The sequence below is a fragment of the Glycine soja genome, chromosome 2, assembly GCF_004193775.1.
Source record: "Glycine soja cultivar W05 chromosome 2, ASM419377v2, whole genome shotgun sequence".
NCBI classification, from domain to species: Eukaryota; Viridiplantae; Streptophyta; class Magnoliopsida; order Fabales; family Fabaceae; genus Glycine; species Glycine soja.
In genome coordinates, this window is record NC_041003.1 from 9,978,633 (window position 1) to 10,050,721 (window position 72,089).

Consider the following 72,089-nt stretch of genomic DNA (forward strand, 5'->3'; position numbering starts at 1 on the left):
TGGCCATATACCAAATTTGAGCAAAGGTGAGTGGCATCTTTGGAATCAAGGAGAAGAAAATGAGTTAATATAGCGGAAGGATGTGTTAAAAGGATGGAGTATCTTTGCGTGGCTCAAGATGATCTTTTTTTTTATCCTTAAAATCAAAGACAAGAATAAAGAGTTTATAACATCTTTTACATCTTGTTTAATAAATTGAGTTAGATTTTTAATCTAAAAATGATATTGTTAACTTAATATATTAATCTTCGTTTTTAAAAATAAAAATAAATAATATTTTTATCCCTATAAAATAGAAGTTCTCTTTGGTTTTGTTATATATATATATATATATATATATAAATTTAGTTTTTAGTTTTTTAATTTATTTCATAGATTCAATTTGATCTTCTAATTTTTTAAATTGATTCAATTTTATTTTTGAGTCTAAATTATAAGAAATTAAATTTTGTGGCAATTCAAAATTAATATCAAATGATTTTAAATCATCATAAAATACACATTCTTAAAAAAAATGAATTAATTTTAAATATTAAAAAATCAAATTGAACAAAAAGAACAAACTAAAGGACCAAATTAAATTTATTTTATAAATTAGAGGACCAAATTAAACAAAAAAAAATTAAAGAATCAAATTGAACTTAAATAATAAATTATTAAAAAACTAATTTAATCTCTATACATATGTTAATTGATGTTTTTAATTTTTTTTATCTTTTATTTATTCAGTTAATATTTTATCTTTTAAGAAAATTATTTTAGCCATGCTTGTTCACTTTAGTCCTTTGCACACATCTATTACTTTCACCGTTAAAATTATTTAAATTTGCATTTGTTTAGTGTCTAAAACGGCTAATAAGTTTTTAAGAAGAAAAAAAAGCGAGAAGAGAATGGAATCCCTAGATACACGATGGAAGACAAGTACCAGAGCTACAAAAAAAGGGGGAAGAGGCTCCACTGAGTCATAGGTAGAGGGTTCGTCTGTTGCTGGCATCGCTCGCACGGTCGTGACTGACGGCGAGGTTCAGGGACATCATGGTTTGGGTTCAAGGATTTCAATCCCTTCTCCTTTCAAACAGAAATTAGCTCTATCTTTTTGTCTATGTAATTGTGTTAATATTTAATTTTATTTTAAGAGACAGTATAAAAATAGTTGAGAAAGGGACAGCAAATATATCAGATTTTTTTAAACACGAAGATGCTGGTTTGATTTTACACTAAATGCGATGCACAAGTTATATTCCAAATTGCAGTACGTGTTCAAGGGAAAAAAATATGAGACAAATTATAACTCAAGTCAAATGTGATGCAAAACTTTATTCTAAAAGGCTTGAACGAGACTTCAGTCCATTATTTAGAATTATGTTTCCAACACATATCTAAACATCTTGACCAATGTAAAAGTCATGTTTAACTCATTCTAGACTACTGAAGTCATATCTTTCAAACATGCTATTAGGTTATGCTTGATTTTCCGTTTGGAGTACTATCCAAACTCAGCTTAAATAATAAACTCAGATTAATTACATGCTTGGTTACTCCAATTAAAAGTATGTTTGTATCTTAAAATTTTGTGTAAAATCTCAATTTTATAGAAACAAAATTTAAGTTATTTTCACAAACTTAAATTTGTAAACTTAAACCCAAACATACAATATTCTTACCGAGTCTAACTGCATGGAGCTGGTAATATATGTTTTTGAGTCTTAGGTGGAATAAGAATATGATTGTCCAGATCAAAGAAATCATGGACTAGAATTGGGGTTTAGTCTATGGGGGAATGACAAGTTAAGTGGTCCATCACTTCACCGCCAATTTTATTTGTTAAAAGACAATTTTTTCCTTGAAAAATTCTAGCTACCACATCTTTTTCTCTAGTGATTAAAATAAAAAAAATAATATAAAAACCTAAAATTAAAATAATTATTTTTATATAATATTTATCTCTTTTTATTATATAAATTATTTATTGCACAATATATAAGTTATATACCAATAATTTTTCTAATTCAGATTATATATTTAATTTAAAACTTTATTTTTGGCGCTTGTAATATGTTTCGCCGTTCATTTCTTCTGACAAAAGGACACTGCTCAATTTCAATCAGTGTTCCTCACAATCATGTGTGTTCAAAGTTGAAACAATGAATGAATGAGCAAACTGACACTGGCTCACTTGAGAATTGTAGGTGCTAATTGTGGAATAAATAAATCTAACCATTTTTTTAAACTGAAAATCTAACCATTTTCTTACCCATCGTCTTATTTATAAGATAAAAATATATGAACTAGTTGTTTATATATATTTCAAGATATTAAATAAATACATTTATTTAATATTTTCATAAATATGGAGAATATTAATAAAAATTATAATATAAATTATAAAATATCACTTTATTTTCACTTTTCATTGTCTCATTTTAAATATAAGTTTTAAAATTTTTCATATTTTTATGGTTATGTGTATTTGTTTCTGCAACTTAAATTTTTTCTTATATTATTTATTTTATCCAACACTTTATTTATTTTTTCATATCTTTCTATTACATCAATACTTTTTATTTAATATTTTCATAAATGTAAAGAATATTAATATATTTTTTATTTAATATTTTCATAAATATGAAGAATATTAATAAAAATGACGTATAAAAAATATCCATATTAAAAAAAATACTCATTTCATTTGATGATGTAGTTATTCAAATTTCACCTTTCAATTCTTAAACTTAAAAGTTATCTCTTTTAATCTTTATCGAAACACTTTGATTCACTTCGATAATTGTGATCCTATCTTTGGGTAAAGTGAATGTATATGTTAATCACTTCTGTAATTATAATATTGTATTAAGGTTGTTTACACTCTCAAATTATTCTTTTCTCTATATTACTTCGTTTTTTCCTTTAGATTCCAGTTTTGGTTCAAAATTATATAGTTTTGCTTAATCATTAGAGAGACAAGATGGGTAGTTGTGAATATCATAACACACTACACATTTTCTTCTTCCCCTTCTTTGCTCATGGTCATATGATACCAACCCTTGACATGGCCAAATTATTTGCAGAAAAAGGTGTCAAAGTGTTAGGAACATGACTACACTACACTATGCTATGCTAAACTACACTAACAAATACTTTCATAATTCTTTTCTACCTTTATTTAGTGTGTTAGCTCTATTTATAGATGATTACAAGTGATGATAACTACGCACTAGAGGTCAGTTAGTGCAAGAATGGAAATAACAAATTCTAGTAATTGTCTTTTAGATGGTTATAACAAACTACTGGCAGAGTAGTGGGAGATAGCAACACTACAAGTGGTTACACGAAGTCTCTAAGGTGAGTTGGTCTGGTGCTTGTCCCTTTGGGTCTATTACTTCATGGGCTTTTTTTGCTTCTGTTGTATCTAATTCCTCTTATCATTCCTTGGTCCATCAAAAATACCTTGTCCTCAAGGTGTTGGGTGTAGGAAAATAGAACTTGGATCCCAAATTAAAGTGGGTGTAGGAATGAGTGAATGAAGATTAGTGTTGCGGAGGTAGAGCCATTTGGTAGTGACGAGAATGGCATAAAGGGTGAGGAGGAAGGGGTGGTCGAGCTCCTTGTCTTTGACCTTGGCGGTGAACATGACGAAAAAGGATAAGTGGAGGTCGAAGGGAAGAATGTGTCGACTAGGGGGCTCCAAACGAACCCAATGAATGGTGGCCCAACGAGGGTCGCAAGAGGATGTGTGGGGCTTGCAGTTAGCGGGGAGGTGGGAAGTTATCATGGGAAGGGGAGTCAGCATGGTTTTGGCTGTTGGTGGTGACTTTGCAGAGAAAGATGGAAAAAAGTTGGCTGGTTACCATGGGAAGCAGAGTCGACATGGTTCCGGCTGGTGGTGGTGACTTCATAGAGGAAGAAGATGGGAAGGGTTGGCTGGGTTCCATGGTATTCAGTTTCAAGAGAATGACATTGAGTTTGGAGGCCATGGAAGCTTGGGTCATGGCGAAGCGGAGTTGAGCTACAGCGAGTTCGACAATGGCGGTCTCAAGGCGATCTAGGCTGGCTGAGGAAGGCTCGGCTTCCACCATTGGAGGGCAGCAGGTCAGACCAATTGATACGTATAGGACTACACTATGCTATACTAAACTACACTAGCAGGTACTTTCCTAATTCTTCTTTGCCTTTATTCAGTGTATTATCTCTATTTATAGATGATTACAAGTGACGATAACTACCCACTAGAAGTTAGTTAGTGCATGAAATGGAAATAAAAAATTCTAGTAATTGTCTTTTAGACACACATATATAGGTCCTTCGTGTCTTTTCAAAATGATTTGAAGAGATGTGTCTTTTCAAAAAGCTTTTTCTGAAATTTTTCACTAGTAATCCATTACAGGTTTCTGGTAATCGATTACACAGTTATATTTTGAAGGGTCATGACTTTTGAATTTGAATTTCAAGAGTTTCGTTGTTGGTAATCGATTACAAACATCTAGTAATCGATTACAGGTTCAAAATTCAAATTCAAAACTTTTTTTAAAAGTTATTTTTCAAAATTATCTTTTGGTAATAGATTATACTGCCTGGTAATCAATTACTAGAGCCTTGGATGTCTTGGAAACACTTTGTTTTGAAACAAGACATGATCGTGAGTTAATCTTGAAGCAACGCTTTGTTTGTTGAAATAACCTTGTATTAATCTTGAAGCAATGTTTATCCTTTGAAGTAACCTTGTTTGATTCTTCTTTGACATCATCAAAATCATGTATTTATATATTCACATTCTTTCCCTTTTTGATGATGACAATCATTATCAAATGAATTCTTTTCGACATCATTAAAACCTGCATGATTCACAAATTCATTTGGGTGGTCTAGAATAGCAAAAATGATGGAGAAAAGGGAGAGAAATGATTACATGATGGATTTGAGAAAAGAATGGAAGGTAAGGGACTAATCATAAGAGGGTGGGCACCTCAAGTGTTGATTCTTGAACACCAAGCGACAGGCGCGTTTGTGACACATTGTGGATGGAATTCAGTGTTGGAAGCAGTGACTGCTGGGGTTCCTGTGGTCACTTGGCCTATTGCTGCAGAACAATATTTCAATGAGAAGTTTATCACTGAGGTCCTTAAAATTAGGGTACCTGTTGGTGTTGAAAAATTTGTTGTATTGCAGGGAGATAGTATTACATGGGATGCTGTGGAGAAGGCTTTGAAGAAGATAATGATTGGGGAAGACGCCATTGAAATGAGGAACAAAACAAAAGGTGCTTTCACAGCTAGCTATGCAGGCCTTGGAAGAAGGAGGATCATCCTACTCTGATTTGAATGTTTTAATTGAAGATGCTTTTGTTATCTGAATTTCAATTATTTGCACGAAAATAGTTTGAAGTCCTGTGAACTTAAATTTAGATATGCTTAATTAAACATAACTCGATTATATTATAGCATTCTTTTGTATGTATTTTATTTTGGAAGTCTACCAAATTTTTAAGCTGGCCAAATTTCACATTTCAGTCTTAGTGTTAGTAGCAACTGTTTCTTTTTGGAAAGTCAGGTTGTTGTGTATTAATGAATATATAAGGAAAAAAAATAGACGGAGCTTATGCTTGAATGAATACGAATAAAGTAATATTTAGTACAAATAATTAATTATATTATAACTTGTATTGTGTTATTTACTGAAGAAACTCAAATTCCATGGAGGATCAATAAAGTTTAAAGGTTTGCTTCATTGATACTGCTGTTACAGGGAGGATGTTACAACTTAATTACAAAATGTTTCTCTTTTAGAAATAATTCTGCTCAAAACATAATGAAATATCAAATATAAATTTTAACCGAAATTTAAATCTTAGTTTATCATATTATAAGAAAGTAACTCTTTCTATTAGATCCAAGATATTATTGGTTATGTTTTATCTATTTTGTTTGTTGATGGTTCATAGTTGGGACAACTTCAGAAAGCTCAGCCTACATATAATCAGTCATATAAGGCCTCTTAACAGCACAAATCCTCGGATTAATATACTTAGACGATACACAGAAAAAATTTCCATTGATTTAAAATTTGGGGAAAAATTAGCGGTTGCGTGATATATAAATTTTGTACCTTACGTTGAGTTGTGCATAAGTCTGGACGACTAATCTATGTATCTATTTATAATATTTATCTATTTATAATATGCATGCTCTACTTTGTATATAATATATTCCATGCAACTCTCTTGAAATTGAAGTTGAGTTCTAAGCAAACTTGACCAGTACTATTGTAGTATATATCTATGCAATATATATAAGTGTTAACTAGGCTAAGACACTGAAAAATTAAAATAAAAAAATAGAAAGTGGTAAAAAAAATAGAGAATATGAATCAAGTTGGATAAGAAGGAATCACTAGAATATAAAAGTATTGAGCCCAAAACTACCATTTTATAAAAAGACTCATTCGTATTTATGCAACAAACATACTGAAGAAAAGCCTCGAACCAATGGCAGAAAAAACAAAAAATAAATAAATAAATTTAAGTTAAAGAGAAAATAAAAGAATATTTTTTTCTAAGATGATTATTTTTCTTTATTTTCTTTTTAATTAAAAAATCCAATCAATAAATATTTTCTTTTCATTGCTCCTTTCTCAACATAGACAAAAATGCAAGTAAAACAAATTAAGAAGAGAAATTTGTTGGACATTTTAGTGTAATTGATCTCTTTATTATGTTAAAATAAGAGTGCACGCTTGTTTTAATGTAATAACAAGATGTTCGGTTTAGGCAAATTTTGGAAATTACATGGAAGTTACTAAAACTTCCATCAACGGTTGGAAGTTACATGGAAGTTACTAAAACTTCTATCAACGACAGTTTTTAAAAAGAAATAACTTCCATCAACCGCCAAAAACCACCTGTTCTTTGATCATAAATAATCATTATGGTTCAGAAAGCATAACGGGTGACAAAACATACAAGACCAAAACAAAACTCTTGAATTATAATCTTCTAATTTTATCCGATTGAACAATTTTGGTTGAACCCTGAAATTTGATTCAATCTGAAAGTGTTATACACGACTTCAGATTTATCCAGTATCATCTCGATTTTTCAAATTAACCAACAAAAGATTGAATCAAATTTTTCGAGATGACGAACGATAGTTCGAAGATGACAAGCAAGTTTGCGAAGTTGGACAAGTTTGAAGGGCAGGATTTCAGAAGATGGCAGAAGAAGATGCACTTTCTCTTGACAAAATTGAATGTGGTGTATGTGCTGAGTACACCGATGCCGGTGTATATGGAAGACGAAACTCTGGATCAAATAAGGAAGCGTTCGAAATGGGAGAACGACGATTACATTTGTCGTGGACACATTCTGAATGGTATGTCTGACTCTCTCTTTGATATTTATCAAAATGTTGAGTCTGCTAAGGAATTATATGACTCTCTTGAATCCAAGTATATGGCAGAAGATGCTTCAAGTAACAAATTCTTAGTTAGTAATTTCTTTAATTACAAAATGATTGATTTGAGGCCTATTATGGAACAATATAATGAACTGCTGCGGATTTTGGGTCAATTTACTCAACATGATTTGAAAATGGATGAATCCATTGCAGTTTCATCTATAATTGATAAACTGCCTTCTTCTTGGAAAGACTTCAAGCATACCTTGAAACATAAGAAGGAAGAGTTGACTCTGGTTCAACTCGGTAGTCATTTCATGATTGAGGAGTCGCTGAGGGCTCAAGAAATTGACAAAGTCAATGATAAAAACATAGCAGGTTCCTCTTCCATTAATATGGTAGAGGAAAGTGGAACAGTTAAGCAAAATTACAATGCTAAAGGTAACAAACGAAAATTTCAAGGAAATAAGAACAAAGGTCCAAACAAACAGACAAAATTGTCATGTTGGAAGTGTGGGAAACCTGGTCATTTAAAGAGGGATTGCTGGGTGTTCAAAGGAAAGAACAAAGCTGGTCCAAGTGGGTCTAATGATCCTGAAAAGCAGCAAGGTCAGATTGTAGTGAATAATTTTAATTTGAATACGAATTCAAATTATGTATCATTAATATCAGATGCATTCTATGTGTAGGATGATGACGTTGCTTGGTGGTTTGAATCGGGAGCAACAAGCCATGTGTGCAAAGATTGTCGTTGGTTCAAGGAATTTAGACCAATCGATGATGGCTCTAATGTGAAGATGGGCAATGTTGCAACTGAACCAATCCTAGGATTAGGTTGTGTGAATTTAGTTTTTACTTCCGGAAAAAGTTTGTATTTGGATAATGTCTTATTTGTACCTGGTATTCGTAAGAACTTATTGTCTGGTATAGTTTTAAATAATTGTGGTTTCAAGCAAGTACTTGAAAGTGACAAGTACATCTTGTCAAGACATGGTTCGTTTGTTGGATTTGGTTATCGTTGTAATGGAATGTTTAAATTAAACATTGAGGTTCCTTTTGTTCATGAATCTGTTTGTATGGCCTCGTGTAGTTCTATAATTAATATGACAAAATCAGAAATTTGGCATGCTAGATTAGGACATGTTCATTACAAAAGATTAAAAGATATGTCAAAAACAAGTATGATTCCTCCTTTTGATATGAACATTGAAAAATGCAAAACTTGCATGTTGACAAAGACCACTAGGAAACCTTTTAAGGATGTTAAAAGTGAGACTAAAGTCTCATACCTTATTCATAGTGATTTGTGTGATTTGCATGCTATTCCATCATTAGGTCATAAAAAATATCTTGTTACTTTTATTGATGATGCATCAAGGTATTGTTATGTATATTTATTAAATACAAAAGATGAAGCTCTTGATAAATTTAAAATTTATAAGAAAGAGATAAAACTTCATCAAAATGGGCTAATCAAAACTCTTCGTACGGATAGGGGAGGTGAGTATTATGATCCGGTTTATTTTCAATCTACTGGAATAATACATCAAACTACAACTCCCTATACACCACAACAGAATGGTGTAGCCGAAAGGAAGAATAGAACCTTGAAAGAAATGGTGAATTCCATGTTATCCTATTCGGGTTTAAGTGAAGGATTTTGGGGTGAGGCTATGTTGACAGCCTGTTACTTGTTGAACCGAATTCCTAACAAAAGGAATAAGGTTACCCCATATGAACTTTGGCTAAGGCATACAGTCAAGTGTATAATGGGAAGTCTAGACACTTGGGTGTTAGACACAACATGGTTCGGGAGTTAATCATGCATGGTGTGATATCAGTGGAGTTTGTGAGAACTCAGCATAATTTGGCCGATCATTTAACCAAAGGGTTAAGTAGAGATCTCGTGAAAAGGTTGGCTGTGGGATTAGGATTAAAGTCCATCTGAAATCTCTTATGTTAAGATACCCAATTCCCATCTAATATGACATTAGGTGCTGAATTCAATGTGGAAAGCTTAACATGTAGAGATTGGAACACATCATCGAAAGTATCCCAAAAGGTATGTGTTCGGTTCTGCAAGTTAAGGAGGTTGAAGTATAACTTCTCAATGGTTCTTTTGAAAAATTGCATTTGCAGGTGCAAGAAAGAAAAAGACTACCTATATAAGCATGAAGTTTAGCCGCTTCAAGAAGCTGGGACTTGGCTTTGATATGCTTATGAAGGATAAGGACACAGGCTAGTAAACTAGTGTCGAGCAAGAGTAATGTTATAAACTATTGTGCAGATTATCTTCATGTATTCATTGTGAATAGAAAGGGTTCAATCCTTAGTGACACCTTGATATTCGAATATTTGAAACATGTAATTTGCTAAGATGAAATTCAATCGTCACGATATTTCATCTATGCAGTAGTTTGTTGTATGTTATGACTTTGATGATTTGATCGGTAATTACACTAAAATGGGGGAGGTTTGTTGGACATTTTAGTGTAATTGATCTCTTTATTATGTTAAAATAAGAGTGCACGCTTGTTTTAATGTAATAACGAGATGTTCGGTTTAGGCAAATTTTGGAAATTACATGGAAGTTACTAAAACTTCCATCAATGGTTGGAAGTTACATGAAAGTTACTAAAACTTCTATCAACGACAGTTTTTAAAAAGAAATAACTTTCATCAACCGCCAAAAATCACCTGTTCTTTGATCATAAATAATCATTCTGGTTCAGAAAGCATAACGGGTGACAAAACATACAAGACCAAAACAAAACTCTTGAATTATAATCTTCTGATTTTATCCGATTGAACAATTTTGGTTGAACCCCGAAATTTGATTCAATCTGAAAGTGTTATACACAACTTCAGATTTATCCAGTATCATCTCGATTTTTCAAATTAACCAACAAAATTTGTCTTGACTTGACACGAAAAAGGTTAACCAAATGTCCTGTTAACCATGTGCCACTAATCAATGCTGCAACCTTCCGTCAAATTAATTGATGAATTAACATGCAACTATCTTCCAAACATGCAAATATCTTCAAAAGATGGGTGTGGAGAAACAATTCTCACATGCTTCCCACCAACAACCATCATTCTACTTCACGTTTCTATTTTCCGACCAACAACCATCGAGAAACAATTAACTGATTTGTGACTGCTTAGATGTAATTAAATGTTGTATTAAATATAGTATTCGAATAAAAATATTAAATATTGTCGTAACGACATTAGTACATTCGAATGATCATACTTTTGGATATGATAATGATGTTACAAGGTTAAGTGTGTGTGTTTTTTTTATAACAAGGACGACAAGGAGGATCGAATCTTAAGTTTTTATGTATGTATCCAACTCTAATCATTAGGCTAATCCTAATAGCTCTAAGGCAAAGTTTAACACAAAAAATACAAAAAATATATATTTATCATATATATAATCATGCAATTAGTGAATTTCTAATCTAATTGTGGGACATTATTTATGTGAAAAATGTTAATAGCATATTCTTTTAAATGCATTTTTTTTTATTATGGATAATTAAATTTTTTTATATCACTTGTGAGTCTTATATTTGTGATTTTCTAATTTTTAATAACTTTTTAACAAATTGTAGAAAGTATGTTAAAAAGAATTTGTATCTATCTCTTCTCATGTTCATGTTATACATAACTCTATTTTTATTTTTTGAATTAGTTCTACTTATGTAATACCAAACCTGCTTTGCTACTCTTTTTTTATAGCTCTCAATTCATTTCTCTTACAATTTAAAGTTCATTTTTTTTCCCTCAACAACATGTATCTCTTTTTTTTCTTTGATTTAAATTCAAGAACAAAGAGTTGTGAAACAACTGCCACGTGCAACCTCCATTCTACTTCGTGTTTCTATCCCCCACCCTCCATATATTATTCAACTCATAAATCACAACTCAAAAAGTCCACACTTATTATGGATAATTAAATTTTTTTATATCACTTGTGAGTCTTATATTTGTGATTTTCTAATTTTTAATAACTTTTTAACAAATTGTAGAAAGTATGTTAAAAAGCATTTGTATCTATCTCTTCTCATGTTCATGTTATACATAACTCTATTTTTATTTTTTGAATTAGTTCTACTTATGTAATACCAAACCTGCTTTGCTACTCTTTTTTTATAGCTCTCAATTCATTTCATTTCTCTTACAATTTAAAGTTCATTTTTTTCCCTCAACAGCATGTATCTCTTTTTTTTCTTTGATTTAAATTCAAGAACAAAGAGTTGTGAAACAACTGCCACGTGCAACCTCCATTCTACTTCGCGTTTCTATCCCCCACCCTCCATATATTATTCAACTCATAAATCACAACTCAAAAAGTCCACACTTATTTTTATGCCTTTTGATGAGTTCTATTAAATACTTCACACTCTAATACCAAAAGGCAAAAATATTCATACTAGAATCCCCTCTTTTCCCAAGTGTTTTCCTTTTCTTATTACTTACCAAACAGTTCTAGTTCAAGTGCAAAAGTTCTACCAACTTGCTTACTTTACTACTGAAAAAGATGAGCAATGAAGTTCGTTCTTTGCATGTATTCTTCATCCCTTTCTTGGCACATGGCCATATCATACCAACCATTGACATGGCCAAACTATTTGCTGGAAAGGGTCTGAAGACCACAATAATCACCACACCCCTTAACGTACCTTTCATCTCCAAAGCCATCGGAAAAGCCGAATCCGAATCCAACGACAACAACGTGATCCATATCGAAACCATCGAGTTCCCTTATGCAGAGGCTGGTTTACCTAAAGGCTGTGAAAACACCAACTCCATCACTTCCATGCATTTATACCCTGCGTTCTTCAAAGCACTTGGGTTACTACAACACCCCTTTGAGCAACTTTTGCTTCAGCAACACCCAAATTGTGTTGTTGCTGATGTTATGTTCCCATGGGCTACTAATTCTTCAGCAAAATTTGGAGTTCCTAGCCTTGTGTACGATGGGACTAGTTTCTTCTCCATATGCGCCAACGAATGCACGAGGCTCTACGAGCCTTACAAGAATGTTTCTTCTGATTCAGAACCCTTTGTGATTCCCAACCTTCCCGGTGAGATTACAATGACAAGGATGCAGGTGTCACCTCATGTCATGAGCAATAAGGAAAGTCCCGCCGTGACCAAATTGTTGGAGGAAGTGAAAGAATCGGAGCTGAAAAGCTATGGTATGGTTGTTAATAGCTTCTATGAACTCGAGAAGGTTTATGCAGATCATTTAAGGAACAATCTTGGAAGAAAAGCATGGCATGTTGGTCCAATGTTTCTTTTCAACAGGGTTAAAGAAGAAAAAGCACATAGAGGAATGGATGCATCTATTAATGATGAGCATGAGTGCTTAAAGTGGCTTGACACGAAGGAACCGAATTCAGTTGTTTATGTGTGCTTTGGAACTACAACAAAGTTAACTGATTCTCAACTTGAGGATATTGCCATTGGTCTAGAGGCTTCAGGGCAACAATTCATCTGGGTCGTGAGGAAAAGCGAAAAAGATGGAGTTGATCAATGGCTACCTGATGGATTTGAGGAAAGGATAGAAGGTAAGGGACTAATCATAAGAGGGTGGGCGCCTCAAGTGTTGATTCTTGAACACGAAGCGATTGGCGCGTTTGTGACGCATTGCGGATGGAATTCAATTTTGGAAGGAGTGGTTGCAGGGGTGCCTATGGTGACTTGGCCTATTGCTTATGAGCAATTTTTCAATGAGAAGTTGGTGGCCGAGATCCTCAAAATTGGAGTACCTATTGGAGCTAAGAAATGGGCTGCAGGAGTTGGGGATACTGTTAAGTGGGAGGCAGTGGAGAAGGCTGTGAAAAGGATAATGATTGGGGAAGAAGCAGAAGAAATGAGGAACAAAGCCAAGGGGTTTTCTCAACTAGCTAGACAATCTGTGGAAGAAGGAGGATCTTCTTACTCAGATTTGGATGCTTTAATTGCAGAGTTGGGTTCACTCTCCTACTCAAATGAGTAATGTTATAGTTACTTATATGTTTCTACTATTCCTCCTATTGCTCTATAAAATAAGTATTAAATAAAAAAGGAAATGTATTTGATTTGTTTGAGCATCTTTAATGGAGATGTTTTAAGTGATGTGAGCTTAATAAGAATTTTGTAAGTGTGGGTGAAATACCAAATGTTTACATAAGCACACTGCGCATATGCTAAAATTGTTTGAAGTCCTGCTGTTGCTACATTTATAAAGCAGTAATACTAAAAAATATAGTAGGTAACGGTTGGGTAGAGTCCCTTGCATTCAATTTCACGCGTTTACACTCTGAATATACACCATTGAATGCTTGGATTAATTGAGATATGGTTATTCTAACTTATTAAAATTTCAATGGCATAACCCTCTCAAGTCATAACTAAGTTTTCTAAAATACTTTATAACTCATTCTTTTAATGATTATATTCATAACCCTCAAGTCAATAAGAATGACTACTAAAATTTGAGAACCTACTATATACAACAGACTAACACTACTTTTATTTTTCATCACTAACGGTATATATAAGTTTTTGCTACCAACATACTCACACTTATTGTTCATGTATAATGAAGCTTCAATGTGCTAACTCCTGGTATTTCAATGTTAACACACATCAAGCATTGTTCTACAATTGGTCTTGAACTGTTTCGAGTCAGATTTTAGAAAAATGTGTTTGCTTTTTGCTTTTATGATGTAGAAAAGCTACAAACACGTGCGATGAATGTTTCCTCGGTTAACTTGCAGTGTCTATAATATCAATTAATCTTGTATATTTTTTTGAGCATTTGTCTTAATCATATAATGACATCGACTTCTATTTATGTACGAAATCATATCCAAGGAAGGGTCTCCAAGTATGATATAACCTCTTTGTTATTTCGAATATGAATATAACTAAAGTTCTCTGTGGGTAAGTGCATTTTATCTGCACCAAAAAAGGATCAAAGGGTAATACACTTCTATTCTATTTCAATCAGTTGATAAGTGCATTTTTATTGACATAAGTAATGGATTGTCATACGGAGTACATCATATTTTTATGAAATCGATAGAACTTCAAACTATTTTAGTTCAAATCATCGAAATTTAGATAACAGTGCAAACATCTTCGACATAATCATATTGTTGTTTTTGGGCTAATTAGTGGCTCAATGAACTTAACTCCTCAATTAAAGCTTTCAAATCAGAGTAGGATGATCCTCCTTCTTCTATGGATTGCCTAGCTAGGTGTGAAAGCACCTTTGCTTTGTTCCTCGTTTCAATGGCTTCTTCACCGATCATTATCCTCTTCACAGCCTTCTCCACTGCATCACATGCAATACTATCTCCCTGCAATCCAACAAGTTTTTTAACACCAATAGGTACCCCAATTTTAAGAACCTCACTGACCAACTTCTCATTAAAAAACTGGTCAGCAAAAATAGGCCAAGTGACCATGGGAACCCCTGCAGTCATTGCTTCCAACGTTGAATTCCATCCGCAATGCGTCACAAATGCTCCAATTGCTTGGTGTTCAAGAATCAATACTTGAGGCGCCCACCCTCTTATGATTAGTGTAAAATTCTTAAGGGGTTTCCTAGACTATCAATTATAGGAAACAATAGGATCTTGAAACCTATGATTCTCACAAATAATCAATAAACAATAGATAATGATGTATACTTTTCTCCATAGGAAGACTTATACCTTTCTCTATAGAAACTTCTCTCCGGTGCACTTTGATTTCCTTGAAAAAAGAGATAAATAAGATTTCACTTCCTTAGGCCTTTCTTTTCTGCCTCTCTCCATTCGTGATGGCTATGGGTGAGAGAGAACACTTTTCTGGTTAGAAAGGGGACCTTATTTCACGTTAGTGGGTATTAAACCCCTTTTATAACCATTACTCCCATCAAGTAGTAGTTAACCCTAGAAACTTCTCCTATTAAGTCCAATTACAATTTAGCCCTTAATCGTTAATTATTTACTTATTAGTCCCTACATAAGTCACATGCCTTTCACATGAGACATTAATTTTAACATTCTCCCACTTTGCTCATGTGACATTAATAAACATTATGGACTAAATAAATAAATAGATTAACTAACATAATGAGCATTAAAAATTGACTAAATTGTTCTATACATTGGGTACATCATAATTTCATGATTAAGAATAGGAACTAATTCGAGTTATGGCGGTTGTACATCATCTAATCGACATAGTCCCTTCCATGTACTACAAATTAGTCTTCTCCTTAATATGATCATTAGTTAGGAGTACATAATTGGTCCAACATAATGTCTTCATTCAAGACAAAACCAGTTACATGCCTTTCACATGAGACATTAATTTTAACATTCTCCCACTTTGCTCATGTGACATTAATAAACATTATGGACTAAATAAATAAATAGATTAACTAACATAATGCGCATTAAAAATTGACTAAATTGTTCTATACATTGGGTACATCATAATTTCATGATTAAGAATAGGAACTAATTCGAGTTATGGCGGTTGTACATCATCTAATCGACATAGTCCCTTCCATGTACTACAAATTAGTCTTCTCGTTAATATGATCATTAGTTAGGAGTACATAATTGGTCCAACATAATGTCTTCATTCAAGACAAAACCAGTTAACATTACTCTAACACAAACATGCATGCAAACATAGAGAACGGGTAATCAGAAACATATCATAATTGAGCTTAGAGTGTCACTAAAATGCATAAGATAAATTACACTTAATGATCATCAATAACAATAATGCTCATACTTTCAACATGTTCTATAATGTTTTGGGCAGTAATTCCTTATTCAAAGAGTCAATTATCATAAGGTTTGTGCTAATTTATTTTATTGACACTCTTTGTTTCTAAACTTCTTCCTTCACGACAAAGTACTTCAATTCCATATGCTTAGCACCCTTAAAGTATTTGTCGTTCTAACAAAATACTGTTGTAGAGTTATCACAATACATTTTCAGCGGCTTAGCAATACTGTCGACAATTCCAAGCCCTGAAATAAAGTTCCACAGCCAATTAGCCTGAATTGTAGCCTCAAAACATACTACAAATTCAGCTCTCAGATGCAACAACAACTGATGCATACAAAATTACTTTCATTTGTTTTTGTTTCATATCATTTCTAGGACATTGTGCGAGACTAACTTTGTCTCATTTCTATATTAGAATAGGCGAGGTTAAACACCTTTCCATCTTGAATCTCTCTAGTACTTTATTGATATATACTTTCTGAGATAAGCCTAACAATTCTTGTGATCTATTATGGAATATTGTTATCCCTATCACATAGCTTACCTCACCCATATCGTTAGCTGCAAGCAAGATATCATCAATATACAGAATTAGAAAAATAACCTTACTCCCACTTACCTTCAGATACATAAACCGATAAGCAGTATTTGCCTTAAATCTAAAGGAAACAATGGTATCATTAAACCTCAAATACCATTGGCGGGAAGTTTGCTTTAAGACTGTATATTGATTTCTTTAGTTTGCACACCATGTGTTCCTTTCCTACAACTGAGAACCCCATTGATTGGTCCATACAAACATTCTCCTCTAAATCTCCATTCAGAAAGACGGTTTTCACATCTATTTGATGTAGCTCCAAGTCATAATGGGTTACTAATGTCATGATAATCCTGAAAGAATTCTTTCGTGAGACCAGTAAAATGTCTCTTTATAATCAATGTCATCTTTCTGAGTAAATTCCTTAGCAACAAGTCTAGCCTTGTAACGTTCAAGGTTGCCATGAGAGTCACGTTTAGTCTTGAAGACCCACTTACAACCAACTCTCTTACAACCCTTTGGTAATTCTACAAGGTCCTAAACACCATTATGTTCCATGGAATTTATCTGTTCTTTCATGGCATTTAACCACTTCTCATAATTATCACAACTTATAGCTTGTGAAAACGAAACTGGATCATTATAATTAATGCTTAAGTTTGTTTATGTTTAATGTAAGTATACCACATAATCATTCAAAATAGCTGGTCTCCTTTCTCTTTGAGACCTCCTTAATGCTACTTCTTGTGATTCTTCCATAATAGGTTCATTATGCATCACGGATTCATTATTGTGTTGCCCCTCTTCATTAATTTTGTAACAACAACTAAAAAGAGCAATCACCTTACTGCTAGAGGTCCAAGCTAAAAGGACTTGCACTCTAACTTCTTTAATTTCCATTTCTGGTGGAACTGTACTCTCACTGATTTCATCATTTTCAATGAACCTTGCATTTCCAGTTTCGACAATTCTCATACTATGATTAGAAAAATAAAACATATACCCCTTTGACTTTTCTGGATAACCAATGAAATATCCACTGATTGTTCTTGCATCCAATTTTCTTTCTTGCGGATTATAAATCTTTATTTCTGCCTGGCAACCACAAACATGCAGGTGCCTTATACTAGGTATCCTATTTGTCCACAATTCAAAAGGTGTCTTTGGAACTGCCTTACTAGGAACCCTGTTCAACAAATACATGGCAGTTTTCAAGGCATACATCTACAAAGATATGGATAAAGTCTAATTGATTAACATACTCCTAACCATATCCATCAAAGTTCTGTTACGCCTTTCTAATACACCATTTTGTTGTGGTATACCGGGCATTGTGTATTGCGCACAAATGTCACGTTTTTGAAGAAGCTTAGCAAATGGACTTGGGTGTTGCCCAGTTTCATCATATCTTCCGTAATACTCACCACCTCTATCATATCTAATAATTTTTACATTTATGTCTAATTGTCTTTTTACTTCATTGTAGCAAATTTCTAAGGCATCCATTGCCTAAGAAATCTCGGGCAATAAGTAAACATAATCGTAACGTGAATAATCATCAATAATGGTGATAAAGTATCCTTCCTTTCTGAAAGAACTAACATCAAAAGGTCCACAAATATCAGTATGCATAATTTCAAGAAGCTGAGTGCTTCTTGTAGCTCCTTTCTTTGTATGTTTTGTTTGTTTTCCCTTAATACAACCCACACAAATATTTAGATCCATAAAATCTAGATAAGGAAGAATTTCATTCTTTATTAATATTTCCATCCTTTCTCTAGAAATGTGACCTAAACGTTTATGCCACAAGAAAACAGATCGTTCATTCACTAAACTATGTTTAGTGCCAACATTATGATGCAGAGTCAAAACAGTTTCAGCATACAAACTGTCTAATTTCAATTTATATAAACCATCACAAAGGATACCAGTACCAATGAGATGATTATGCTTAAATAAATTGAAACATTCATTACCAAATTAAAAGAGTATCCAGTAACATCAAATTTAGATAATGAAACTAAATTCCTAGATAAACTAGGTACATAAAGAGTTTCCAGTAAATCTAAATGATGTCCAGTGTCGAGTTTTACGCAATAAGTCTCGACTGCTTACAATGTAGTTTCACTCTATTCCCCATGAAAATGAACTTCTCATTTGGGCTTATGGTTTAGATTGTAAGGAATCTCTGAATAATGTTAGAATCATGAGTCATACATCCAGAATTAATCCATCATGTATCATGGAAAACTTCAGTTAAGTTTGATTCAAAACATACACGAGCATTAAGCTCACTTTTCTTTTCGAACCAAGACTTGCACTTTAGGTAATCCTTCTGGAAATGTTCGGATTTCCTACAAAATTATCAATTATTTCCCTTTGATACCTTCCTTTGGATTTGCAAAGAGTCGTCATTGTTCTTTAATGACCCTTTGCCTTTATCATGCTTCTTCATAAATTTCTTTCTAGCTCCTTGATTCCCTTGGTGGCTTATAACATAATGGACTGAGTGACTTCCTTGATTCTTAAGCCTCGTTTCTTCCTAAACTAACATACTGTGCAATTCATGCACATTCCATTTATCTTTCATGGTATTATAGCTCATTTAGAATGGGCCAAACTCAGACGGTAATGAGTTTAGAATAATTAAACTGAACAAGAAAGTTCTCATTCATAGCCATTATATTCCCAAGGTCTTAAGTCTTGTTGCAATGTTTGTCATCTCAATGACATGTTCATACATAGTACATGAACCATCAAACTTCATGGTGGTCAATGTACTCATTAATATCCCAGCAATAGACTTATCAGCCGTTTGAGAGCGCTCTCCCACTAATCACATAAACTTTTTTAGCACTTTCGATTTTAGGAAGAATTGTCTTAATATTGTCTGCAATAGTCATTCTCATCAACATTAGGCTGAGTCTGTTAGATCTTTCTCAAGTTTTATAATGAATTTTCTCTTCATTGCTACTAACATCAATAATAGTAACAAACTTCTCTTCCAACATAGCAAGATCATGATCCAAAACACCGAGGTGAAATTGGACTTGTTCATTTCAGTCAGAGAAGTTAAGCCCATTAAAATTGGCTCAAATGAAACATAAGAATTCAATGAATTCAAAACATGTAGTACATAATAAAATTCACGTAAGTGTTTTGAGACATAAAATACATGTCATACATATGATTCATTCAGATAACGGACAATGTATATTGATGTTCTCCTTTGGGTGATACACCAACATACAACATACAAACATAATGATGCTAATAAAATTTTAACATTATTTGACAATTAAATATGCACCAATTAGTAGTATCTATTTCCTTTGGGCATATAAATAAAACTAATGATACACACAAATCGCCTACAATTATATTCATTAATTATAAGAACAACTAATCAACCTTTGGGCAATCCATAAATGCCTTATAACAATGAATTTCAATTACCCATAAATCAATAATCATATAATTTAGCATCCATTATTCTATGAGTAATTGGAATAATCATTAAGTTTTGAAATTAAATAACCTTACAAATTTGGCCACTTTGGTGACTAACAAATTCAACATACATTTAATTTCAACCAAATATAATTGAAATATCATTAATTTGGAATTAAATAACCTTACAAATTTGGCCACTTTGGTGTCTAACAAATTCAACATACATTTAATTCCAACCAAATATATATGGCCTGCACATACTTATTGCTATTAACAATTCATAGTCATTCTATTAATTTCATTCCAGGCCATAAAATAATATTTGCATTCAAACACGTTCAAGCAAATATGTAGCATATACATATATTTAATGTTACCAATAATTGTAAAACATTCACATTAATTTAATTATAGAACATAAACTTTTAATCCTTTAATCACGTTCAACAATAATTTTTTGGGAAAAAAAATCAAATGGGATTGGAAATAGCAAACATAAGGTTGCAAATAGCAATTTTCAAAATTTCCTATGCACCTTTTCAGAAAAGGAATTAACACGGGCAATGCGCTTTTCAAAACATGAATCACACTAATGGTTTTCTCACGTTATATGCCTTTCTCACATTATATGATAAAAAAATATAAAAAATACCAATTTTTACGCATTCATACTTATGATTTGAAAGTCAACTTAATTGATATCCTTTTCAATAAAAAATTTCATACTTGCAACAGAAAAAAATCCTTAAATTTTATAATTAGGATTCATGGATAATTGCGAGAAATTAAATTATCCCTAAATTTCATAATTAGGGTTCATGCATAATTGGGAGAAATTAAATCATTCTTGGAGAATTATAAATTTCATAACACATGCTCTAATACTACATGTAAAATTCTTAAGGGATTTCCTAGACTATCAATTATAGGAAACAACAGGATCTTAAAACCTATGATTCTCACAAACAATCAATAATGATGTGTACCTTTCTCCATAGGAACTTTTCTCCGGTGCACTTTGATTTCTTTGAAATAAAATTTCACTTCTTTAGGCCTTTCTTTTTTGCCTCTCTCCATTCGTGATGACTATGGGTGAGAGAGAACATTTTTTTGGTCAGAAAGGGGACCTTATTTCACGTTAGTGGATATTAAGCCCCTTTTATAACCACTACTCCCATCAAATAGCAGTTAACCTTATAAACTTCTCATATTAAGTCCAATTACAATTTAGCCCTTAATCGTTAATTATTTATTTATTAGTCCCTACATAAGTCACATGCCTTTTTTCACATGAGACATTAATTCTAACAATTAGTCCCTTAACTTCCATTCTTTTCTCAAATCCTTCAGGTAGCCATTTCTCTCCCTTTTGTTCTTTCGTCTTCCCCGCAACCCAAATGAATTGTTGTCCCGATGCCTCAAGTCCCATAGCAATCTCTCGAAGCTGAGAATCAGACAACTTTACCGCACTTCCAAAACACAAGTAAACAACTGAATTGGGTTTCTTTGTGTCAAGCCACTTTAGGCATTCATGCTCATCAATAGATGCCTCCTTTCCTCTATGTGCTTTCTCTTCGTTATCTTTGTTGCAAAGGGATAAGGGACCAATGTGCCACGCTTTTCTTCCAAGCACGTTCCTGGAATGATCTGCATAGACCTTCTCAAGTTCATAGAAGTTATTAACAACAACCCCATAGCTCCTCAACTCTGATTCCTATGCTTCCTCCATCAATTTGGCCATGCCTGTTTTCTCCTTACTCTTGCTATAAGGTGGCAGCATTGTCATTTCGATTCTAATTTCACCCGGAAGATTAGGAATGACAAACGATGATGACTCAGCGTCGTTGTGAGACTTGTAGAGTTCCATACACGAGGTAGCACACAAGGAGATAAAACTATAGCCATGAAACACAAGCCTAGGAATTCCAAATTTGGCGGCAGAATCAGTTGCCCATGGGAAGAACATATCAGCAACAATGCAATCTGGATGTTGCTTTTCTATCAGTTGCTCAAATGGCTCTTGTAGGAAACATGTGGCCATACAGAAGGATTCAAACAAATCTTGTGAAGTGATCGAGTCAGTATTTTCACAGCTATCAGGTAAAACAGCCTCTGCACAAGGTAACTCAATGGTTTGGATATGGATTCTGTTGTGCTTAGTTTTGGATTTTCCAATGGCTTTGGAGATGAAAGGTGCATTGAGGGGTGTGGTGACTATAGTGGCCTTCACACCCTTTTCAGCAAATAATTTGGCCATGTCAAGGGTTGGTATCACATGACCATGAGCAAAGAAGGGGAAGAAGAAAATGTGTAGAGTATGATATTCACTACTTTCCATCTTTCTCTCTAGTGAATAAGCAAATCTATATAACTTCGCTCTCAAACTTGAATAGGGAGGAAAAACACAGTAATTTAGAGAAGGGTTATTATATTTGCCTTTGGTTTGGATGTGAAGAATTTATAATTATAGGAAGAGATGCTGAACGCGTAAGTGATACATAATTACATATAGTATACTGATATACATACACTTCACCGAGAGATTAGAACAAGTTACACAACTACACGAGGATTTTTTTCTTGTTCTTTTATGAGCATATGCCTTTTATGGAACGCAAAAGCTTTTTTTTTTTATCTTATAACTATATAAACTATGAAGAACCTACAAATTATTCAGGAAAAAACAACCCCTACAAATTAGGCTTGTAAAAAAAAACTTACAAATTAGTCCAAAGCAAAATATTCCACTTCTACAATTAGCACCTACAAATTTCTAGACGTGAGTATCTCCGTAAATCAGTGTTGGTCTGTTTTCCACACTCATGTGTCACATTTTCTAGAATAAATGAGTGAGCAGTGAAAGAATAATCTATATGTTTGCTCTATTTTAAGATGAGGAGACGTGCGGGATATGTAGTATTTTTAATTTTTTATACATCAGATATATATTAATAGTTAATACATTTGTAAAAAGGATATGGTTTGTCAAAAAAAATGTAAAAAGGATTAAAAAGCGCTATACTTATAATAAATGTTATATGGTGACGAGGGTAGATCTGAAGGAGTAAATCAAGTGTAAAATCATTGTTATTTGCCTTTTAGACACACCCAACATTGTCCAACGATATGAGGTCATGACAAGCAAAACAATGGAGGGCCTAAAAAGGTGGTGCCAAGTTTTTGGTAAAGTGCCCCAAATAATTAAGATTAATGTTGTTGACCACTGTCAGGTAGGGGGTGTCACCATGATATCAAACTAGTAACTAGAGAACCTTTACTTACAAGAAAATAAGAGTTTCAAAGTTTTAACTTTGGCTTGTGTGCATTGGAATCCAAAAATTATTACTCCAATAATGATTTTGATTATTCTGAGACGAATGATACAATGGCACAAATACGACTTTATAGTGTTACAATTAACTTTCAACATATCCGTCTTGATTTTTAAGAGATTCCAAACCACGTCAAAACGAAAAGGATGTTATTTTCGGCCTGTCCTTCATCATTTCTTCCTCTTTCTATCGTTTCAAACAAAGCTCAAAGGTTCTTTCACATTGATGCGTAAAAAGGAAATCAATACGCTGATAGGAAATTACCTTGGTTTTTAATCTCTAATCACCTTAAGTAGGCAAAAGCATCACTAAATCTCTTCATGGAAAGGAAACCATGAAATGGCCAAAGTTTAACAACTCTACCACTTAGATAATTTCAACTGATAATTACTTGACAACTATGCAACCTACAATATCAAAGTCCAGCAACTTCCTTTATTTTTAAACTTTGCAAAAATTTAGCACATGTTCAACTTTTAAGTTACAAAAGAAAGTGTATGTTTGAATTAAAGTTGGCAAAAGTATCTCAAATTTTGCTTCTTCAAAACTTAGTTTCTAGATAAAATTATATTCTCAAACATACTTTTGGAGGTAACCAAACATAACCCTAAAATGATAACTATGCAACCAGAAAGTGCAGTAGGGGTGATTCCAATACAGGTTCAACGTATAAGTTACAAAATGAAGTGTATGTTTAAGAGTAAGATCAATATAAGTTTGCAAGAGTATTTCAAGTCTTCTTTTTCCAAAATTTAGTTTTCAGATAAAATTTTATTCTCAAACATATTTTTAGGGATAACCAAACATAATCTTAAACTGATCTTACTCTCAAATATATTTTTGAAACCATCCCAACAGAAATCCAAACATGCAAGAAAATCTTTTGCAAGCGTATATTGATGGCTTGCTAATGATAACACAAATGTATATTGTAGGCTTATATGTCCAAGTATTTTTGCAATGGAGCAAACCCAGCTCTTCAATTAAAGTATTTAACTGGGAGTAAGATGATCCTCCTTTTTCCACGGCTAGTCTAGCCTGTTGTGAGAGCACTTCACTTTGTTCCTCATTTCAATGGCTTCTTCCCCTGCCATTATCCTCGTCACGGCCTTTTCCACTGCCTCCCATTTGATAGTATCTCCCACCATTCTAACCCATTTTTTGACTCCAACAAGCACCCTGATTTTAAGGACCTCGGTAACCTACTTCTCATTGAAGAACTACTCGACCGCGACTAGCGTAGTGACCATAGGCACCCCTGCAATCACTGCTTCCAACGTCAAATTCCATCTACAATGCATCATGAACGCACCAATTGCTTGGTGTTCAAGAATCAACACTTGAAGCACCCACCCTTTTATTATCAATCCCTTTCCTTTCATTCTTTTCTCAAATCCTTCAAGAAACCACTCTTTGTCATCTTCTTGTTTGTTTCTCCTCACAATCCAGAGGAATTGGTGGCCTGAAGCCTCAAGACCAATTGCAATTTCTCTCAGCTGAGAATCAAGGAAATTTGTCATAGTTCCATAGCAGACATAAACAACTGAATTTTCCTTTTTGGTGTCACGCCACTTCAACAACAACTCGTCCTCATCACCAGATACCTCATTTCCTTTCTTTCCCTTTTCTTTTCCATCTCTGTTGCAAAGAAACATAGGGCCTATAAGCCACACTTTTCTTTTCAATACATCCATGTAATAATTTGCACACACTTGCTCAAGTTCATAGAAACTATTAACTATAATACCATAGCTTTTTGCCCATGACTCATGCATTTTGTCGTAGAACCCGATTAAGTTTATGCTTTTTTGATGAACGACAAGGGAATCCGGTAATTGATTTGATAGCACTCAGAACCATAGGGGATATTTCACGCCCAAAAGGATCTCCAAAAGGCCAAAAGGCTGGGAAGAATATATCCACTAGGCCACTAGGCTGTTACTTTTGGGTGGAGAGTTAGTTAGTAGTGGCACAGCTAGATAATGGAATTTGTTAGATGTTTGTTCATTGTCCCCTACCTTTTTGATATTTAGTATTTTCTATTTTATCTTTTTGAAATTGCCTTAAGCTTGTAAGTCTATAAATATGTAGTAAAGTTGATAATGAAAAGGAAAAAAATAAAGAAAATTAATCAGCAAAACATGTCTCATCTCTTAATTCTGGAGGTATCTTCCTGGCCTCAAACTCAGGAAGGGTCCAGTCCTTGAATCCTATCAATTGGTGCTTCCATTGACTCCTCGCCATGGCCGATAGCACTCATTCCCACTCTCTCTCTCTCGGCTTGAAGGGGCCGTTACCATTTTGACCTAAAACCAAAGCGCCCTCACGCCCACGCAGAGCTCCCTCCACTCCAAACTTGACGAAGTTATTTCTTGACTCAATTCCCTCGAAATCGGCTTCCCCAACCGTTCTTCGAGGCAGACTCCACCACATATGAAGCTTGAGGTTCCATGCTTCAATGGTTCTGACTTCATATCCTGTATATTCAAAATTTCTCAATTCTTTGACAATGAGCAAACATCTAACAAATTCCATTATCTAGTTGTGCCACTACTAACTAACTCTCCACTCAGGAATAACGACCTAGTAGCCTAGTGGATATATTCTTCCCAGCCTTTTGGAGATCCTTTTGGGCTTGAAATCTCTCATTTGGTTCTGAGTGCTATCATTCTCCACTGCTTCAAGAAGCACCTTGTCCTCAAGGTGGTAAGTAGTTTGTAGCTCAACCCAATCTTCCTAAGTAGAGTCCTCCGGCTGCAAACCCAACCATTGAACAAGGACACACAACTAGGGTGGATTCGAAGATTCCTACCATGATCCAAAATAACTAGGGGCTCAATAATGGGTTTGTCTTCCAAGGAAGGGGTTGCTCTGATAGTATGGGACCATGGTATGGTTTCAGCAAGGAACAGTGGAACACCAGGTGAATCTTAGCGGAATCAAAAAGAGCCAACTTGTAAGCAACTGAGCCAATAGTCTCCTTGATCTGATAAGGTCCATAGTAAACCCTACCCAACTTCTGATAGGTGGTGCTCGATAAAAAGGTCTGGCAGTAGAAACACAACTTCACATATACCCAATCACCAACAGCAAAACTGGCATCCCTGCGATGAGCATCAGTAGTCTTCTTCATCTGTTCTTGGGCTCGTTGGAGTTTCTTCTTAAGAAGTTAAAACATGTCTTTGCGCGAAGTCAGAAGAAAGTCAATTGCCTCCATGAAAAAAGTTCCAGCTAAATAGTTTCGGATACTAGGCGGTGGCTTACCATAGATAATCTCATACAGGGTTAGATTGGTGGCTGAATAACATGTCGTGTTGTAACACCATTCAGTGAGGCATAAGAATTATCCCTATTGGGAAGGTTTATGATGCACAAACACCCACAAATATTGTTCCAACACGCGATTAAGCACCTCAGTTTGGCTATCACTCTGAGGATTATAAGTTATCCTCATACGCAGCTTAGTTCAGTTCAATTTGAAGATTTTATGCTAGAATCATCGAGTCCCTATCTAATATCAGGCTTCTGGGAAATCCATGAAGCTTGCAAACCATCTCAATGAATAACCAGGCTACCCTGTGTACTATAAAATTGGTAGGGAGCATGTCGAAATGAGCTCCCTTCGAAAAATGATCCACAACTAATAAAATCACAGTAGCTCCTTGGTAATTGGGCATCCCAGTAATGAAATCTAATGCCATGTCCTCCCATGGGCTAAATGGAGGAGGAATTGTTTGAAGGAGGCCAAAAGGTTTTTGAGTAACATACTTGGTATGCTGGTAGTTAGAACATCGCAGGATGTATTCTCGGACATCTTGCTTCATACCATTCCAGAAGAAATTATGTTGAAGATGACTCAAGGTCTTAGCCAGGCCCATGTGGTCACCTAGAGGGGATTTATGGTACTCTTCCAACAGAAGCAGAATAAAGGAATTGCTTTTATTCACCCAAATGTGGCCCTTATAAAGGAGTAGCTCATCCTGGATTCTAAAATCAAGGTGATCATGTGGTTTATCTCGGACAGCCTTGAGCAAAGTGACAAATTCCACCATATTGGACAATTCCCTTTCAAGGTCATTGAGGAACTGAAAATGAGGGAAATTGAGGATCCAAAAAGCCTCAGCTGCTGGTTCATGAATGCGAGACAAAGCATCAGCAACGAAATTATTGTGGCAAGCTTTATACTAAATGGTATAGTCATATCCTAGTAGCTTGGCATAGTAGACATGTTGCTTAGGTGTCTGGATGGACTGTGTCATTAGCTCCCGCAAGCTTTTGTGATATGTGAGTATGACGAAAAGGTGTCCTAGCAAGTATTGACGTCAACGCTTCACTGTGGCAGTGATTGTGTGGAGTTCGCGAATATAGGTAGAGGAACAGAGCAGTTATGGACAGAACTGCTTGCTGAAATAAGAAATGGGGTGACCCCGTTGCATCAGAACGACCCCTAGCCTAATACCTAAAGCATCAGTCTCCAGCACAAATGGGACATTGAAATCAGGAAGAGTCAATACCAGTGTCTATGTCATGGCCTGCTTGAGATTGTCAAAAGCTGTCTGAGCCTCGAGAGACCATTTGAATTGGTCTTTGCAAAGAAAATGGGTCAGAGGGGATGCGAGTTAGGCGTAGTTCTTAACAAAGCATCGATAGAACCTAGTAAGGCCAAGGAACCTATGTAGAGACCTAAGGAGAGTGGGAAAAGGCCAATCAAGCATCTCTTGTATCTTCGACGGCTCGAGTTTGACCCCATTTGCTGACACAATATGGTCCAGGTAGTCCATACGTCGCTAGCCAAAGACGCACTTGAGAAGTTTGAGATAAAACTTTCCTTGATGCAGAGTATGAAGGACCAAGTTCAAATGGGCTAGGTGTTCGTCGAAATTGCGGCTATACACCAAAATGTCGTCAAAAAACACCAAGACGAATTTGCGAATGAAGGGCCGAAACAAGTCTTAATGGTGGCTTGGAACATAGATGGGGGGTTACAAAGGCTAAACGACAAAACGACGTACTCATAGTGCCCTTGATGGGTACAAAAGGTTGTCTTGGAGATGTTGGCCTTTGCCATACAGATTTGATGGAAACCTTGCGCAAGGTCCACTTTAGAGAACCAAGTAGCGTGACCCAAATCGTCCAAGAGTTCGTTAATTGTAGGAAAAAGGAACCTGTCTTCGACGATAATGGTGTTTAAGGCCCGGTAATCAACACAAAACTGTCATGTGTCATCCTACTTCTTAACAAGTAAAACAGGCGAAGAATAGGGACTGTGGATGGGTCAAATGAGGTTGTGTTGGAGCATATCCTTGACTTGCCTCTCAGTGGGGAATGATACACTTGTTCAATGGTTGGGTTTGCAGTCGGAGGACTCTACTTGGGAAGATTGGGCTGAGCTACATACCACTTACCACCTAAAGGACAAGGTGCTTCTTGAAGCAGTGGGGAATGATAGCACTCAGAACCAAAAGGGAGATTTTAGGCCCAAAAGGATCTCCAAAAGGCCAAAATGCTGGGAAGAATATATCCACTAGGTCGTTACTCTTGAGTGGAGAGTTAGTTAGTAGTGGCACAACTAGATAATGGAATTTGTTAGATGTTTGTTCATTGTCCCCTACCTTTCTGATATTCGGTATTTTCTGTTTTATCTTTTTGAAATTGTCTTAAGCTTGTAAGTCTATAAATATGTACTAAAGTTGATAATGAAAAGGAAAAAAAAAGGAAATCAATCAGCAAAGCCTGTCTCCTCTCTTAACTCTGGAGGTATCTTCCTAGCCTTAAACTCAGGAAGGGTCCAAGTCCCTGAATCCTATCATGATTCCTTGTCATTCTAATCTCGCCCGGATGATTAGTTTAGTAATGACGAAGTATTTGGAATCAGAAGAAACTTTGTTGTGAGGTTCATAGAGTTTAATACAATCCATAGAACACAAAGTGAAGACACTTGACCCTTGGAACACAATCCTAGGAATTCCCAATTTGGCGGTAGAATCAGTTATCCATGTGTGGAACAGATCAACAATGAGACAATCTAGGTGTTAGTCATGTAATATTTGTTCAAGTGGTTCTTGTAATTCCCTAGTGGCCCTAAAGAAAATAGGAAAAGATTCTAGTGAAGGAAGTGAGTTGATGTTTTCGCATCCTTTGGGTAAACCAACCTCTACACTAGGGAATTTGATGGTTTGAATATGAATTTCATTGTTGTGTGTTAAGGTTTTACTGTTTCCTATGGCTTTGGAGATGAGAGGTGCATTGATTGGAGTGGTGATTATAGTGGCCTTAATCCCTTTAGCAGCAAATAGTTTGGCCATGTCAACTGTTGGGATAATATGGCCATGTGCCAAGAAAGGGAAGAAGAATATGTGTAAAGGACGATGATCACTACTCATTTTTTCTCTACCTTGAGTGAACAAGAGTGGATTCAGATTCTGCTTGCAAGTAGTATTTTGTGCAGCAAGAAGTAAAACAAAGATGAAAAGTTTTGATATGGTCATTTCCGTCAACGACAAAAACATTTATAAATCACGTCAGTGTTAAGTGTTAACAACCACTTTCTTTACAATATTAGAACAATTATTTTCTTGAGGTCCATCTAACTCTTCATTTTTTAATTGTGAAAACCACTAATTTTTAAGTTTGAACAATCCAATCAGTTGGTGATAAAATAAACAAATTAAAAAATCTTATCAGTTGGTACGCTCGATAATAAATAAATTGTTATTCTTATTTTGGTATCTTTCATTGAAGTCACTCTGAGTCGGATAAGAGACAAATAAATATAAATTTTACAACCAATTTAATTAACTAATGACCGTGCGTTGCACAGGGTGGGATACCGTTATATTATAATTGGTAATGATCACTGGCTCACTGCTTAAGCTCCTATAATTATAAATTCTTCCAGTTTACAGACTCAAACTAAAGGCAAATTGCCATTCTCTATATTACTGAACTTTTCCTCCTTATTCCAGTTTGAGCACAAAGTTATATAGATTTGCTTACTCAATACTCAGTAGAGACAAAGATGAGTAGTTGTGAACATCATCCTCTACACATTTTCTTCTTCCCCTTCTTTGGCCATGGTCATATGATACCAACCGTTGACATGGCCAAATTGTTTGCTGAAAAGGGTGTGAAAGCCACTATAGTCACCACACCCCTCAATGCACCTTTCTTCTCCAAAGCCATTGGAAACTCCAAAACTAATGGCAACAAAATCCACATCGAAACCATCGAGTTTCCTTGTGCTGAGGCTGGTTTACCTGTTGGCTGCGAAAACGTTGACTCCATCCCTTCACCAAATTTGTTTCAAGCCTTCATAATGGCCACCGGTTTACTACAAGAGCCGCTTGAGCAACTATTGCTCAAGCAACGTCCTGATTGCATTGTCGCTGATTTTTTCTTCCCATGGACAACTGATTCTGCCGCCAAATTTGGAATTCCTAGGCTTGTGTTCCATGGGACCGGTTTCTTCTCCTCGTGCGCTACCACGTGTATGGGACTCTACGAGCCTTACAACGATGTTTCTTCTGATTCCGAATCATTCGTCATTCCTAATCTTCCCGGTGAGATTAAAATGACAAGGATGCAGCTGCCACCTTTTTTCAAGGGTAAGGAGAAAACAGGCCTGGCCAAATTGTTGGTGGAAGCAAGGGAATCAGAGTCGAGGTGCTATGGGGTTGTTGTTAATAGCTTCTACGAACTTGAGAAGGTCTATGCAGATCATTTCAGGAACGTGCTTGGAAGAAAAGCATGGCACATTGGTCCCTTATTTCTTTGCAACAAAGATACCGAAGAGAAAGTGCATAGAGGTAAGGAAGCATCAATTGATGAGCATGAGTGTCTAAAATGGCTTGACAACAAGAAACCTGGTTCAGTTGTTTACGTATGCTTCGGAAGCGTAGCAAAGTTCTCGGATTCACAACTTAGAGAAATTGCAATAGGTCTAGAGGCTTCAGGGCAACAATTCATCTGGGTCGTTAAGAAAAGCAGAGAAGAAAAGGGAGAGAAATGGTTACCTGATGGATTTGAGAAAAGAATGGAAGGTAAGGGACTAATCATAAGAGGGTGGGCGCCTCAAGTGTTGATTCTTGAACACGAAGCAATTGGCGCGTTTGTGACGCATTGTGGGTGGAATTCAACCTTGGAGGCAGTGACTGCAGGGGTTCCCATGGTCACTTGGCCTATTGCTGCAGAACAATTTTTCAATGAGAAGTTGTTGAGTGAGGTCCTTAAAATTGGTGTACCTGTTGGTGCTAAAAAATGGTTACGATTGGAGGGGGATAGTATCACATGGGATGCTGTGGAGAAGGCTGTGAAGAGGATAATGATTGAGGAAGAAGCAATTGAAATGAGGAACAGAACAAAGGTGCTTTCGCAGTTAGCTAAGCAGGCCGTGGAAGGAGGAGGATCATCCGATTCTGATTTGAAAGCTTTAATTGAGGAGTTAAGTTCATTGAGCCACTAATATACCCCGTAACTACAGTATGCACAGGTTGAGTACATTTCCTCGAGAGATGTTTTGCTATCTAAATTTCAATAATTTGAACTAAATTAGTTTCAAGTCCTAAGAACATACATTTCGAGATATGCTTAATTCAACATAACCCTGTTGTAACATTTGTTCGATTTCTTATGCAAGCCAAATTTCACATTTAAGCCTTAGTGTTAAACTGTTAATGATCCTCACTCATAGAACTTGTTCATATCTTGTGAACCAACTGGATAAAATATTGATTAGAAGCATGAACCTTCAATTCATTATACCTAAGTTTAGCAGAGGTGAATGGCATCTTCGGAATCAAGGAGAAGCAAAGAAGTCAACAGCAAAGGGGAAGGAAGTTGCAGATAGGAGGGATGAGAGTCTTTCTGTTGCTCTTCTAGCTCTAATTGATGTGGTTGGAATTTTCATCAATTGGATTTGGAAGTATTGAATTAGTTTTCCTAACTCGGTCATAGATGCACATGGAAATTCACGGTTTCAAAGAGAACGTGAAAAGTGAAAACTATGTGCTAGAATCCAAGGGAGATTTTTATACAAACTTAACGTACACTTATTTTTATTAAACTAATTAACTGAGTTTAATACTAGTTACTAACACAGTTAGAGAATTATTTAATAGCTACAGTAACTGTATGAATCCATGGTTAGCATAGAAAAAAAATTGGGTATGCTAGGAAATTCTCCTTGCTTAGACTCATACTATATATACTATAGTCAGTTTGTTGGCACGTTGCATTCACGTTCATATATTCCTTTGGCACCAATAATAAAGGTCAGAGCAGAGTGATCCGCATGCACTGTGCTTATTCTGTTGCAATTTGTGCTTGTTTAAAAGTTGATACCCTTCTCATGAGTCATGACTGTCACTTTATAAACTTATAAAAATGTTGTTTATGACTGTGTTCAAAAGGGACAAAATGTAACGATAATCAAATACCTGAAGTTTCAAAAAATTGAAGTTTAAGTTAATCTGAGACAAAATGAACGTGACTGTCAACCCCACAAAAGTATAATAAATTTTTAAAGCAACAAAAAATGAAAAAGAAAAGAAATGTCCCTCCATATTCAACTGAAATACAACATTATAAGCTATAACAGAACTAGAAAAGGTGGCTTTCAAATATATGATCTTACATTAGATTCATTTTCATAGTGATAGTAGAAACCATGTATAAAAAATAAGAAACTTTACTTGCTCCCTATTTTTCTTTTGAGGATTATTCCATGTATTAAAAATTGGTCTTTCTTCAACTTTGGTTGTTTTTATGTCAGCAAGAATGCTTCCAGAGTATATCAAGTTTATTTATGTTCACTAACTTTCTTTTCATATTTGAAGCTTCTGTCTGTAAAGGTGATTCTAGCGCCAAAAGACTGTCTTCTGAAGGTTCTGTCACCTTCCACAGTCATCTAGCATGTTGTGACCGACGTTTGATCAAGGTTCGTTAAAAGGTTCTTCTAGGTAATGTTCTGATTTTTTTAATGTGTTGATTAATGTCCATTTGTCTTAGATTTGTCTCTACATACTATGTGCAATACATAGATTATCATTTTGTTAATGAATTTATAAAAAGGAATTTATGAATATAAATGTTAAATAAGTATAGAAATGAACTTTGATTATCATTGTGTTATTCAGATGGCAAAGAAGAGGGCTTGGAAAGCTGTTAGGAATCACACTCCTAAGCCTATGTTAGTGTATTCTCGTGGGCCCAAATTCCCAAGGCCAGGGCCCAATACAACAATAGGCAGGAATTAGTGGAAGGGGTAGAGTTGGTTATATATTTGTTCATGGGAGTAAATTTAGGATCAATTTCGATACAAGGCATAAGTGTGTTTTTAGAGTTTTTTTTATTGAAAATATAAAATTTTTATCGAAAAAAAGCTTTTATTAAGATATAGGATGGGGTATAAGATAATGTTAACAAAGTAACTGTAACAAAAAACAAAGCCAATCCTCAATCCCGAAAACCAACCATACGAAAACATAAATATATGTAATAAACATGTATATTCTTGCTTTTTGCCTCTTCTTTGTACAACTAATAATTTTTTAATTAGTTTTATTATATTATAGTATACATATAATAATATTTTTCAAAAATTTTGGGGGGCCGTGGCTCCCCTTGTCCTATAGAGATCCGCCCTGCATATATACCTAGTAGTTATATAAATATGGTGTATGATATCATTGATATGACTGAATAAATTTGCATATATTATAAAGATGTATGAGTTGTGTATGTTCAATTTGCATCTTCAAATGAATAGGGGTGTATGGTGTATTTTCTGGAAAAGAGTAACGTGAGAAGGAGAAAGAGATGAGTGGAGTACATTCAGAGCTGAAAAATAATGAAAAGGGGGTATATTTAGCAAATAGGGAAGTGTAAATAGCATAAACCTGTATTGCTTCTTTTTAACTTTTTAGCCATTGTTAATGTGTTTGGACTTTGAACAAGGAGCATTTTAATATGAATTGGCGATTAGTGAATGAATGAATCTTGACTAGAGTTTATTTTCTTGTTTTATATTCTACTATGAAGTGTGAACAGGGTGAGCTAACTGATTAATGTTTTTTTTTTTTATTCTACTATGGACAAGGAGAATGTAGGCAATATGGTTATTTATATGAATTTAACATGTTGTTGATTCATTACGGATTGAATTTTGTTTTCTCCATTTTCCTAACTTTTTCTATTTTTGTCAAGTAATCAAATACGTAATCCGTTCCAACCGAGCTTAACCGTTGGGTCAAAATCGAGGAAAAAAATACTATGCTATGTTGGATAAAGTTAATTGTTGAAATACAAGAAAAGTATAAAATAAAAAAAATATCATAATTTATTTAAAAAAAATAACAAGAAAATCAAAAAATATATTTAGGATAAAAGTGGAAGAAACTATAAAAAAATTAAAATCTATTGTTTTAAAAATGCAACTTTAAGTAAAGTTTCAAAAAACATTATAAACTATTAAAAAAAGTTTATTTACTGAACAAATAAATAAACTTTTTAGTTAGTAAAAAAATAAAAATTAATTGAAATATCTTGTTGAATATAACCTAACCTAAATTGATTAATTTGACTTGGTTTATTTCACCCAATTTGGTTCCTATTTTTGTCCTAACCCGTAACGAACCAACTTGTGTTTGTCCTGACGCATTAATATTTAAAAAGTAAAGGTTAAATTAGTTTTTTGTCCTTTAATTTTTTATTTAGGTTTAATTTGATCTTCTAATTTATTTATTCAATTTGGTCTTTTAATTTTTAAAAGCGATTCAATTTGGTCTTTTAATTTATTTTTTTAGTTCAATTTGATCCTCTAATTTTTTTAAATTGGTTCATTTTATTTGGAAATGTACATTTTGTGGCGATTTAAAACCATTTAATGACAGGTTTGAACCGCTACAAAATGTAATTTCTTATAATTTAGAGTTAAAGAATCAAATTAAATCAATTTTAAAAAATTAGAAACCAAATTGAACCCATAAAAAAATTAGATAACCAAATTGAATCTAAAATATAAATTAAATAACTAATTCAACCAAAAATAAAAATAAGTAGGTTGTTATATAAATATATAATCACATGATCACTTAAACAAATATTTGTATTTTTCTTTTAATTTTGATCATTCAAATATTATTTAATGATCTATATTTAATTTGAATTTTTCATTTCTCAAAATATGAAATATTCTTCATTTAAAATAATAATAACAATAATAATAATTTTCTGCTGATCTGTGAGAAAGAATGTTGATATTTTAATAGATTAATTTTGTTCCCAAAATTTGATAAACTTCCAAAATAGCAACTGTTTCACCAATTTGAAAGAAAAATCAATTATCAAATATCAATAACAAAAGTAAAGACAACAAAACAAAGAGTCAAGTGGAAAAAGGTGCAAATATCAAATATGTGACTTAGAATAAAGACCACCCTTCCATTAAAGTTGAACCATATGCATACGAGTAAAAGGGCATAGTGCTTGGAGAAAGGTTGCTTCGATGAATGTGAACTGAACAAAGATGTATTAAACGGTTTATTTAGAAAAGTGATTATCCATTTCTTAAAGTTTCCCCTTGATTGCCGGCACTCCACGCTACAAGTGTAATAATAATCAAGTTCAAAATTCAATTCGTAATCAGGGGATTTGGACTTTACTATTTTATTTTTTTTCAATAAAAGAGTTTATTTTTGTTTGTTTCTACTCAACAGAACTATCATAATCCTCAAACTATATAGAGAGAGCGTAACTTGGGATGTGAACTTGTTGGTCAATGCCATCAACATCGCTTTATTTGCGGCACCAGGTAGTTACCAAAATTATAGCAGGTTAGGTGTTGCATACTTATGATTTTTCAGCTGATAGCGATTATGCCAAATGTATGCTACATTGATATCATTTGCTTAAACCATTAACTAACAAAAATCATTCCTTAATTTGCCGGCCATGAGACAAGGACATTCACGTTATTATTAAATAAATGGTGGAGTGGCATTGAGTATCGGTTTGATAAGCTCAATTTCATGCCCTAATTAAGCACCATTCAGCCTCTGATAAAAAAGAAAACAAAATCTTCGAGTATGTATTTAAACAATAAAATCTTCCACTCCATCTCCATGCCCTATATTATTCATCTGAACTCTGGAGTCACAGGTCAGATATCTTTATTTCACAAGTCAGATATGAACGGATCTAAAAAATTTATAAAGGGACTGAAATTACTTTTTTCTTATAAACTCTCATGTCAAGTTAACTATCTTAAAATTTTAAATAAAGTTAAGTATTTTTAAAAATAAATTCAACATTTTAAAAATATATATAATCAGTCAAACATATAGTGCAAGTGTTTCTCCTAGTAATAATATATAGTATATTAATTATTATAATAAATAATATAATATTTTACTATTATATTAAATTATATGTTTGATATTATTAATAATATATTAATAATAATTAAATTGTAATATTTTTGTATGATGGTTGTTATGGTTAAATACTTATATTTAAGTATTGTAATAATTGGTATATTATTACTTTGGTGCTATATATAAGTAACAAATGATATTTTTCTCTAGTCTTAATTATAAATAATAATAACTAGTTTTCTAGCTTATTAAGAGTTAAATGTCTTACATCCTTTGATTTATTGCTGACTCTATTCACAAGACACATATTTATTAAACTATAAATATTAATATTAAATGAGATCATCATTTTCTAACATTTAAATCTAAAAATACTTTTAAAATAAAATTTAAATTTATTATAATATTAAATATGATATCACTTTCCTTAGTCTTGATGATTTATATTATGTTGCTTATATATAAGACCTAAAATAATACGATAGTTACTACTATTTCTTCTTTGCAAAAAATACAATACTACTATTTCTCATGATAAATAATTAAATAGTATAATCCAGGGAAGTGACTCTCCTGCTAACATATTTTTTTATTCTCTTACGAATAATTATTTTTGTCAAAGATTAAATTTAAATAATATCATAATAATTCAACTTTAATTTTAACATATTAAATACTTAATTGATGGATAACACACTTAATTATATAAAAATAATTAATAATAATCATTAAATAGATATTAAACATAATAAGCTATTGAAATTAAAATTTAACTATAAATATCTTTATAGGATCAGCAACGCTATCACTGCCTTTACCTTTCTCCTTTTACATTCTTGCTAGCACACAATTGCCAAATTAACTAATAATTAAAAATGAAATAAAAGTCATGAATAAATCCATGACTTATATTTCAAAAGTTATACTATTTCTGACTCATGACTTACCCTAATTTAATTTCTTAAAACAATACCTCCGGAACATTGTTAAACAAGACCCAAAAATTTTATATAATCTCACCAAATTTGATAAGTGAAAGAGTAATTTAAGTAGTCCACTATTAAAAGTTTAAACAAAAGTTTGGGCCCACGTCTGATATTAATAAATGTAGCACGAGAAATGTGGACCAAGGCAGCATTTACAGTCTCAAGTCTCCACGACCTATGGCTGGTTTTGGGATACGTGTGACCCTTCTCAAATCCTCTCATCGATTCCTCTGTCCCTTCCTAACTTGTATGTAGCTTCCCCTATTCCACAGCATTAGCCCTAGTACTAGAGAGACTGAGAAATTTAAGAGAAGAAAATATCTCCCAAGAAACAAATACAACAACAATCTCTCTCTCTCCTCTTCTTCTTCCTCGTACTCCCCAACAGAATGAAGAACAACAACAACAACACCAAGCTCATCCTCCTTCACCCTTCCCTCCACAAACAAACCCTGACACCCACCACCGCCGCCGCCGCCTCCACACTATTCTCTTCCCACCGTAACCTCTGGCTCTTTTTCTTCTTCCTCCTCTTCTCCACCCTCCTCTTCACCTGGACCATCATCTCAACCACAATCTCCTCCGCCACTTCAACCACTTCCTCCACCGTTACCTCCCCTCTCTCACCCTCCGTCACAAAGGCCCTCCTCCACTACGCCGCCGCCGCTAACTCCTCCGCCAAACCCATGTCCCCCGCCGAAATCTCCGCCGTCTCCTCCACCCTCCTCCGCCTCCCCCCGCGCCCCAACCTCTTAATCTTAGGCCTCACCCACGAGTCCCTCCTCTGGGCCGCCCTCAACCACCGCGGCGGCCGCACCGTCTTCCTCGACGAGAACGAATACGCCATCTCGAAATTCGAGTCTTCCAACCCCGGCGTCGAAGCTTACGATATTCAATTCACAACAAAAGTCAGCGAATACCCAAAACTCCTCTCCCAAGCCCAATCTCAGGCCCACGGCGAGTGTAGGCCCGTCCAGAACCTCTTGTTCTCTGAATGCAAGCTTGCAATCAACGACTTACCTAACCACATTTACACTGTCGCGTGGGACGTTATTCTTGTTGACGGGCCCAAAGGGTATTTTCAGGCGGCGCCAGGGCGGATGGCGCCAATCTTCACGGCGGCGGTACTTGCCCGGAGTAAAAAATTCGGCCAGACTCACGTGTTCGTGCATGACTACGGGAGAGAGGTGGAGAGGGTTTTCAGCGAGGAGTTTCTGTGTAAGGAGAATTTGGTTGAGTTGGTGGATTCGTTGGGGCACTTCGTTGTTAAGAGCGAGGCTCACGACGGAGAAAGCGCGGTTTTTTGTAAGAACTTGTCGGCGTTGCGGTCGTCGAAGGTTGTCGGCGACGAAGAGGAGTAGGATTATGCTGGGATTCTAGAGAATCTGTAAAATTATATTTTTATTTTCTTTTTTATATATTTTAATAGAAAGGAAGTAAGGAAGTGTAATTTAATTTGGCGTCATAGTAACTGGCCCGCTTTTCTCCCCAAAAAAGGGGGTGAGGAATGTGAAACTGTGAATGGCTTTTTTGAATTTATTTTAAAATTTAGTGCCCATATCCATTTTGTTCCTGAAATTATTATGCTGGAACAAATTACTCATCGAAAAATATAAAATTTAAATTTAGACTATAATTATGTAAAAAGTTTGACGGATAATCTAATGATAAATTTATCTCAAATTTTGTAACTTCCTGTAATATAAAATTGATTATAAAAAATATAACTTATTATTATTAAGTTGATCTCTAATGTTATAACTTAATAAAAAATAATTTTAAATAACGATAGAATTAATACTTAATATTTTTTATATTTAGGATTAAATTTTTTATTTTTTAAAAATTAATTTAACATTATCTCTTTTCAGATATTTTCAAAGATAAAAAAGTATTTATCATCAAACTAAAATTTAAAATTATATTTGCAAGGTCCATGGCTATGATTAAGGCGTGTTTGTTGGCTTCCCTTGAAACTTGAAGTTGCAGGCGAGAAAAAAAAATTGAATTGGGCGGGAGCGTTAAGTCCACTTTATTTCTTGTCTTAATGAGTCTGAGGATTTGGGTTTCAAGACATTTATTGGTATTATTATTACTGTTAAAAAAACAGAAACGATGATGAAATTTGAGTCTCTTCCGCTTCCATGGACTTTCTTTCATACTCCTATTATACGGGAATTTAAAAATTATGAAAACTCTCTCTTTCAAAGATGTAATTTCTTTACAAATTTAAAACGAAATTTATAATAAGCAGTAGTTGTTAAGAATAGTAAAGAAGTGTTTTTCTTATAGAAACAATTGTTGTAAAGAATTGTCACATGTATGTGAAATCCATTATATGATATTTTTGTTACCTGCCAAACACTGGTCAGGATTTATGGATGAGTGTCGGTGGTGGTACGGGCAGAATTTGCCAGCGATGACAACCTCTTTTACTTTTTCTAAAATAAAATGTGGATCATATCATATTATATAATAGAAAATACTACAAAGGAAATTGAAAATATGCGTTGAGATTGTGACCGTGGAACATGCGATAGTAATGTATGGATTAATTTCTGAATCATAAACAATTTTTAAAATTATTTCTTTTTATCAATTTGTTTCTAGATGAAATTTAAACGTTTTTCAAAATAATGTCATTCTTTATTCGAGATGACTCCAAGAATGTTATTGTAGCATTTGCAAATTTGATTTTTTATTTTAAATTCAGCAAAATAAAACATTTAACTTTTAAGGTTTATTATTTGTTATAAAAAAATTGAGGATTCGGATTAACACACAGACACATATATATTTTTTACTTCATATATAATACTCCAATAAATGTTTATTTTATATAATTAATTTTGATAATAAATAAAAGTTTATTCTTAATATTTAAAATTTAGATTTTGGGTTTTGAATGGGCCAACGACTGGCGGTATCAGCCACGTACGTCCATCACAAAAAAGATAGCACGTCCTAGATATCATACAATGATGAAATATATTATTTGATTACAATATTTTTTAATAATTTTTCTGTCTTTCTCATATTTATATAGTTTATAATCATATCATTTTATTACAACTGATTCTTATCTTAAATATTAATAATTATACTCTAATTCTGTAATGTATATTTAGTATAAGACAATATGTCAGAAAAAAATTAGTATAAGATAATGTCTGTTTACAAAACGTGCATTTAACACTATTCTTGTATATTATAAATAAATTGCACCCATCATCTGATGTATTTGTACGGCCGTTTCGGCTTTATTTAAATTATTATTAATAATAAAATATTTTTTTAGAGGACTAATAAAATATTTGTGAAGTAAGAAAATATGAATAAGTCTTTTTCTTTCTTAGGTAGAGAAAATATGGAAGAAAAAGAAGAATATTTGACTTTTAAAAACAATTTTAAAATTTTCTTTCATTTCACTTTTTCTATAATTTTAATTTCAGACTTTTCTGATCTTTCTCATTTTCCTCTTACCAAACATTAATTAAAAGAATTATTCACATTAAAGAATACAATTAGAAAGACTCAAGAATTTTCAATGAGCTATATTATGTGTAATCTTGACATACCACACCTATATATCTATACTACATGTTCTCTAAGAGCAAGTACAATGATAATTGCCTTAACAACATTATTTTAATCATCATCTTATGGACAATTATGTTAATATTTTAATACATTTAAGTTTGTTTTTGACCTTATTTATAATTAAGTTTTAAATAAATTAAAATAATTTTAAATTAGTTTAAATATTTAATTTTTTATCTAATTTTATTTTTTTTTTGTAAAAATAAAGGAAAGAAAGAGAGAATTAGTGTTAGTATCCAATTCAAGGCCCTTTTAAAGGAAATTTTAGAAGTTGAAGGGATCAAACATGTAAGGCTTAGTGCGTACTTTAGGCTGAGCAAATTGTTTCCTCTTCATGGTATTTGGGCTCAGCTTGCAACCACTTAAACTAGTGTAACTTTTGTATGCCCGCTCAACAAGCAAGTGTGTGTTAAGCGAATAGCTCAATTATGTAGAAACGATAGTGCAACGTGTTTAATCCTATTTAAGCACCAAGGATGCGAATAGTAGACAAATTTGGTTAGAAAACTATCTAGGGTTCTAGGTTATAGCTGAGAAGCTCTCCCTTAACCTCCATAGCTTTCCTACCATTTCTCATCCTTTTTTTCATTCATTTTCTTCTTTTCTTCTTGTACTCATATAGTTAGGTTTGCCCATTTTGAGGGTGGATGTAGTTGAACTCATCCTTATGTTTACTTTTTTATTATTAATCTGTTTATTGTTCATTATTAAGTGTTATTTTCTATGCATTAATACTTGCTTTGGCTTTATCGCCTTTTGCTTGATGTTGCGGTTTGAATTGTCATTGGAAAATACTTTTGAACTTAGAAATGGAGAGGAACACCTAATGAGTTTTGTGTCTAGGGATGGAGCAAAGCTTGTCGGTCATCTTTTAACTATTATTCTTAAAGCAAGTCACTTGATTAGACTAGTCAAGAAATTGATAGTTTGGTTAAGGGGCTTAGATTCTTTCCATTCGAGAGATTGGGGTTTGAGTATTTTTGTGAGTTGATAATAATAGTTGGGCTTTGGACTAGAGGACTAGGCTTTGTTATAATGAGGATGTGGTTGAGTGAAATCAACCCCAACTCTTTTATTCTTTGTTACTTTATCTCTTTTTATCGCATTCTATGCGTTCATAAAAATATCAAAAACAGTTTTTGTTTATTTATACTCTTGTTATGTACATATCCACAATCCAATCATTATTATTGTCAAGTATTATGCAAGTACTTGTAGATACGATATCCAGACTTTCTGTTCTATATTATTTGCGCGACTTGATATGCTTGCCAATAAATCAACGAACATGCAATTCAATATCTTAACTATAGCGGCACAATTCTAAAGGTAAGAAAAGTAAGAGCATCCACAAACCACAATGGAAAACTTTAATATTGGTTTTTAAGTTATTTTTTGTGGGTCTAATATTATCACATTAACTTTAAGAATATTTTTTATTTCAACAATGAACTCATAAGAACTTTAATTTTAGTAATTAATATATATTTTATTTTTGAAATAAAAAATATGTTATATTTATATATATTCTTGAAGCATAATTTGTTTCTCCAAATTTTTTTTTTAAAAAAATACATTATATTAATTTTGGGTTAACAATAAATTAAAAATTAAGAAAAATACATAAAAACAAATATTTAAAATAATTTTTAATTTTGCATTTCCCTCATGCTAGAAACATTATCAAATGTGTTACACAAAATCTACTTAAAGTTGTCGATGAATTTCCTTTTGATGCATGTATGCTATCCTTTTTAGATGTCTTTCAAAATCATAATGATAATCATTGGATATAGTGGTTGATTTATCATTATCTAGATGATCATATGTGTGTTGTTCATCCCCAACACTTATATTATGCAATATAAATGTGATGGATGCATATATTATATCCTTAATTGTAATCATCTCTAGTGATGAATGCATATATTTTGCTTGTAATTGTAGAAATCATTAAAATGACTTGGATCCATTTCAAAAGCAATATAAAATAGATGATAATAATAATAACAACAATAAATTGCACAAATGATAGAATACTAAAAATTTCAGTATATGAGCACGTAAGTTCGGTCTCATCAAACGTCACAAATTTCAATTCTTTAATCATGATGCCAGCCAGTAATTCATTCATTCACACATTAGTAGTTAAGTATATCAATCAGAGAAAAGAAATAGTTTCATCCATGATAACAACAATTGAACGTCCATTTCATCCAATTGCATTGCAATAAAAGGCTGGGTTTCCCCCCAAATTCAGACACTGCAATAAGGAGAAACTTTTGAATTAAGCATTTGATTGAGGAAGTTGGTTCTCTTAAGCAATTAACTTGCGGAAATATGCAATGTACAGGGCAAGGACGCTGAAATTGAAATGGGCAGTGGGCAAAGTTAGAAGCTTCAGGTGGATGCTTGGCAATTGCTTCCTGCACTTCCCATATTGATTCTGGAATGCAGAAAGCAATTTCGGAAGTATAGAAAAAACACCCTGGATGTTCAGATAGAGGGTTGATGCTGTGGTGGTCTAAGGGGTTACACAAGAGCTCACTTTAGAGGAAAAGTAGCCAACTATCTAACTCCCATTTTGGCTCATTATCCAACGGGTAGATTCACCTATTTTCCTAATCCGTTAGATGAGGTTGGAGCAATAATCTAATAAAGGGATTTGAATCCTGCCTTCTCATATGTGTATCGTGTACTTCTATTTCTGTTTTAAAATATCAAATTATCCTTCCTCAACCCTAATACTTTTCTCTTTTGTGCAAACTATTCTTTTCCTTCACCAGAAATTGTAACTTCTTCTCTCACAACTTCACCTTCTTTACTGCAACCTCGCAACCTCTTCCTCATGAGTCACAATGCTGCAAAACGTCCTCCCCCTACTCCTTCCATTGTGCATTGCTATTGAAGGTAAGAATGTGATCCAGGACATGACATTTTGTCTTCTCGAAAGATAATTTTGGAATGTTTTTTTTTTATTATTCTCAACCATTTTCTAAAAATGATATTGGAAGCTATATAGTAGCCTTACGAGATGATCATTCTAGAATATAGATTGAGTTCCAGAATAAGCTTTTCAAAATACATACAATATTTTTATTTTCAACCATTATTTTTTACTATTTTGGAATGGACATTTCAGAAGCTATTTTTTACTATTATAAAATACCTATTAAGCAAGCTATTTTTTACTATTATAGAACACCTATCTTGTAAGCTACTTTTTACTGTTATAAAACACATATTCCATAAAACAAAAAGCTTAATAAAAAGTTGGAGAAAACGCAAGTGTATTAAACAAAAGTTTTTTTGTGCAGTGGGAAGAAATCAATGGCGAAAAAATGAAGACGAATAGGAAGAAACAGAAGTTTGTGAGATAGACGCAAATGGAGACCTAACGGTGGAGAAAACACAAATAGAGTGAGCTCGGGTAAAACTCTTTCGTGGATTTCAATGCTGAGAAGAGAAAAGGTATAATATAAAAAAGGTAGTTTGGGGTTTTAAAAATTTGGGAGGTACAGAATTTAATATGGGAGGTGCAGGATTCAAATCACTCTAATCAAAGAAAAAATGGTTGAGCCCAAAAGCAATTCAGGACACATACAGGCCCAGCATGGCAATTAAAGGGAAAAAACAATTGTAGATGCTGCAAGTCGTGTGGGATGTGGACAATTACGATCATTTAAGTAGAGTGTTTATTTGGCACACTAGAAAGAAGAAACACAAGCAGAGTGAACAATTGCTCAAGGGCCAAGTAAGGATACGGGAAAAGAAATATTTAAATGTGGCCTGAACTTAGCTTAAAGGGTCAAAGAGAAAACTAGATAGAAAAATGAAAGGGTTGATATAATAGGATAAAGTTTTTCTACATTTATTCACATGTAAAATAATTATTTATTTAACAAGAAAACTTATATTAAATTTTCTTTTGTGTAAAATTTTCTTGAGTCAATAACAATCACACACTTAAATAACATTACTCTTTGACCAAATAAGTTGTGAGACATTTGTCATCTTTGATCCAAATAAAGAAAAGAGAAATATAAAATAAGAAAAGAAATTAATAAAGACTTTGTCTATTGTTTTGTATCTAACTCAAAATGTTGGGGTCAGTCTTTTTAGATGATAGGATTTTAATTTATATAAAAGAGATAATAAATACTTTTAAATTAATATGAAATTTTACATATATAATCTATATGCAAGGAACTTTTAATCCAATGATGAATTTTAAGAAAATATTATCTAATTGAAAGTTATAAAATAATGTAATAATTATCAAAGTTATACCAACGTAATTATCATTTAATTATAAAGATTTAGTGTGTGTTTAAATAGGTGATGATCAATTAAATTTGCTATAGTTTTTGGAAGCAACAAATAGAAAAAATTACTGCGAGTCAAAAATAAATTATTTTAAAACAAGGTAAATTTAACTTACCAGGAATCCAAACACACTATTGCATAAGAGGAATACATACAAGGTCAAAATGTATTGAGAAATTTATTCAAATAGATATTTATTGGGAAATTTATGCAAATAGAATTTAAAAATAAATTAATAACACTTTTAATAAATTATTTTTAATTTTAATTTTTTAACCGACACTAATTTAACATTTGCTTTTTTTTAAAAACGAAATTTGCTTAATTTTATTGGCTTAACAAAAAAAAGATAATGACTTTTAAGCCGCGACATCACAATAATAGACATAACATATCTTGACTTTTTAAAAAAAAATGTCTCTTCGGTCTCTTTTCATAACAGCTTTTCTTTTTGGCCTTATCATTTTTTCTCTCTCTTCTGTGTCTTTCTTCTTACTAAGGTATTCTTAAGAGTTCGAAATGATTATTTATTTACAAAAATGAAAAACGGTACTTAATTCAAACAAATTAGAGAATATACATATGATACTTAATTCGACTACTTCATTCCTATCTTTGTTTTCACCTTCATTCTTCAATAGTTTGTGTCACAGTTTTATGAATTTGTACAATTTCTCATCAATATCTTTGTGATTTGAAATCCAAAGCTTGTTCTTTACAACCAGAAGGAAAGGAAAGGGCATGTGAGGGAAAATTATTGTTGTTAAAGTGAGAACCAACAATAATCCATTCTCCAAGAATTAACGTCCTATCTGAAAAATATGTGTTGAGGGATTGAAAACATGTTTTTAATAAGATACATAACTAAATTAAACGATATAAAACTTCAGCAACTAAAAACAAAAAATAAAATAAAAATATTAGAACTACAAATATATTTATCCCATAATTTAAGCCACACTTATAGGTGAAAAAATATCACTTGAATCACGAATAATGTCATTAATTAAAATTATCACTTTCTATTTAATTTCATATATATTTTTGAAATAAAATTTAAATTTAAGATGTTATTTATTAAAATTAATTAATTAAACTATTTTTGTTGTTGTTAATGAATCAATTATTTGTTTTTCTTGTATAGGATTAAAGGTAGTATGATTGTTTAGCTAAAGTTGACATCTCTGGTGCTCCATTCTTGTGATTTTTTTGAAAATCCTAATAGCATTTTTTTTCAATTATTGTGGTCAACTTAGAAATTGTCCAAGTGTTGAAAACATTATTTTGAAATTTTCCAAAATTTAATTTCGCGAAATACCACGACTTGATGTTTGAAGTTGCTTTGAATTATACAAGGAAATTAAACAAGATTTCAAGGGAGAATCAATTCAAATTTGAATCAAGGACTTGGAATCCAAGTCTAAAGGGATAAAAACTGAGAGAGTGTCAAGAAAGGAAGAATTAGAAAAGAAAAAAAAATGGTTCAACATATCTTAGTTACTTGATCTAAGACAACTCGACGTGTGTTTGTATAATATCTCTTAACCGTTAGGGAAAAAAATCCTAAAATAAGTGTAGTACTATGTATAGAGATAAAGAAAAAATAATAATAAATAGATAATAAAATAATATTTTTATAAATTAATCTTAATATTAATATTATATTAAAGATAAAGTGATACTTTAGTGATATCAGTAAAACAAATAATTAATATTATATTATAAAGTTAAATACAATATTTATTTATTTCTAGAGATTTTAACGAACTAAAGATTAATGCGCGAACTAAAGATTAAATTGCATTAATATTTATTGAGATTTTATCGAATTACAGAACACCTCGTGATATTTTTTTTTATTAGTAATCAATTTCTACATGCTGTACTTCACCAGAAATCCTTCCACACAAATTTTCACAATTTAGCAGATAAATAAAAAGAAAAAAAAACTGTAAAAATATGAGTAATATAATACAAAAAATGTTGTAAAATTTATTATAAACATAACTTCACTCAGTAGTCATTACATTCTGGCATGTAAATCAAAGTATATACACCTAACTCCAGACTACACAATTCTGAATTCTTAGTTACAAAACTATTCTGAATTCTTAGTTACAAAACTACTCTATTTCTGGAAAGAGCAGAATATGTTACCAAATTTTATAATTTCTAATTAATTAATATAAGCTGCATATTATATTATAACATTTATATTAGTTATTTACATTTAAATGGATTTAATATAAAGTAATCTATTTAAATGAGTTTAATATAAAGTAATCTATTTAAGTGAGTCTATTAGGCTGTAAAAAAAATTGATATGGACTTAATGAGCGAAACCAGTTTGACCCATTAAGGGATAATGAAAATCCTAATAGGTTTAAAACATAAGGCATGGTTATGGCCCCCAATACACCAAAATTAATAAACAGTTTCTTCTCTCCCTATTTGAAGAGAAAACGAAGGTCCCAAAAGAAAGAAGGTGATTTGGTTGAGGAAGGTCATTAAACCAATTGTTCGTAACCAATGTCAGATTCCGTTGTGTGTTGATCAAGCTCTTTATGGATCCAGGTATTCCTTAAAATCTCTTGATAATTTGACGTAATGTGTTTTGGTGTTCATTTGGTATTTTATAAGGTTTATTGAAAAATAACCAACAAGTGGTATCAGAGCCACCATTACTATTACATTATTTGGATTTAAAGCTCTGTTTGATATGTATTATATCTAGATCCTTTTAGTTGTATGAACCCTAATTTTATTTTGGGGAGAAACTATTTTGATCAATAAAATTGTAAAACCCCTAAATTTATGTGTTATGGCCATAAAATTTTTCTCCTCTTTAGAATTAATAAAAGACCTCTACATTTGATTTACTGGATTGTACAATTTTTTTTTGTTTGTGTCGCATTTGCTGGCATATTATTCTATTTGGGATAAAGGTTTTACGTATCTGGTATTGACATTTAGTACGTGACACAATTTCATAAATATATATTTTTTGTTTATATGAATCAGTAATAAGACAATGATCATTTGTCTTATATGAATAATTTATTATTTTTTGGCCAACTACTTTTTTTTATGAAATAGTGATAAACTGATAATTTATGATATTCATGTGATTAGTATAAATTTGTGATGGTACCGTGGTATGTTTGTTTCGGGTGCGTAATTAGTTTACCATGATGTTGTTTTTCAAACATTTACTGCTATCACAATTGGGTACAAATTTAATCATTACAGATCCTTTCCATTTAATTGTGTCCAATAATTTTAATTAAATTGGTTGAACCATTATGTTGCCAAAGTAACCTCTATTGTGTAAATTGATTCAATTAAATTGCATGGATGTTAGTATGAAATTATTTATGCGAATTATGCTCAGCCCAAAGGAAGACACAATTTGGCCAAATAATAACATATCCTAATAGATATATATAATTAAATAAAATAAAACAAAATAATTTTCAACAATAAAGGCTTATCATGGGCATCAAATTAGGATCAATAAGAAATACTATTAAGTTGTTGGTCTAAGTAATACTTAACTTGATCCTCTTAAATAAGATCTCATGCTGGAATCTTGTAGATCAAAAAAACATAATTGTGAGAAAAAAATCTCATTAAAAGTGATTAGCTAAATTTTTGAAGAAGATTAGTTATCGAAAAAATAGATGAATACTACATATCAATAACATAGTAAAAAAAAATCAATGAGGAATTTGTAGCTTTGAAATTGACCAACTGGTATCTAGAGGATGGCATGACAACATGGATCTTTGTTGTCAACCTTTTAACAACTTGTCCCGTTTGGTTTAGGTCTAAAATCAATTTTACACATTTTAATATAAGATCTATTGCTAAAATTAATTTGAACAATTATCATAATCATGTTCAACCGCCCAAAATTAACTATATTAAAATCTAAACTCAACGCACACTTAGACCTGTTTGTTTTAATTATATTCCAAATCTTAGGGCCCGACTGGAAAAAATTTGAGCATTCAGGAAATGGTGTTTGGATCCGGGCAAATATACAAATAAGCTCCTTTTTTTTCTATCCATAGAAATCAAAAACAGATATCGGGAAATTTGCAAACAAGCTCTTTAAATTCATGTTTGTGCATATTTAGAACAATTTCTCATACATGACAAAAGCAATATCTGTATACACTGCTTGTTCATTATATAAAATGAGAATGCAACAGTGTAATGTTCATTCCAAATTAATATCAAATTTGCTTTTATCAGGGGAAGCATTTCATCCTCTGCAAAGTGACACATGAAAGCTATGTTAACAAGTGGAACAAACATTATGGTATTGAATCTGATAATGATTATTACCTGTCTTTCAACTTCAATAGCTGAGGCGGCTAGTCTGCGCTTCAAAATTGATCTGTCTTCCTCGCAATTTTCTGTCTCTGTATCTAACAGAAAATACAGGCAGCAAGATTCAGAGGGAATGAGAATCCAGCACACTATACATAAGAGCTAAAGAAACAAACAAACTAGATACTAGATAGGAAAACATTATGAACTTGGAATTACGCTCATTCCATCCAAAATCTGCAATGTGTCCTTGTAGCAATCCTGATGAGGTAATTACTAGCATGGGAACTCGAGGAGGCAAGACTAGACTTTCTATAGGATCACATCAGGGGTCAGTCATGAGTCCTTACTTGTTTAATTTAATCTTGGATGAGATTACCAGGGGCATACATAAAATTATCCCTAATTCCATGCTTATTGCGAATGATATAGGTTTATTGAGGAATCTTGCACTCCGAAACCAACTTCGATGATGTTTAGGAACATAGACACTAGGCTTGTGAGCCACCCATGATCCAGAATCCTTGCAAAATCATGTTAGGTCTGAAATAACAGGCTTAGTGCAAGAGGAGCAATTTGAGACTTTTGGAAGACCTCTTCTAGTCATAGAGCAAGAACACCTTTGGGGAATGTTTTTGATGGGTCTCAAGGAGGTGAGAGCAAGAGTAAAGTCGTGCAGTTGGATCCTTCCATCCTTATCTAAGGATAGGTCTTTGTCCAAATGGATAGACTAGGAACAGCTCATGGATGAAGGTCTGGAGAACAAGAATAGAACAATGGTGAAATGGAATTAGAGCAATGGACTAGTGAGGACCTACAAGGTACTATGAAGCTCCAGTATTAGTCACTCGCTCAGACTTTCACAGGGAGGTTAATAGATCTTTGCATTGCAACTTCATGATCACTCAGCGAGAATTTCATATGAAACAAAGGGAGGAAGGAGGGGCAAGACTGGAATTAGAGGAAAAAGAGGCCAGTCTTTTGAGCTAAAGAGCCAAGTCCTAATGAATGTAGAGAAGAATTTGGATGCTAAGAAAGGAAGTAATTTTCAAGAATTAGTGGAACATGTCCTAATGGAATCAACCATTATGGTAGCAAAGGATAAGGGTTCAGCTAGTAATATTGCCAAAATCTCTACAGAGAGAGGGGAGGTAAGAAATACCAGGTGATGACATAAGCCATTTCACAATGCCTAGTTGATCTTTGAACACAATGTAAGACTATAAATGTTCCTCATCACTTATGTTAGTAGCTTAACTTGGCTGAAGTGGTTTTTTATTTGTCAAAGGTGTAAGTTTTGAATAAAGAGACAAAGTATATGTAATTTCATTTTATCACAACGGTGATTGAGTCATTAACTCTAAATTTTTATCAGTCAATGAACGCAGAAGGCCTGAGATGCATAAAAAAATATAGGCTTCTTCCAATACAATTTTTTTACAGGATTAGTCGTTCAGTATGTAACATTTGATATTTAAGGCAAAGTTACCAAAACAGTTAGTCCCTACAGTTTTATTCAATTTTATATTTGGGTCCCTGTAATTCATTCTTACGTATCAGTCCCTCTGTTTCAATTTATTCGATTTTGGTCCCTGTCACTAGGTTTTAGCCCCTAAAATTTATATTAGTCAAGGTATTGATCCCTAATTTCCATAAAGGTCTAGTCATTATAGTTTCAAATTAGATATTGGTCACTGAACTACCAAAATCTAAATAAGTGAAACTATAGGGATCAAACTCAAAAAGAATAAACTATAGGAACAAAATCAAAATCAAGTTAAACTATAGGGATTTTGTTTATTTTAACCAACAAGCAACAAATTGAAAGATTCTTACCATAGTAATATGACGACAGGATAGTGATGCGTTCCATCGGCTGGAAAAGGAAAAACAATATTATCCAAGTACAAAGGAAGAAATAATCATGTCAAGTAATTTTAAACTTTGCACTAAAAACTTGAGACAAAAGATAAGCATGCATATGTTTGTTCTATTAGAAATCCAGCTGAACCAATAAGATACAAATTAGCCAATTGATCAGTCTAATGCTGATAACAACTACAGTGACCCTAGCTAAGTTAGGAAATAATTAAGTTGCAAAACATTCTAATGCTGACTTGAATTCAACATTCACGAATAAGCATAAAAAGTATTAGAAATACCAATTTACATTTATGCACTTCACCCTTACACAAACATAAACAATTGTTGTCATATGGACATAATTTTTTGAAGGTAACGTATCAAGTGAGAACTTTTGTTTTTGTAAGAAAAAAGACCAATAAATATAAATCATTAGATTATATTTGAATGGTCAAGCCTCAAGATTGAATATAAATGCACATGACTATAAGTGATCATGTAAGCATTAACTAACTTTTAATCTTGCCATCCATGTATGGTTGGATGACACTATGATCCAAATTTATAGTTCTTATTTTCTCACAAAAAACAAGAATTCTCACTTGATATAGGCCTTTTTTTCTGAAATATTCCTTCATACAAAAACCACCCTCAAAGTTAGCAATAAAAGCTTACAGGTGAATAATTTTAAGCTACATATTACTACACAGAATTTCTTTTCCCTGACACATACATACAAATTTATGCATTCAAGTTTTGAGAATCTCTCACCCACCCACCTTCCCTTTTTTCTTCTCCTACGGGTCTCTCTAGCTTTGCCCATGGCTTCCCCACAAAGTTAAAAAATAAAACAATAGTTGCAAGGAAAAATCTATAAATTCCTAAACCATGGATATCTATGTATATGATAAGATCCAGGATTGAACATTAAATGATGGGAAAAAGAACAATGCACAAGATGGATGAGATTTTCTAGTATACCATTACAAATATACCCTCTTTGCGGGTAGGTAGTTGCTCGAGCTTTGTCAACGTTTCATCACCTTTAGTAACTTTTCCAAATATTGCATACTGAAAAGGGCATTCATCAATATATCAATTGCAAAAATTGTAAGATGAATGAATGTTTTGCAATGATATTGCAGTTATAGTTACCCAACCTTGCCATCAAGATGAGGGGCATCTCCAAGTAGTATTGAAAATGAAGATGAAGCACTGTCTGGATCATCATATCTGTAAGAACAAATTCACATACGTCAGGACTTCCAACAAAGGCTCAAACCAAAAGAATGGTTTCAGAAATTTAGGAGCATAATAATATAATGAGAACTGTTACATAGCTGATTACTCCTTAAAATCATGTGTCAAGATTATAAATTCTACGACACTCTGAATAAATATTAAATAATACCCTTCCGGCCGCTGATAGCATCTTGAATAAACAAGCCTCAGTCATAAAACTCCAAACAAGTGTTTTGAATATACTTTATTAAATGCATAGCAAAAATTCCACAGAGCCATCTTTCATCATTGTAGCCACTTTCAACAACCCATGGGATTTTTGTCTTTGTCACCTTCAGGAATACTAAACAGTATCTGACCAATCAATGTCAGTCAACCCTTTACAAACCTAAAGTCCCCTCTCCTCTCCTCTAAAGTCAAGTCATTCATTAGGACATTAGGCCTAATGCTAATGATCAATATTAAATATTATCAATGGTAGATGGCGGAATACGGCAGAAGACCAAAATTCTACCAAATAAACATGTCATTGTGGCCTATGGTGTCACCATAGCAGGCCTCCCTTCACAAATTGCTTATGGCGGTTGACAAAAAATCTGCCACACCATTCCACTATAGCACTGCCATTTAACAACAATGCTAATGATATATGTTCAAGTTGATAAATAGCCTGTTTCGTGTCTTTTATTGTTTTTCTAGTGTTAACATTGCAAAATTAGTTTTTAGTTGTATTCAATTGCTTTATTAGGTTGGACTTGAAGTAACCCTTACTTGTGTTTTATGATCTAAGTTCAACAATATCTTCAAAGTTTGAACATTTTTTTATTGAGTTTGATGTAGTTTAAATTTTATTCTTGATTTGTTGATTTTTATAGCTAATTATAGTATTAAAATAGTTATTTTATTTTATTAATCTTTAGAAAGAAGGTTCGTCAAAAGGAAAACATATATCATTTAACTAAAGTGCGGGTAATATGTCTAGGTATGGGATATAGTCATATATAAGTACCCAAAGGGTATGGAGATCGGGATTAAAGCTGCTACCCATGTGGGTATGGGTCTAGTATGAGGAGGATTTTTTTAAGTGGGTATGGGAACAAATACTTTACCACCCTACCCAAACCTTACCAAATGTCATCCCTAGTCCTGTGAGATGCAATATTGGGAAAAATCAAGTCTTACATTGACTAGAGAATAAAGCAAAGATAGAATATATATAAGTGGGAGGCAAACCGCACCCCATGAGATAGCTTTTGGGATTGAGTTAGGCCCAAATCCACATTCTAAGATGGTATCAAAGCCTATCCTAGATCCATTACCGGACCACCCACCATATTATTCACGCACCAAGCCCAAAAAGTGTTGGGGGTGAGGGGGTGTATTGGGAAAAACCAAGTCCTACATTGACTAGAGAATAAGGCAAAGATAGAATATATAAGTGGGGTACAACCCTCACCCCATGAGCTAGCTTTTAGGGTTGAGTTAAGCTCAAACCCACATTCTAAGATGCAAAGACCTATTGGTGCCCAAGGCATTTGGGTGGGAGACTAGAACATTTCAAAAAGGTGGTGAGGTATGTGACTCCCTAGAGCAGGTCTTCAAATTGGGCTGACCCAAATCAGATGGTTCATAGGAGTGGTGGATCTTAGCCCAATACAATGGCATTCACAACTGGGCCTTTACCTATAGGGAAAGTCTGGAACAACTCTAAAAACAAATTTACAAGTATATCTTAATTTTTCATCAATCTCATGTGAGCTCATTTTTTCCATTCATTTTAGTTTCTATCTGTTAGATCTAAAATCATTTATGTGCCTTCACCAAAAACCTAAGCTTTCAGAATAGTTGGTTTGTGACACGATGCCAAAACCTCTATTGACAAAATGGTCTAGAATTCAACAGATGTACTATGACACTCAGTCAATCATTAAACCTCAGCCAGAGCACACCAAGGGAATATGACTTAATGTAACACAAAAGGAGAACACTGTGTCAAAATTACACAACTAATCGTTGAAAGTAAAACTACATTGATCATGAACATAGGAGACTCGGTGATCACCAGTAAGCTCAGTTCCAACTAGTTCATTTTAAAGTTAAGCATAGAAAATAAAATTTGAACTCAAACAAAATGTAGCACAGACTGGAACTAATAGCTAATAAGTTGTTAAACCATATATAAATGCAACTTAATGACAAACAAAAAAGTGACAAGAATGACATGAAATCAAGAACTTAAGCAGAAATAATGAAGCTACAACCATCAGTTGCTGTCTAGAGAGACCTAACCTTCCCATGGAAAGAATACCCCGAACATGTTTGACTTCAGTAAATTCACCAACAACAGTCTTTACAGCTTCCCTTCTTTGTTCCTCGTTCATTGGAGCTGATCTTCCATTTGTAACATCTGCTACTTGGGCCACGAATCCCTTATCCACCTAGGTATTGAATTCAAAACCACTTACTCACAAAGCTATACAATACCCACCAACTTCATAAAACTCAATGCTCACTAGCTTTGTTTCCAGAGAACAATACCCGAAAGAAATGGTTAGTGTTATAGCCTCCAAGTCGCACAAGCTTATAAATGTGGTCCACAGTTTTAGGTGCAACAGTTGGATAGAAACCAAATTCAATATCTCCATACTTTGTCTGCATAAAGAAAAAGACAAGAACCTAAGTGATACACACCATAAGCAACAAATAACAACAACAACAAAATAATATCAATTTGAGAACATAGACAAGATGGGATTTTTAACTTAATGAGCTACTTGATTCCAGTTTCCACTCATACCCAGAACATAGATAACTGAGATCTTCTCCATCCACAACATGGGTATCCACAGTTTGAACTTGTCTATTTCTTAAGAACTAAATAGAGCACAGCACAGATAGAGATCATAGCTACAAGTCTACAACACTAAAAACACTAAGCATGCATGAAACTCAATTCAAGATTTCAACGAAAATCCAAGCAATTATAAATGAACACAAAAAACAAAAAAGGATCAAACTTGATGCAAATTTTCACACAGAAAAACCTGAAAGACGACGCGGGTCGATCCCAGTTCGGGTTCCAGAGCGGAAATTACAGATATTAAGGCCAGCAAAGAGAAACCTTTGATCCAAAAACTGAATCCTTGGATCCACATTTCGTCCAACTTTAGATTTAGTACCTTTTCCAGCTCCTAAAATTAGAGTCAACCATCCGAAATTCAGAAAACCAGAAATTGAAAGTTTTCTCTGTTAGTAGTTTTGTGGTACCGCTTACATCTTTTTTTCTTTTTTTCTTCACGAAATTAATTTTCGGGAGTTGCTATTGGCACATAGTCACGTGGGTATCTTTTAGCATTATTTCAAAAATGCCCTTTTGACGAAAAGACGATAGAATAATAATTTTGTTGTGTATTTTGTTTACCCCTAAATAACATTCTGGAATTATGATTTCATTGTGAAATCTTTTCATCCCAAAAAATACACAATGAAAATATGTTTCGGCGTGTTCTGGACATAATTATCATACTCAACTCGAATTGATTGGGTCGACTCATTGACCCAAGAAGCCAATCAATTGGAGCCACCAATTAACAAGGGTGGACCAACATATAGGTGAGGGGAGGCCTTGTCCCCCCTATTTTTTAAATTTTATTTTTATTAATGTATATAATATAATATTTTAATATTAAAATAATTTTTTATTTAAAACTTTGATTATAGAAAAATAAACTACATATTAAGTTGTACACTAATACATTATTGGTTCAAGTAATAATAAATTCTAGTAAAATCTTGAATTTGAATCTTGTAAATTAAATAAGAATGTGATTGGAAAGGGTGATCCAACAAAGGTGGACTATTAGATTTTCCGACAAAGATTAATTATCGACAAAATCGATAAGTATTTTATATCAATAACATGGTATAATAAAAAGAAGGCTACAATGTAACTTTCGTCTTCCTATTTTTTAAATTCGCAATTTTAGTCCTCTTATTTTTTAATTGAGGTATTTTGTCCTCACTTTTAAGAAATCCGTAATTTTAGTCTCCCTATTTTTTAATTGAGATATTTTATCTCACAATTTTTAAAAAATCTACGATTTCAGTCCCTTTTTTTAATTTTAGACTTGACTATGTACTTTTTTATTTTTTTTAATAAATCAAGCTTATTAGCAAATAAATAATTTAAAAAAAAAGATTTTTCATGTGAGTAATAAATAAACACATGTCAATTAACATTTACAAAGTATACATCAACTTTTGAAATTGGTCACAAGGACTAAAATTGAATATTTTAAAAAGTGAAGAATGAAATATCTCAATTAAAAATGAAAAACCAAAATCGTAAACTTCTTAAAAGTGAAAGATAAAATATCTCAATTAAAAAATAGAAAGACTAAAATCGCATATTTGAGAAAATATGGAAACAAAAATTATGTTTTAACCTAAAATAAAATATTAAGTTGTACAAATCATTGGTCAAAATTCATTTTAATAGATTTTGGATTTTTTTATTATAAATAAATAGTTAATGTAGATTTTTATTATAAAATTACAGGGTATATTTGGCCCCCTTAATTTTTTTTCACTAGGTCCGCCCTGCCAATCGAATTAGAAATGCATATGATTCAGTACAAACCAGTCTGACTCAGTGTGACTCGATTTTGAACCGAACCCATGTTAATATTGTGATTTAAAATGTAATAAATCTTTTTATGATAAGTATAGTATAAAAACCAAAGCATGATATTTTTTTTTAATAGTCATACGTGTGAACTAGTGACTCAATGGGTTGACCTCTAATTCAATATCTTGACTGAGTTGATGATCACTCTAAGTTTGAAAACTTGGTTCTGAGTAGAGAAACATAATGGAGTTGTATTTTCATTATGTATTTTTTTTGTTTTGTAAAAAAACACTATAGTATAATTTTGTTGTGTTCTTTAACTCAAAACACAACAAAAATATACTTCCGTTGTGTACAAAGACAAAAAAAAAACTTACCACAATCGTTGGATGAAGAGATAAAGGAGAAATGAAAGGGGGAGAGTTAGGAGAAGGGATTGGGCAGACAAGGAGGAGTGAGTTTGGAAGGGTGGGCGTGAGAAGAAAGAAGTTGGGTAGATGAGGGAAAGAAAGGGGAAGCGGTGGGGTGGGGAAAACTGCCTTATTTTAGGCCCTAAATTCAAAATGTGATAGTGCAAATAGTAAAATGGTAGTGCCAATAGTAGTGTCCTAATATGAATACGTTACTTGCTGGTGTAGCACTGGTCTGGGCTGATTAAGCTTTAAGCCCAAAGATTGTTTACCATATGGCCCGATATTCAAACAAATTCAGTTTTTTCTCTCCACACCCATCTTTTTTAAGTATTATTTTTAAAAAAGAAAGCGGTTCTAAGAATAAAAAAGGGCAGTGTGGACAGCATCACTTACCTTATTTATTTTGATTTTGGGCCATAGGAAGTAGGCCTAACGTGAATTGAAGCCTCCTATAGGAATAAGTGGGCCTTGGATGAAATTGTGCGTTTCAGGTGTTCATCACAAAACCAGTAAAGAATTAAAGTATTTGTGATAATTCATTATGAATAAAAAATATTCATAGCCTCGAAAAAAAATGGTGTATATATATATATATATAGTAAGTTTCCTATTAAGGGTTCAAGACATGCAGCTGAGCTCCCTTTCTCCTCGGTCCACAGAGACCCGTAATTGAATATCCATTTCTCATGTCTCTTTAATAAGGTTTAATTTGAAAAAAAAAAATATTTAAACCCACTTATTTGACGTTACAACTCCTTTTTTAAAACTTTTTTCCTTAAATATTTGCAGAAAAATACACTGGAGAAAGCCCATTCGTACACAAATTGGAAGTTGGGAGACAAAATTACAAGTGATTATTATGATGAAGGAGACTTGGGAAGGCAGAAAAGCAAATTATAGGTACTTGACCCTTATAGACCTAGCCTGAAATTTGGCACATGCTAATGTTTAGGTTCAACGTTTCCACATAGAAATGATAGTAACGTTGGGATTTGTTTCCTGATTTTACTACTATAAAGCACTTTGTAAAAAAAACACAAGTGTAGGATAAAAGAAGAACACTATGCACAATTACTCAAAATCCCATTAGCATCAAAGTCAATCATTGTTACCAAACTGTTCACTAAGCACAGGAGAAGACTACAACACAGTTCCCCCACCCCTCTTCAAAGCTCTAGACAACAATATCCTTTTAAGAATATGCCAATTCAATTAGAAAAGTCCAAACCAAAACCAAATTCCTTTGCAAGTAGATGCAGAATTTCTTTTCCCAGAAAAAAATGTAGAATTTCTTCTATTAAGAAAGGGGGGGGGGGGGGGGGGGTATGTGCCAAGTTTTAAGAGATTGTGTTTCTGATCACATTTTGGCCACTGAATAACTTTATTCTTTAGTAATAAATTTTAAAAGATTGGCATTTTAGCACCTTTCTCAATCAATTGTATTTGCAACGTTTGTTGTCCATCAAAAACAATTCTATTCCTCTTTAATCAGAACATGAACCTGATTCCACCTCTATTATTGTGGCCCAAAAGCCCAGACCCATTGGGTAAACTTCAAAGTGTCTAGTAATCCTTATCACTTGGGGAGCCTTACAAGAACTTTACCTCTAAAATCATTAAATCAAGCATAAAAATATATCTTCCATGATTGGACATCAAGGTTTGCTTTATTTTACCTATTGATATAGTATATAATTTATGTGCTAACAATTAAAAACATCAAATGTACTAAGGAAAAAATCAATATGCAGTAATAAAATTAAGGATTTTATACTATTAGAAGAATACTCAGAAAAATTAATAAAAGAATAACCTAACTGATCCAAAAAAAAAAAACTAAGGAAACATACTGTCAACTTTCACTGTTATAGTTCAAATTTTGAGTCAACATTTAAGAAAGTAATTTTCTAATACACGAAAGTCTATACAGGAGGAGCATTATTAAAATAAAATAAAATTGAACCAAGATGCAAAATTTGACAAAAAAAACTTGTTGTAATAATTTCTACGACAAAGTATTGTTGGGGACATGTGCATTGTATATGGTAAATGGTAAATAATTATGATATGATGTATTTTATTCTAAGAATTAATTATTTGAATAATTCTTTCTCCGACACTTGTGTTTTACAAATTACTACATGGAGTCAACATACACTGTATAAAGAAAAAATATTGGTAAGGGGTAAATAATTATGATGTATTGTATGCAAAGAATTAATTGAGCGCATAACTTTTTCTTCATTGTCTACAAGTTAATTTCAAATGGTAGGAAAATCAAAATGGCCTTTCCTTTTGTTTTTGAAAGATTGCCTAACCAAAACTAAGAGTGGGTGTTACTCTATATTTTTCCTTACAAGTATGGATAATGATGAAGGATGGTTGCTTAGTGATATAAATTCTCGATATTGTCTATTGGTGACATGCGATTTAACATGCTATATAGGCTTTGACCTACATAAAGCCAAAGTTGAATAACCACAAGGAAGTTAAAGTTACCCAAAATCCAATTCGGGTTTTATATATATATATATATATATATATATATATATATATATATATATATATATATATATATATATATATATATATATATATATATGTCACACAAACCCATGATGGGCACCACTTAGAAGTTCGAAGCAAAAGTTAACAATGAAATCATAGAGAGGTGAGGGTGAATTCAACCACCGTCATTTTCAAACACATTTTTTTACTATTGCACCGCTAAACCCAATCTTTTCATCTTAAAATCAAATCTTAATCTAAACATTAAGCATGTAACAATAATAATTAATTGAGGTGATTGCCGACCATTGATTCTAGAAGGCAAGATTTTTCTTTAAAAAAATAAAAAAATAATAATAATAATAGATTATCCAAAAGCTGGAAAAGTAAGAGAATTTCAACTATCCACATAAACACGCTTATCTTCACACACCCTCGCCCACAACTCCTTCTAAAACCCCAACCAAACACATTCTCAATCAGAAAACAACCTCCCAAATTATTATTTTTAATAAGAACTTTACGGGGCTAACATCCACGCAATTAACTTTTCTTTTTGGTACAAAATAGATATATATCATTATCCAACATAATTAATCAATTTTTTTAACTTAACTAATCTCCCAGAGGGACTAATAACCACCAGAGTAGTCTCAATTTTTGGTTTACCTTGTTGAATTGGGCTAAAGGTGAAATTTGAAATTGGGGTGGGGTTTTGAGAGCACCTTGGGTTGTGGTTGAGGCCATGTGGTGAAGCATAAAATGCAGGGGAAAATGGCTCCATGAGGGTGATGTTTAATAATGTTAGGCATAGAATAGTGACAGAGATAGACCACTAATTAGTTGTCGGCCTTCAGTTTTAGAAAGAGTGGCATAATTGTGCGTGTAACGTTTCCAACTACCATGAACTTGCAACCTCAATTCGCACGCAATCTTTGCCCTCTCTGCCTTCTTGTTCATTCTTGGCAAAAAAATAAAAGTAATTAGATCTTGGTAGTTTGTTTATTGTGTGAAATAAATTTGTGGTCTGACCAGTGAAAGTTGTTTAATTGATTTCTTTCTTTTAACTCAAATATGAATGGTGTATCAAGTAGTTTAACACTTAGATGTCTTAATTAAAACTTGATATTTGATTTTTTTATTTGAATACGATGGTAACTGGAAATATCATTTTATCCTACAAATTAGTTGACTAAATGGAAGAAAGATTAACTAGATATCAAATAAAAAATCCTAAATGTCTTTTGGTTAGACTATATATATATAAACAGTACATGATTAATTAAATTGAAAGAAAAAAGTTAATACATGTTGTAAAAAAAGGAAAATTAATAACATAATTGTATATTACAAATGAAATTAAACACAATTTATGGTGTTCACAACTTAATAAACTAGGTATATATATAAATGAAATTAACAAGGTTTATGTTTTTCATGGAAAACAATTCAGCTCCTCAAGTAGCTTAAGATCGACCTTTATAGATCATAAAAATTAAATATTTAACATAATTACTACTTAAAATAAAAATCTTTAATTACGTTATAAAAATATTGCATCAGTTGATCCACGTTCTCACTAATTTTAGTAACTTTTTTTTTCAGTGACAGGACATACTAATTTTAACAATTTTAGTAGATTATTTAAGTTACAATGGATATTAAATTAGGTTATCAAAAAAATGTATAAATCATATTTAATCTTTTTTATCCGTTGGAATAAAAACACAAATTGACAATAATTCATGCATCTTACTTAAAAAATTAGGTTAGACTTTTTTGCAAATCATACTCTGAAAATTAAGGTAAGTGGCTTGAGACTTTCCCAAAAAAAAAAAAATATCTCGTCTCTTTTGACTTTTACAAATGAGTTGTCTTGAACATTTCCTCAACATATATTTAAATAAAGGTAGCATGTTTACTCAAAAAAATAGATTTTTTAAAATTATTATTTCACCTTTTTCAAAAAAAAAAACTTACATTATTATCATAATTTTGAACACACGGTTTCTAATTAAACAAGAAATTAAAAATAAGAAAAGTCGGAACAAATTTCTATATTTTTCCTTAAAACCTTTTGAAATCTTCTTTTATTTCTTTATTTTTAATTATATATGTGCATGTATTTTTTTAAACTGTGCTTTCTATTAATTTTCTTCTCACATGGTTAATAATAAGTTTTTCACTAACTAATATTTCTTAAAATGTTTTAAAAACTGCTTAAAAAAAATGCTTTAAAAACTTCCTCAACTTTATTTAATTATTTTTTAAAAGCAGAGACTCGTACTAGACTTCACCAGAATAAGAAAAGGAGGTTACAAGATAGTACTAATAAAAAGAGGTAATTGTCAAAAAAAAAAAAAAGAGAGAGAGGGAGAACACGTTTTTGGAAATCAAACAAGTAGGCACACATTTTGTGATGAAGAAACTATTTTTACTAGATGTGGATAAGAGGGAAATAAGTAAACTAGATATAATAAAATGTATACGTGCAACTCAATATTCAGATATTTCCAAAGAGCTTGCCTTGACGTATTGTATTTTATTTTGTTCGTTTTTCACACTAAAATATCTCATCTCTTAACCTAGCCAAGCTACCTTTTGAGGTTAATTAGGGTGAATTAATCCTGATAACTCACCTATAGGAATTACTGGTCCCTTCTTAATATATATATATCATATGTTATATTTCTTATCCACTTATTCATTCTTGCGTTGTTGGCTTCAAATCTTGTTGAATAAAAACAAAATTATCAATAAAAAAAAGACTTGAGTTAAAAAATGCGTTGACGGCCATATTCACATTTTTTTTTTTTTACTATATACACGTGTGTGTAATTGTCTTTTCAGGAAATAGAAAAAAAATTAAGTAAAATTATCAGATGTAAACAAGTTTCGTATTTTAAAAACATGAGACTATTATAGTATTTTAAATTTCACATCCTTGAATTTATTTATATAATATATATACATATATAATAATAATAATAATTCTATTTCTAATGAATTATGACATATTATATTACGCAAATAAAAGAGAGGGCCATCATCACTCACTTTCTCAATTTTCCTCTATTACCCCACGCATCAATGAAAAGGCATATGCGCAAACTTCAATGGGTACAAAACAATTTATCATTTAGCTTTCGTTTTCTTTTTCTTTTCCTTGAGTGAATCAATCACGCCATATATATACACAAGTTATGAGCATGCAACTGAAAATTCTTTAAGCACAATCAAGAAAAAAAAGTGATTTTCATAAAAGAGTGAGGGAATAATACAATTCATTCCTCAATTGCCATCTAACTCATCAATTACCGTAATTGAATAAAATTCAATGCTCCCCACCCTGTTTAATTCACCAAAGATTCTCCATTAAAATAGATAATACTTACCAAGCATGATTATGAGAGGTGGGTGCTGACCTTTCTCTTTATTATACTATTTTTTAGGGTTCCAGTTAAGAGTGAGAAAGATTCTCAATGGAATGGAATCAACCCCAATACTTTAACCAAATTTAATTTACAATTAAATGAAAAGAAGAAGAAAAAAGGAAAAGGAAACCGTCCTAAATGGTTGTGGTTATTAAGATGCAAACGTTTTCCAAGGTCATTTACAGAAACAAGAACAACAATGGCATCTAATGTTTTCCACCTCTCGTATTTCTTTTCTTTTGAGAAACAAAAAAGAATATAATTAAGAAGGGGAACGAAATATATGGTGAGAAAGAAAAGCAATGGAACCTATAAGAAAAGGAAGGTACAAGGGACAGCACTATCATAATTATGAGATTAACTGCTTAATATGTGTAATAAATATATTGTAAAAAGTTTTATCATACCAATCAATTAAAAACTATAGTTAGTTTTCCTAAAAAAAAGAAATTATGGTTAGTAGAATTTTTAAGTTAATTATTATATAATCAACAAATTTATGATAAACAAAATGACAATGCAAAAAAAAAGTGTTAGTATAACATATTCTCAAATACATTTTTTTAACACAGACATTATTATTAGTTAAAATATATTAAAAATTATAAGAAAAATCATTAAATAAAAAATAAGACTTAAAAATTGTGATTTTCAAATAATTCTAACCGATAGTACAAAATTTGTTTAAAAGAATTCATAAAAAAAATGTATTCTTAACATTTATACTATCAGTCAGTACAAATATTGCTCTCTCTAATAAATACACACACCAAATAAATCCATGTTTAAGATCAAGTTATAAATGCCACACTATTTAATTTCCCTTGTGTTTTATTTCTTTCAGTATGAAGCTTGGTCACATACATTTCCAGTACTATCCTTTTGCCAAATCCCTAATGGTACATGGTCGTTTTCAGGGTGAAAATTGGGGTGGTTTAAACCAACCATTTTGGGAGGGTGGGGTGTGCTCTCTTTGTACCAAAATAAGAGGGGTTTTGCTTTGGTTAGGCAAAATTCACGGATTTCTCGCACCCCCTCTTTATTATTTGTGAATAGGACATAAAGCTAAATACCATCTAACACAGCTAAGACACCATCACATAACATAACTCTCACACTATCCCTGACATGTATTTACATATCAATTGTGGCGTATTTTTTTTTCCCTTATTTCGAGACTACTGCTGTTCCTAATTTGTTAGTTTACATACTAATTTCATTCAAGTGTGTAATTATCATTGATTAATTTTTTTTACATAAAATGAAAGTTAAATACAATCTTTTTATTAAATAAATTATTCTCATTATTTATATGAACATAACTATATCTAACATCACTTCTCTCAATTCTCTCAATTCTTACTTCAATTTTGATGTATTAATAGTTACTAATAAATAAATAATGGAAAAGTTGTGAAAGAGAGAGAGAGATGGGGACAAGGTTGAAGTGATGTTTGCCTAACTGTGTTGTTGTTCTCCTTGTAATTCTTCTTTCCTTTTTTATTTTAATATTTTTAATTGACGAAATGATAAATATTCTTCCTCCTTGTGGAAATGGAATAGGGATTGCACACAGAAGATAAATAAGAATACGTCTCTTCAATAATCAAATTGACCCCTTTGCGTTTGGCTTTTCCTTATGCTTATTATTGACTTGGTTGCTCTCAAACAAAGACACCCACCTTCCATTTCCAGCTTATTTTCTTTCTTTATTACATAATAATAAAACAACGTTTTTAATATTCTCTATCGACCAACCCTTTCTCTCATATACCCACACGCATATATCTATTTCTTTCTCAAATTTTTAGAAACATTTTTCTTACAAATTAAAACAATTCTTTATTAAAAAAATAGAAACATTTGAATTTTTTATTAAATTTTGTCTTTCCTTTTTAAAATTTTTAAAATGAAATCAATGTGGGTTTACTATACAGTTTTCTTTCTTTTTCTAAAAAAAAATAAATCTCTCATTTTTTTATGTTAATGGTTTTAATTAACCTTTACTCTATTTTTGGACATTTTCTCATGATCCGGCCAGCATCATGCCTAAATATGGAAATATCCATCTCTCTTTCTAATTGAGTTTTCATGTCAGGAGAAGGCAATTGCCAAAAAAAGTACATAAAAATAGTTCATATACGTGTATAGATTCGGTGAAGTTAATTTTTTTTTTAAAAAAAATAGAGAGAAATGAAACGTGTAATAAACAATATTATGATGGGATAAAGTAATAATCTAAAAAATGGGGAAATGGGGGTGAATTGGTTATAAACCCACATTTTTTTATGGTCTTATTATATGATGGTGCTTGGGGCCCTTTGCCAGATAAAACCCAAGCTAACATGCAATTTATGTCATGTAAACAACATACATGTCACATGGGGTAGCCCCCCACACTCCTTCTTCCACTTGCTCCCTCTTCTTCTCTTATTGTCCAAAAAAACGAATTAAAGAACAACCACCGTCAAAAGCTTCTTTTTTATGTGCAAGTGGGAGATGATAATTAACCAATCCCTCATTATTATTTCTCACACTATTTGGTAGTTAAACGGGGAAAAACAAAAACAAATTTTTTGGATGTACAACAAAGACACTACTACTCCACAAAGATAATTAACATTTATTCTTTATTATGCACCATATCCTCAATCTTTCTCTCTCTTTTTTATATGTCTATCTATTTAGGTCTAAATTAAAGGCGTGGCTTTGCTTGGATTTACGCTCAAAAATAGAATATTATTATATCTAGTGCCTTTTCATTTGGCTCAAATCATCAAACTTCAACCCATTTTTTGTTTTAAAAAGAAAAAGAAGGAAGAACCAAGTTTTGTCACGTAATAGCGAAAGCTAACGTGTCCAAGATAAATCACACAAGCTTCATTTGGATTTTGGAGTCTTAGATGGTGTTATGGTGCACACAATAAAATATTTTGCTCTTAATTAATTTCTAATCTTAACGTTTTAATGGAGCAAAAAATATATATTAGATTTTTAACCTTAAATTCTATTTTGTTTTATTCTTAAAATATAACAACCATAAAATAAAGTGCATGCATTATGTTTCGTCTTATTTTATTATATCTATCAAATACTACCTTAAAGTTACAGGCTTAAACCCACACCCCCAAAAAAATTGTTTTAAACTAATCCCCCAAATCTCCATTTGCAAATCCCTTTAACCAAATGGGATCTGGTTGTTATTGTTATTCGTTATTAATATATACAGGTGAGGAATTTGGATTAGAGAATTTAGAGTCCAATCTCCTTCATTAATAAAGGGGTCATTCACTAAGTTGTTTGCCCTATAAGGTAATAAGGAAACAAATTATTAAATTAATCAAGACTATTTAAAAAAATGAAAATCGATTGATAAAAAAAAGATTGAATTTTAGTCAGCTCAAATTAACATGTGTGGATTTTACTTGACCTTATACCGTGAGAGAAAAAAACATAAACTTTAAGAAGATCTCACAAGTTTTGATAGGAGACTATACCCTCTTTAATGTCCTTATGTTTATCCATTTTCACATGAATGTTGTAAGTGATTTATTTTTATTTATTTATTTTGCACTCAAGTAAACAAATTTACTCAAATCAAATAACTTTAATTTGATTAATATAATTCGCTTGAAAATTTATTTATACCCTATAAATAATCAAATTTGCAGTCCTATCTATCATTTATAATGATGCTTTGTTAGCGTGTAACATATGTATGAAATATGAACGAGACAATTTGTAAACAGAAGTTTGCTAAATGTTGAAGAGCTCTGGTCAATGACAGGATATATTGATATTATAAAGAATATATATACCACTTTTACACAAAGCGTTTTTTCTTAATCCTACTCGGTAATTAGTATTTATTGTTTAGTGTGTCTTTTTTTTTTTTTTTGTGAGTCGCAATTCGTCGTTAATAAGACCTTTCTCAACGTCCAATAATGCATCATGACCACACGCCTTTACACGAGGGGTTGACACGTGTGCGGGTGGCAAACGAGTGAAAAGTTGTCTTGGTTTGTGAAGGAAGTGGATTATTATAAGTGCTTAGTGCACGCCAAGAATCTTTATTTTTTAAGGTTTGGGATAGAGGAATTGCATGGTTTTGAAGTTTGCATTTATATTATTATAATAATTTTAAGAGGTATACATATTATATTATTGTATGTATATGTATAAGTGTTTATTATTGCTATATCTCTTCCTAAAGTGGCTTATGCACGTGGCCATGTTCTGAGTTTTGTCTAATAAATTATTTGGTGCATCTTTTAAGTGAATTAATTAATATAATCTAAAAATGCTTGTTTGATCCAACATATACTTTACCTTTTCTTGAATTATTGTAATTTTATTGGTAGACATATTTTCTATAAACAAAATGTTATTGGTCTATCCTTATTCTAGGATGATTTTAATGTAATTATTTAGATAATAACAAGGATGACAAAAGTACAATTTCAAATAAATTCTTAGAGGAAAACATTATGCAGAAAAGTCATTATTTTGTTCCTTTATAAACTATTTTGAATACTTAACAAGATTTTATCTCCTTCGTTTTTGCCCTATTTAACTTTCTAACCAAAAAAGTAGATGACATTAATTTTGTTTGTAAGCTACTACGTTTATATTATTATATGCTAGTTTTAGAAACTGAAATCCATGTCAGTTGTATAAGAAATTTGTTAGCTTGATGAATATATTAAAATACGATAACATGGATTTTATTTAATGATTCAAAAATCATATATAAATAATTCCGTCCATAACGTTATTCTTAAGAAAAAAAATAAGTGGAAAATTAAGAAAAAATTATCATCATAGAACAGAAAATCAATAAATTTCATATAGTTGTTTCGAAGAAATGGCAATTGTGTTGCCTTTGACACCAATGCCCTACGTCAAAAAAAGAAAAGGACACTAATGCCCAAATTTTGTTTGTATATAAAAACATACCAACAGTAATACACTATGGCATTGGTGTCCAAATTTCAATGCTAGATGTTCCTTCTTGTATTTAACTTGATTTGACTACCCTTTTTCACCTAAAAAATGCAACCCTTCACCTGGAACAGAGGGGAAGTTTTAAAAAGAAAAAGAGAAAAAAGGCCCATTTAAAATCAGTGGTAGGCACCACTGGGAAAATTGCTAATTGTTGGTGGTAGTTATTAACAAAAGTACAACTAGTACGATCAAATGTTTTTCAACAAACGGTTGAAATTTTGATACCATGTCATAATAAAGTTTCTTTTTTAATAATTTTTTTATTAAAATGGGAAAGAGCTAGCTAAAACATACGATATGCACCACTACACGCGATGGTTAGGTGAAAAATCTGTCATAATTAGAAATTGTTTTTCTTTTAGGATTTGTTTGTTCACTTTCATATATAATTTTTTTAAAAAAAATTAAGACAAATCAAGTGCAATAGTAATCCTGTAGCAAAAGAAAGGAACCACCTAATTAGTGATTGATCATCTCAACACATTGCTAATGAAGAGCCCATCCCTACACGCCATGATTTGGAAAGTTATAATCATATCTAGAAATCAATTTCTACTTTAATATTTTTCAAATAAAATTGTAACTCAATTTGCTTTACAACAAGTTGTTATTTTTCTGATAGGCATAATATATGGAAGAAGATAGTGGTAAACATAGAAATGTCACAATAAGTTGCGCTTAGTAAGTTAACTTGACTTATCTCTAGTTAAAAATAGGTTGAAGTTAGCTTAAATTTATTTATTTAAAGAGTTTAGTTAAAATTGATTTGTTTGAATTGGTTATTAATTACCTGAAATTTCGGGTATATTAAATCCTAGGTGGTTCTTATGCTCTTGCTCCTTCATTTTAGTATTGTTGCTAGATAAACCATAATTTTGGTGAGATTCATGGGAAGCTTTGGGAATCATATTGCTTTATTTTCTTAAGGTTATTGTTCAAATTTCACAATTTCTCCTTAGTGTGACACATAATTGAAGTTACTAGTGAAGCTGTGGACAAAAAAAGCCAAAAATTGAAGACTTTTTGCATTAAAGTGGAGCTTCTGTTAAGAAGCACAACCTTACTCATTTCAACACTGTCATTCTTGAACTTGCAAGGCAAAAATCGCTCCAAGGACTAATCAAGATCTTGTTGAATTGTTGGAGTCTTCGCTTCAAATCCATAGCTAGCACACTCATGTTTTACCAAAGCAAGCCCATGTATACTAGAGCACGGTGGTTCTTAACTTTCAAAGTTTTGCCTCGTACATGCAATATGATATGATGTTTTTTTTTTTTATCGGTAAAAATTAAATTAAAGATAATATTTAAAAAATTATAATACTTACCTATTTTAATCAATTAAATTATACTCCTTTAATATATGATTGTGATGTTTAAAGCCTATCGTGCAATATGGTTACCTCATACAATCATATTTAAATAAGTTATTAAAATTAAAATTACAAAAGAGAAAAATACAATAAAGTAATGATTGCTTTATTATTTCAATTGTCTTTTATCTATAAATTATAAAAATGTGAGAAAACAATGAGAATCTACTTTTAAAAAAATAATCAATAGATGAAATGGTGAAATAAATTTAAGAAATTAATGTTATTACTGTTAACTTTCTTTTTTGAGAACAATGCAACATAACGATAACATTATAAAGTACTGTTAGAGATATAAATAAAGAACTAATTTATATTACATTCAAAAGTTAACATGAAATTTATTTTGAAATTTATCATTTCTCCTTATAAAACTTCATGTAGTGAGATATTGAGATATACTCAAAATCTCGTGAGAAAAAAAAAAGAATATAAGCCGTGAGATGAATGAGAATCAAACAGGAAAAATGAGTGGGACCACTGCCAGAATGTATATGACGGCTTTTAATCGCATCTATCCAATACTTAAGGGACACAAAAAAATGACGTCTTACAATTATACAGGTAACAGTTATATAGCGCATGCATATTTTTTTAATATAAGCAACAATTCCACGTTATATGCCTTTTATTCGTGTCAATAAAGAAGGAATAACAATGTTTCCACTAAAAAAAGGAATAATAATGCAGAATAGGACAAACCTAAAAACAAAAGAATAACACGTTTAATCAAAATAAATATTGTGCAAAAATTATACCCAAAACAAAGCAATGACAAGTCAATTAATTGAATCACAAGAAAGTTCCTTTTGAAGCATGCACAACCTTAATTTTAATCCTTTTTAATAGTGCAAAGCACCGTGTAAATTTAAAAAATATTGTTTAGATATTTTCAACCCTTATACCTTCCCCTTTATTTTGATTTTGAAGAAATGTAGTATTTTTGTGGTTACTGGTTAGTCAATTAAATGCGCATGCAGTATGAACAAGGAGGCGATCATGGATAAGAACAAATGAACAACGCCATCTTCAATTGTGTCTAATTAAATAATTTTAAACAATGGTATAATTATAATTATGATACAAATGAAGATGGCATGAAAATAAGGACCTGCACGAAAATTGACTGAAAATTGAAAATGTCGACCAACTTTGATAAGAGAGAAAACAAAACAAAACACGTCGAGGGATAAAGTATAGATTAATTAGCGTGGCAGAGAAGATGATGATCATGATTATAATTGACGGGTGATAGCCACGAAAGAGCAAAAGGAAACCCTATCAATCAAATTCAAAGCCTATGAGATTAGATAGGGGAGTAGTGACAGTTGGAAATATAATTAAAAGTTTGACATGATTATAGTATATAACACTAGTACTTAATTAGAGAATCTCGCCATCTCCATACAGTGCTTGCAACAAAAATTGGCCTTGATTAATCTCTTTGTTCATTTGTGTCAACCTCTCATTCATGTCAGCACAACTTAATCCTTTTAACAACACTT

The 72,089-nt window shown here is 32.4% G+C and overlaps 5 protein-coding genes and 1 pseudogene across 8 annotated transcripts; 3 read left to right on the top strand and 3 right to left on the bottom strand.

Moving 5' to 3' along the window:
* The first annotated feature begins 11,767 nt into the window (after nt 1-11,767).
* Nucleotides 11,768-13,606, top strand: LOC114386267 (scopoletin glucosyltransferase-like). Its single transcript, XM_028346232.1, has one exon. It carries the CDS (start codon nt 11,938-11,940, stop codon nt 13,399-13,401), a length of 1,464 nt encoding a protein of 487 aa, XP_028202033.1. The 5' UTR covers nt 11,768-11,937; the 3' UTR covers nt 13,402-13,606.
* Nucleotides 13,607-14,433: 827 nt separating this feature from the next.
* LOC114386276 lies at nt 14,434-22,589 on the bottom strand (annotated as a pseudogene).
* A 1,518-nt stretch (nt 22,590-24,107) lies between these two features.
* LOC114386284 (scopoletin glucosyltransferase-like) lies at nt 24,108-25,383 on the bottom strand. Its single transcript, XM_028346242.1, has one exon. It carries the CDS (start codon nt 25,277-25,279, stop codon nt 24,725-24,727), a length of 555 nt encoding a protein of 184 aa, XP_028202043.1. The 5' UTR covers nt 25,280-25,383; the 3' UTR covers nt 24,108-24,724.
* Nucleotides 25,384-30,396: 5,013 nt separating this feature from the next.
* On the top strand, nt 30,397-34,506 carry LOC114386289 (scopoletin glucosyltransferase-like). Of its 3 annotated transcripts, none has more exons than XR_003661041.1 (3): nt 30,397-31,992; nt 33,338-33,460; nt 33,638-34,506. XR_003661041.1 is itself a non-coding variant. In XM_028346255.1 (2 exons), the coding sequence occupies exon 1, from the start codon at nt 30,523-30,525 to the stop codon at nt 31,963-31,965; it is 1,443 nt and encodes a 480-aa protein (XP_028202056.1). In that variant the 5' UTR covers nt 30,397-30,522; the 3' UTR covers nt 31,966-31,992; nt 33,338-34,506. The 3 variants fall into 3 exon arrangements, 1 of the variants encoding a protein (XP_028202056.1); XR_003661042.1 differs by having other exon boundaries at nt 34,270-34,506; XM_028346255.1 differs by having other exon boundaries at nt 33,338-34,506.
* A 3,497-nt stretch (nt 34,507-38,003) lies between these two features.
* LOC114386304 (protein IRX15-LIKE-like) lies at nt 38,004-39,418 on the top strand. The gene has a single exon (XM_028346271.1). It carries the CDS (start codon nt 38,250-38,252, stop codon nt 39,219-39,221), a length of 972 nt encoding a protein of 323 aa, XP_028202072.1. The 5' UTR covers nt 38,004-38,249; the 3' UTR covers nt 39,222-39,418.
* A 10,407-nt stretch (nt 39,419-49,825) lies between these two features.
* On the bottom strand, nt 49,826-56,535 carry LOC114386313 (peptidyl-prolyl cis-trans isomerase CYP23-like). Of its 2 annotated transcripts, none has more exons than XM_028346289.1 (8): nt 56,271-56,535; nt 55,765-55,878; nt 55,516-55,664; nt 53,145-53,217; nt 52,966-53,055; nt 51,958-51,997; nt 50,137-50,213; nt 49,826-50,060 (listed from the first exon to the last, which is right to left on the bottom strand). In XM_028346289.1, exons 1-8 carry the CDS (start codon nt 56,379-56,381, stop codon nt 50,040-50,042), a joined length of 675 nt encoding a protein of 224 aa, XP_028202090.1. In that variant the 5' UTR covers nt 56,382-56,535; the 3' UTR covers nt 49,826-50,039. The 2 variants fall into 2 exon arrangements, with proteins under 2 accessions (XP_028202090.1, XP_028202083.1); XM_028346282.1 differs by having other exon boundaries at nt 50,137-50,219.
* Nucleotides 56,536-72,089: the final 15,554 nt, after the last annotated feature.

Bases quoted from the DNA above. Each gene is read 5' to 3' on its own strand.
- LOC114386267 (XM_028346232.1), top strand. From the start codon at position 11,938: ATGAGCAATGAAGTTCGTTCTTTGCATGTATTCTTCATCCCTTTCTTG.
- LOC114386284 (XM_028346242.1), bottom strand. From the start codon at position 25,279: ATGCATGAGTCATGGGCAAAAAGCTATGGTATTATAGTTAATAGTTTC.
- LOC114386289 (XM_028346255.1), top strand. From the start codon at position 30,523: ATGAGTAGTTGTGAACATCATCCTCTACACATTTTCTTCTTCCCCTTC.
- LOC114386304 (XM_028346271.1), top strand. From the start codon at position 38,250: ATGAAGAACAACAACAACAACACCAAGCTCATCCTCCTTCACCCTTCC.
- LOC114386313 (XM_028346282.1), bottom strand. From the start codon at position 56,381: ATGTGGATCCAAGGATTCAGTTTTTGGATCAAAGGTTTCTCTTTGCTG. The intron at 53,218-55,515 runs GTTAGGTCTCTC...TTGTTCTTACAG, and splicing joins GGTATTCTTTCCATGGGAAG to ATATGATGATCCAGACAGTG. The intron at 50,061-50,136 runs GTAATAATCATT...GTCACTTTGCAG, and splicing joins CTATTGAAGTTGAAAGACAG to AGGATGAAATGCTTCCCCTG.